We start from the raw sequence: 60,109 nt of genomic DNA, 5'->3' as shown, positions 1-60,109 counted from the left end.
CACGCAGAATATGCTAATGGTTCTGGGTTGACGAGGCGGGACGGACAGAAATTCGCTGCTTACTTCTTCGGGGCGTAGTTATCGGGTGTGAACACTATAGCACATGGGCTGAGGACAACGGATATGCACGGAAGGAGGCGCGGCTGCTAGAATTTTCATTTGCACAAATTTACGGTGCCAGCGCAGCACAGAAAGGCGCCATGGCTCATGAACTAAGGACGTGTAAGTGGAACAAGACGAGGGATGAAATTAGGCTGTGTTGCCTGCTAACGTGCCCCGACTCACTTTGTTTTAGAAGTTATCAATTCATGTTTCAAGTACATACAACGATAATATTCTTAATTTTCTAGGCCTGTGCGACAGGTGATATTCCACTGTCGCACGTAATTGCCAATATTCGATTGTTCTTAGGCATCAGACGTTCGCGAAAAACGGTATTCACCTGCATTTCAGGTTCCCACATCCTTGCGATAGAAGACATTCGCCTTTCCGTCTCATACACATTTTCATTAGCGAATCAGATAAATGATTCTTGGAATCGCTTACGCCATTTTTCACTGGAATAAAGGCTTATTCTCTCCCTTTCACACGGCTCTTCGTTCTTCTTCGACGCCATCTTGCTGCCACAAGTTGCGTCCGACAACACATTGCCAGGGAACGCAGCGTGTTGTGTGCACTGTCGCATATCTGGCTCAATCCGTATTGCGCACGCGCGCTGCCTCTTACAGCTGTGAGGCGCGCACTGTCACGAACCATTTAATTTGCAAGCTTGCACAAATGAGCCAAATAAACACGTAGGTTAATTTAAATGGCCTTTGGTTTCATGAAAGCCGGCGTCCCACTGCGGTATCGGATTAAGCGACCAATCATCATAGCATTGGCGCCACCTGAGGCCACAACAGCAAGAACTGCCGGACCATTCTTTTTAATTTCCTTCTTCTTGACTATATAACGTTTTAATTGGTCACTCTAAGAGGCATGTTGTGATTGCAACGTCACACGTCCAGTACTCAAAAGAAGGGCTTTTGTTAGCAACCCTGCGCCTCGTGCAAGTTTAGATAAATACATATGCTGCTGCAGACGAATTGCTGTTTAGTGTTACGGCATTAGGAAAGATGGAAACTATAGGTGGAGTTGTATTCACTGTGGCACTGCGACGCTAGAAAACTAGTCTGTAGCTAAATACAAAACGCATTCAGCACGTGCTATCAGCTTAACTTCAAACGCTAACAAGTTGAAAGCGAATAAGCGGCATTATCGGCGTTTCCAGCTGCCACTGCATTTGTAACATTGGATGAATTCAACCTTTAGAAAGCGTATGATGGGTGCACACCATGCTTAAGCACCAGCTATGAATAGAATATAGCTCTCAGCTTCGGTTACAAGAAATAGGTGTTCTGATTCGTTTTTTCAAGCGAAGCTTTCACTGGATACCCACCCAGGTTTTGGGTAGCTGCGGCTGGTTTGGTTTTTACCTCGGCGGATATCATTGGGAAACATATACATACACCTATGCAAACTTCGCTCTCGTGTTTGAGCGCGTTTACAGTTACAAGATGCAAGTAAAGCAACTATATATATATATATATATATATATATATATATATATATATATATATATATATATATATATATATATGTCAATTATCCCGAATTTGTCGTAAAATTTTCGACTTCGGTCTCATGAGGGTGCGGGGGCAAAGCTCAACACTTAAAGACGCCTAGCACGTCATTAGAGCGATGGGAGGTACAGCTGACCGGCCGATACCCTGGCGGGACAAGAAGCTCTCGTCCAGCAAGTACGTCGAGCCGCCATGGCCAGTGGAGCCCTGGAATGAGGACACCACCCACTCGACATACCAATAACATTGACATTCCTCACCAAATATTGGAAATAATTACGCAAGGTAAACGCAGCTAGTCTGTTTATACTCAATGCATACAGTTCCCCCCGTTCGCGAACGCACTGTTTTCAGCACCTACTAACAGAATTTGGTAGGTTTGGACGGGTTCGTGTGGTGGCCGTCGACTTTAATGCTCCGCATACTGCATGAGGTTACGTTAAATCGCAGGCTAAAGGGACCCGCTTATGGAATGCCATCTGTAACATGAGATACACACTGCTTACCGGCCCAGAGCACCCCACTCGGATGGGCAACAGCGTATCTCGTGACACCTGCCCTGACCTTACCTTCGTGCGCAATACTGGCCCAGTCGTTGCGCACGGGCCTTTAGAGGAGCACCTTGGTAGTGACCACTACATTGTGGCGACCACCTTGTCATTACGGGGTGCGCGCAGGCCCGAGCGAAATGTGCGTATAACGGATTGGGCGAAATTCAGGGAACGTCGCCAGGACCCACCTGAGCGCAAAGGGTACGAACGCTGGCTTGACTCTTTCGCACAAGATGTAGAGGCCACCACGAGCACAGTGCGTACCACAACCGAGACACCAGACATAGACCCGCATTACCTTCATATTTGGAACGCCCCCATAGGGTTGACACGACGATGGAAACGAAAACGCCTCAACCGCAAAATTAGGAAACGTATAGATCAAATTACACGGGAATCTCGGGATTATGCAGAGATCCTTACGAGGAATAACTGGCGAGGATTTTGGGATCGCCTCTCAGGCACATTGAGCACAGCAAAAATGTGGTCGATTCTTCGCTCACTCACAGATCCCACCACAACAAAGAGAAAAACATTTCGACAGCTGCACATCCTAACGCACGAGTACAGGGACGATGTCTCGACACTCCTCAGAGAGCTAGAGAAGCATTTCATACCCACAGGCCCGCCGCCGCAGTACCCTGACTATCCTTATGTAGGCGAGGCGAACGAATTGCTCGATGCAGACATCACATCTGACGAGGTGCGGTTGGTCCTACAAGACCTACGCCGCAACACGGCACCGGGAGCCGACCACATCCGTTTCGCCACCCTTCGTAACCTCAGTGACGCGGATATTAACCACCTCACCCATATCTTCAATGATTGCTGGCGCAAGGGCATGTTTCCCCAAGCATGGCGACACGCCGACGTCACACTGATCCCCAAACCGGGCAAGCCTGTTCAGGTTGAAAACTTACTACCCATATCGCTAACATCCTGCATTGGTAAGCTCATTGGGCATGTATTCTTGCGGCGTCTGCAGCCCTTCCTCGAAGAAAAATCATTCTTTTCTAACTCTCAATTCGGATATCAGGCTCATCTGTCTGCCAAAGATGTGCTTTTACAATTGCGGGAGGAAGCCATAGGACCTCCGTCGTCCGCCCAAACGAGAGCACTCATCGCCTTAGACCTAAAAGGGGCATTCGATAATGTTGAACAGGACCTCATCCTTCGCAATGTTGCACATGCACACTGTGGAATTCGTATGTACAACTATATCCGCGCATTTCTTCGAGATCGCACAGCCACCGTATGAATGGGACCGCATCGATCCGGTACGATTTGTCTTGTAGGGCGTGGGACACCCCAGGGCTCAGTTCTTTCCCCTACTCTATTCAGTATCGCGCTCGCAGGGCTCCCCTGGCTACTCCTCCAGATCCCTGATGTCGCCCACGCTATTTATTCGGACGACATTACTATCTGGTCGACACGAGGTTCCGACGGAGCCATCCAGGACCGCCTGCAGCAAGCAGTCGATACACTTTCCGAGTACGCGAGAAAATGCGGCTTAAGATGTGCTCCGGAAAAGTCGGAGCTCATAATAATTCGCCCCCGGAGCCGTTCCTCTACTCCCTCTATCACTGTGCGCGTGTATGGCACACCGATACGACAGGTTAATCGTGCTCGTATCCTCGGCCTACACGTCCAAGCGGATGGCAAATCAAACTACACTGTTTCCCTTCTATGCAGACAGATTGAGCAAATTCTGGCCATGATCCGGAGGGTCTCCAACAGGCGCTCGGGTCTTCGAGAAGAGGACCTGCTGCGCTTGGTGGAGGCATGCGTGATCAGCCGCCTTACATACCATCTCCCATTTCAGCGGTTGACCCAAGCGCAACAACTTCGCATAGACGCAATGATTCGCAACGCGACGAAGCTGGCCCATGGCCTCCCGAACTATACTTCCACACGCCGTCTCCTCAACCTTTGTTCACATAACACACTAGGTGAGCTGCTAGAGGCACATTGGGTCAGCCATCGCCAGCGCCTCCTACTCACTCCTACTGGCCGCCATCTTCTCACACGGCTAGAATACTCTGTCCCACCCCTTGAGTCTGAAACCCGTCCAACGACCTTGTCGTCAGCGATATGCCAAGCACTAAGTATTCATTCATTGCCACGTAATATGCACCCCGAGCATGACAAAGGGCGGTGCAAAGCCCGTGTACGATACATTGGCCGCACGCTTGCAAACATCCCGGATACACATACTTTATACACGGACAGATCACCCACTCAAGAGGGCTATACCTCGGTAGTTTTGGATGGTAACGAATCCCTGAGAGACTCTGCTGCAATGTGCGGAACAAGTGTCGCTGACGGAGAAATTCTCGGTGTTGCTCTTGCAATTAGATACGCCATCCGTGTTCCTGAGGAAGTGTATATATCCACGGACTCGCAAAAGGCATGCCGGGCGTTTCTATCAGGACATGGCATCCCGAGAGCGGCGCACCAAATTCTCAAACAGATCCCGCAAAATACAACAACCACACCTCCCCGCATCCACTTACTCTGGACCCCTGGTCATACCTCGCTGCCGGGTAACGAACGCGCACATGCGGTTGCCTGAGAAATTTCCCTCCGGGCGACTCGGCGTGGTGAGGCGACTAGTTATGAGTGGGGGGATCCCATGCTCCGTTACAAAGACATACTCCGTCATTATACACGCATTCGTCGCACCCACGCCGCGCCACCGCCGTCCTTCTCGCGGGAGGAAGCAGTGGCATTACGCCAGTTACAAACCGCAACTTTTCCAAATCTTGTCTCTCTCAATAAATTCTACCCACAGCGTTATGCAGATCGTTGCCCTGGCTGTGGCAGCTCGCCCACAATCTTCCACGTCACGATTGAGTGCACTGCAAACTTCTTTCCTCCCTTGCCAACTCTCCTTTACCCCCTGCGCAACAAAGAGCTGTGGGACAATGCCCTCCGCAACGGACCTCCCGAGGTCCTCCGAGCTGTGATACAACGGGCTCGAAACATCGCCGGAATCATCTTAGGGACCCTGGACTGAGGGTTCCTCCCAAACTGCTCTCGCCATTCAAATATTATTCATAAAAATGTTTTACTCTCGACCTCAAGAGCAACGACCTCGATGGTCCAAATAAATGTTTTCTCTCTCTTTTACTCTATAAGACGCTATAAGAATCATGGGGCTGCTAATTGAGGCTAAAGGCGGTAACACGCAAACTGTCATGACACTCACGTCTAAAACGGAGAACATGCTCCGGCTGATCCTCAGGGTGACGAACCGCAGGGGAGGGCTCAGCGAGAGCAATCTCATCAGACTTTACCACGCCTTCCTCATCAGTCACGTAAATTACGTAGCCTCGGCGCTAAAATGGACCAAGAGAGACGCGGCCAAGATAGAGACACTGATGCGCAAGAGCATCAAAAGGGTGCTAGGTCTTCCGATCACTACAAGCACGAAGCGACTCGATCGGTTAGGGGTCCACAATTCACTATCATAAATCATCGAAGCGCAGACCAAGGCACAGGTCGTGCGGCTGTCGACCACCAGGGCCGGCAGGCGCATCCTAGAAGAAGCAGCGATAAATGCCGAGGTAGAGTGCAACGCACGCAAGATTGCGCTCAGCGCGGCGGTCAGGGGCACTTTCAAGGTAGAACCGCTTCCGAGAAACGTCCACCCGCAATTCAACAAGGGGCGCCGAAAGGCGAGGGCCCGAGCACTGCTGAAATTGACTGCCAACTGCCCGGGACTGGCGGCATTTGTAGACGCGGCCCAGTACGGGCGCAGCGACCGGTACGCGGCCGTCTTGATATGCTGGGATGGTGCGATAATTAACGCAGCATCGGTCAAGGGGGTAACGTCCGAGGTGGCCGAACAGGTGGCAATAGCCATGGGAATGAGGGACCCCGAAGGTCCTTACGTCTACACAGATTCGCGATCGGCGGCAAGAGCATTCGCCTCGGGCTCGATATCCCGGGAAGCGGCGGCTGTCCTCGGCAGCGAGGGAGCCGCGGCTCATCACATCGTCAAATGGTTTCCAGCCCACATGGGGGCCGATGTGCACCCCGAATTTCCCAACGCCAACGAGCTGGCGCACGGACGCGCGCCAGGACTCTCTCTCTTACGAATTCGGGCTACGAATGTTGCGTGAACTTTTAGGAAAAAATATATCCTGCGGGTTAATATTTCTTAAACATGTTGAAAGATGAGGCGAACAATGTTGAGAAAAGGGATTGGGCAGAACTATCGAGGATAAATATTAATTTAGCCATCCAATCCATGGCTGCAGTCCCCCACTGTGGGTGTGTGCCACAACACCACTCGGGTCAACAACTGCAACGACGACTGTCCAAGCGAGCGAACAGTCTAAAGGCATCATGCGTGAGGCGCGTACTTCAGCCGGGTTCCTCTCTCTAGCTTCCCTCTGGACACGCTCTGTTTTCTGGCGGGGCCGTCGTGAAGTCCGCCCATAACAAGTGGCATACATACAGTGACCCAAGTGGCGCATTCCCAAGCAAACTGCCCAGATTGTTAGACTGTACAGCTTTAGGTATCGGCGCACGTTATTAGACTGAGCATACTCCGGGATCAGCCTGTATTTATGTCCACTGCAGGACGAAGGACGATTATCCCTGTCCGGCGCCAACCGATTCGAATTAGCGCCCGCGAATTTTCTAATTTCATTGCTCCATCTAGTCTTCTGCCGTCCTAGACTCAGTATTCCAAGAATTCTGTTCGAAATAAAAATCCGTATAAGAAATAAATTTCGATGCTACCTGCTCAAACTTTTTGTGGCAATGCAAACGCTAAAGAGATGGCTATTTCCTTCGGTCAAGTTGACCTGACGCGTGTTAAATCGGCAAAAGAAGAGTCCCTGAAAAAGTCACTATTATCAAAATGCATGCATCATATGCTTCTGCCTTTGCTGTGCCTACCTTGCTCCTCCTTATGTCTCCGTTTAAACGTAAATAATCGTTAATAAAGAGCGTACGGGCATCACACAAAAGGTGTGTGCTCATGGAAAACATAAACAAATCCGCCTGCTTCTTTTTCCCCTCCCCGCCCCCCGCCCTGCTCTCTATCCCTTTCTTTTGCCATGACGGTAAGTGCTTTTACAATTCTGATAGTTCACAAGTTGGCAGGTACACATGTGTACGAAGGTTACGTGTGCGCCCAATGCAAGTCGGCGAAAGGGCTTGTAGTGCGTCTGCATGCTGACCACCGAGTGCCTCTAAGCGCACCTCTCTTAAGCGTAATGAAAAATAAATTCCCACATTAAGCCTGGACGTATAATGTCGACTCGCAGATATCTCTGAAAGCGACTATTTGAAGGAATAAGAGATTATACTAAACGGTTTCTCTGATTGATTTATTTTGTGAGTGTCCATACAATCTTGGCCAATATCCTTCACAATGGGTAGGTGCCACTGTGACACAAGAGGTACAGAGTCCTTAAATGTTAGCGATATAAGTGTGGTACTCCTCAGTGCATACACCCGTCCTCGCCGTTATTTCCTCGAGAAGCATCGCGCATCGCCTTCGTCTTCGTGGCATTGTTGGGTAGACGTCTCGCACTGCGCAACCGCATGATTTGGTGCGTACGTTTCCGGATTGCTTGTGAGCTGTGTGGTGCGTAAAGATTGAAATTGCACGAGGCTAATGTTGGAACCGCTGTCTTGGGTGAATATAAACATTCACGAGATCACACGTTTACATAAATGTAAACGCAAATATACGAATCGCCATTAGTTCTGTAGCGTTTAATTCTTCGCCTCACTAAGGCTTCGCTTCACACAGATTGGAGCAATCTGCTTAGCCATTTATTCTGATCATACAGCTGACATGGAGATATGCCGTCTCCTTGAAAGGGTTAAATATATCGGAAGAATCTATGCCGTGTTTCAGAACTTTAAACAGCGGTCATCGCGCAGCCAGAAACTTACCAGCCGCAACGTGGAATACTGTGACGCGGACAAGCGTATATATACCCTATATATACACCGGGTTGCCGGTGTATATATAGGGTATATATATATATACCCTATATTCGTCCACAGTTTAAACGCATTTTGAAACAAATATCGCTACTGGTGAGAAACTGGTATTTCTCCCAGCGTGGCTGTGCCAAACGATATCTCTGGAAGATCAGCAGCACATATCGGTACACGTTCAGCGAGCGCTGGAGCTGTGCAGAAAGAAAGCGCACTGGGCTAAGGGCATGGTGTACCTGACGACTAATAAAGGTATCATCATCGTCGCCGGCTACTTCGCCACGCTGATCATAGAGCACTTCTTGCAGCCATTTGATATTCCTTCTGCGAATTCGAAGCCACATGTCGCAATGAAGCCGTACGCAATTCGTGTTTCTTGTAGAGCGAATCCTTCATGCATGCTACATTTGCTCAGGCAGAGAGAACTGATGCGCGACTGCGTAACGTTCGGAAAATGCACTCGTCTCCGGTAGAATGACGTGTGTAATAACGGTGAACATTATTATTGGTGGTGGTCAACCCATGCCACCCTGCGCTGCCTCATTTGTGGTATAACCTTAGGCTCCCAAAGCCAACTAGCCCACCGATCTGTGGTTAACTTCCGAGACTGAAAAGATATCTGATTTTAGTCACCCGAAGACATTTGCGAACGTTAGCGCTGTCACCATTACTCCTTTCCAGATTCCACGCACCACCTGATAAATATAGTGGCCCCAAAGTGCTCTATGTTTCATTATTGCTGCATTCCGCTACCCCTTGAATTTCAGATTATCTTGGTGTGTGCTTGAGTAAGTCTTTCCAACGTTTACGTATACGCCGAGGCATTTATGTTGCTTGACGATGGGTATGGTTTGTTATTGAATGGACACAGCGTAATTACTCGTCTCGATATTCAGTAAGGATCATAATTCCCAACGTGTCTGTGCTAAGCTTATGGCCTAGGTTTCTGGACTCGCTGCGCCATCTGCTGGCACTGCCGAGATGTCAGCACCTAGCCTCCGAGACGTGAGGCGTGGCACGCTGGTGCCGGCGAACTGTGAGAAGTGCTCCCTCACTTGCCGCACACACTGTGGCGCCTACTTAGAGACCCAAGTTGGCGAGAAGTTCATTGAAAAGTGCTACACGCCCAATGCAATCATGGTGCAGCTCGCTGTAGCAGTGGTGTGAAAGGCGTTCATTGAAAGCGGCGCATACCGGATGCATTTCTGGCGCAGACTGCTGATGCGTCGGGTTGCTGTCCTTGAGGAACCATTTTGTCGAGGAGTTGATTCCGCTCAGTATCGGATAAAGATAAGGGATCTTTTTCGTCATTGTAGAGAGGCACATTCCCAGTAGGGCAATTAGTGCGTCAAACGCACTAATTGAAGAGAGGCACGCACCTAATGAGATATGCAGAGAGACCCAAGTTGGCATCAAAGAAGACCAGCATTGACCGAGAGGCACATACCCATTGCCTCTACTCGGCGTGAAAGAGGTTCGTAGAAGAGCGGTACGTATCTACGGCACATTGCCATATACTCAGTGGCACAATATGGTCCGTTGGTTGGTATCGAACCCTGTTCCCTCGGAACAGCAACGTGATGCGCGACCCATCCAGGAGGCAAAAAGTGGCAAAAAGGATGCTTCGTGAGCCAGAAATGGCGCAAATATCTGACCTCAGTGGTGAAATATCTGAAAGACACAAATACCTAACCTAGGTATTCCAGCCCCAGTTTTTACTCTGTCATATATTCTTTCAGCATCTATATGAGACTAGTTAACTGCTAATCGATAAGGATTATGTTGTTTTGCAGAAGCACCAAAAACTTGAACCAGCAGGTTTTGAAATGTTTCGTTTAAGAATTGTCTACTGTAATGTCACACTGATATTCAGACGTTGGGCTTTGGGCGCAACATTTGAGAAGGGGAAGTTTGTCGTAATTTCTTCTCTGGTTATTAGCAGTTTTCTACCAAATAAATTGTTAATACAATCTTCAAAGAATGTATTACCAGTCTAAACTGATGTAGTCACAAACTTTATTGTCTCAATAAATCACTGAATGATCACTGGACTGCCAGGTGGTCCTTTTAAGCATGAAATGTAAGGCACACAGGTGAGGCACGATAAACCTTTGTATCGTCAGGCATTGTGCCGAAGGCGGTTGTCTTCGTGCCTTTGTGATCATTGTTGCACCTTAAAGAAAGTTTTAATACGACTTTGATATCTTTTTGACCAAAAAGTTTCAGTTTGCATTTACAAGTGTGCTTGTTTTTGTCGTGGTAAGTGCGGTAGTGTTGTGTATACGTTGAGCATTTCGTACAGTCTGTGTACAGTCGCCGACTAATAATTCACACCTTATAAAGCTCGCAAAACATTACGAACCATCGAATGTCTGAAAAAACAAATTCGGCAAGAAAACACTTATTTATTTACTTGTTAGAGCACTTGAGGCGAAAAAAGAACATGCATTGTTCGATGCATTGTTGAACGGTATTCTGCTTACGTAGAAACAAAATCGCTTGAATTTGGGCAAGCGCCATGTCCTCACTGAAGCACAACGAAAGCAGGTCCGTATTCGATGGCCCTGCAGCGCATGGTACGCTCTCCTCAGAGTCAGAGTGATCTCCCAAGGGCGCGAGTACTTGATTAACAATTACTACGTCAGTAAGTTTGGCACAGGATACTTTGGCATTGTCTACATCAGCAACGTTTCCGAAGTTCAATGTGGCGCGAATCGGCATACCGCTTCGCGGATCTTCAACCATCTCATCTCCGCTCACGTCTGGCATAGTTGCTAAGGCTCCTGCATGGCGGAAACAGCGGTGGATTGTGCCTGCCATCAGTTCCTTCCCGGTATCGACACGACAAATCCACACTGACTTTTGCCACTGTTGATGCACAGCACCATGTGACGTAGCAGGTGTGATCAGTAAAACACTTTCAGGTTCTTGATGATGTCCTGATCATAAGCTGGAGGATACTCATGGTGTTCGGTGGTGAAAATTTGATTTAAGTTGGCTTCAAGTTATTCATTTGGCCATGGGAACTGCAGTTGTCAACAAAAGCAGCACCTTGCACTTTTGTGCCTCAAACCTTATATCCAGCCTCCGCACGTAGCCTTCGAACAACTGTTGTGAAATCCAAGCATTAGTGCTTGCTTCATACGACACAGGCACACTTCTAATGCATTTCAAGCATCTTGTGTTTCTGGAATTTCCTATGACCAAAAGCTTTTCTGTTCCGGATATGCTCGCACCTAACAGAACGGTAACCCTTTCCTTGCTATTCTTCCCACCATGGGGAAGATCTCTGGAAACAGCAAGCGTCTTCTCTGGCAGACGCTTGTAAAACAGTCAGGTCTCACCACAGTAGAAGACATCATCCGGCGAGTAGCAGCCAAGCAAGGTCTGCAGTTGTCGGCGCAGTAATTCACGACCAATCATAGTTCAGAACCATCATAGTTCAGAACCATAAAATCTAGCGAGCTGCAGAATGGATTAGTAATTTTAAATTCTTCATTGACATTTGTCAGTTTACAGAATGTGGACCCCATGCGAGAAATCCCCATAGGAGTTTCAAATGTGTGAGCATGAATATTAAAATACCTGGAGAGCACCTGTTGATCGAGCAATTATAGAAAGATATGCCCGATGGAAAACCGTGTGAAAGCAATTAAAGAAGCTGTCCCTAAATGTATACCTACAGACACTGAGAGTGAACACCCAAGCCGGTCTAATTGATCTACCTTCCAATTAGTGCCTCGTTTTACTAAAACCAGAGTTATTTATTCAGGGACTTTGCTAAAATACTTTCAACAAAATATTTAACACTTGCAGCACCGATACAAACAGAAGTTTCAAGACGTCTACAACACGCTTTAATTATTGTTAGTTTTATATCCTTTGTCTTCTTTTGTTAGACGTCTAGATGTATAATCGCATAACAACTAGCTCTTAATTTAATTGCTTTTTTGACAGCAAAGTCACTGATGCGTAGTTGATTTTTTGTTGAAATCAAGAGTTCGATGAAAACTCGTCTGTTCAGGATTGCTCATAGTCAAGGTAAAACGGACGCCGGCCAAATACATTGAAGAAAAGAAACCAAGGCGTTTCGGCTCTCATACGGGGGCCTTGTTCAAAAATCATCTTGTGAATCTTGTGAACAAGGCCCCTGTATGGGAGCCGAAACGTCTTAGATTCTTTTATTTTCAGGCCGCCATTGGAATCTGAACCTTGAAACGTTTAACGTTAGAGCGTTATCTAGTGAGGCGAGTCTAGCAGTGCTATTAGTGGAATTAGAGGGCAGTAAATGGGATATAATAGGGCTCAGTGAAGTTAGGAGGTCAAAAGAAGCATATAAAGTGCGAAAAAGTAGGCACGTCTTGTGGTACCGGGGTTTAGCGGAGCGACGAGAAATAGGAGTCTGATTACTGATTAATAAGAATATAGCTGCTAACATACAGAAATTCTATAGTATTTACGAGAGGGTGGCAGGTCTTGTTGTGATACTTAATAAGATGTACAAATTGAAGGTACAACTCAGTAAGAGGACCTTAGTGTTGAAGAAATAAACGACGATATTATGGGCATCATTAAGGAGTGTGGAATAGAATTCGATGGTAACTCGGTTAGACAGGATACCAGTAAGCTATCGCAGGAGACGAAAGATCTGATCAAAAAACGCCAATGTATGAAAGCCTCTAACCCTACAGCTAGAAAAAAGTGGCAGAACTTTCCAAGTTAATACGAGCGTAAGACACAAACATAAGGAAGCATAATATGAATAGAACTGAACATACCCTCAGGAATGGAGGAAGCCTAAAAGCAGGGAAGAGGAAACTAGGAGTAGGCAAGAATCAGATGTATTCGTTATGAGACAAAGCCGGCAATATCACTACTAATATGGATGAGATAGTTAAAGTGGCTGAGGAGTTCTATAGAGATTTATACAGTACCAGTGGCACCCACGACAGTACTGGAAGAGAGAATAGTGTAGAGGAATTTGAAATCCCGCAAGTAACGCCGGAAGAAGTAAAGAAGGCCCTGGGAGCTATGCAAAGGGGGAAGACAGCTGCGGAGGATTAGGCAACAGCAGGTTTACTGAAGGATGGTGGGAAGATTGTTCTAGAAAAACTTGCCACCGTTTATACGCAATGCCTCGTGACTTTGAGCGTACCGGAATCTTGGAAGAACGCTCACATAATCCTAATCCATAAGAAAGAGGATGCCAAGGACTTGAAAAATTATAGACCGATCAGCTTACTGTCCATTGTCTACAATATATTTACTGATGTAATCGCAAATAGAATGAGGAACACCTTAGACTTCTGCCAAGCAAAGGACCAGGCAGGATTCCGTAAAGGCTACTCAGCAATAGACCATATTCGCACTATCAATCAGATGATAGACAAATGTGCGGAATATAACCAACCCTTATATATAGCTTTAATTGAATACGAGAAAGCGTTTGATTCTGTCAAAACCTCAGCGGTCATGGAGGCATCACGGAATCAGGGTGTAGACGAGCCGTATGTAAAAATACTGAAAGATATCTATAGCGGCCCCACAGCCACCGTAGTCCTCCATAAAGAAAGCAACAAAATCCCTATAAAGAAAGGCGTCAGGCAGGGAGATACGATCTCTCCAATGCTATTCACAGCGTGTTTACAGGAGGTATTCAGAGACCTGGATTGGGAAGAATTGGGGATAAGAGTTAATGGACAATACCATAGTAACTTGCGATTCGCTGATGATATTGCCTTGCTTAGTAACTCAGGGGACCAATTGCAATGCATGCTCACTGACCCGGAGAGGCAAAGTAGAAAAGTGGGACTCAAAATCAATCTGCAGAAAACTAAAGTAATATTTAGCAGTCTCGGAAGAGAACAACAGTTTACGATAGGTAGCGAGGGACTGGAAGTGGTAAGGGAATACATCTACTTAAGGCAGGAGGTAGTGACCGCGGGTCCGGATCATGAGATGCAAATAATCAGAAGAATGGTTCGGGTGCGTTTGGCAGGCATTCTCAGGTCATGAACAGCAGGTTGCCATTATCCCTGAAGAGAAAAGTGTATAACAGCTGGGTCTTACCGTGTGTCTTACTCACGTACGGGGTAGGAACCTGGAGGCTTACGAAAAGGGTTCCACTTAAGTTGAGGACGACGCAATGAGCTATGGAAAGAAAAATGATAGGTGTAACGTTAAGGGATAAGAAAAGAGCAGATTGTGTGAGGGAACAAACTCGAGTTAATGACTTCTTAGTTGGAATCTAGAAAAAGAAATGGGCATGGTCAGGATATGTAATAAGGAGGGAAGATAACCGGTGGTCATTAAAGGTTACGGACTGGATTCCAAGGGATGGGAACGTAGCAGGGTGCGGCAGAAGGTTAGGTGGGCGGATGAGATTAAGAAGTTTGCAGGGACGACATGGCCACAATTAGTTCATGACTGGGGTAGTTGGAGAAGTATGGGAGAGGCCTTTCCCTGCAGTGGGCATTACCAGGCTGATGATGATGATGATGATGATGATGATGATGGTGAATTAAGTACGAGCGGTGCCTTTAACTGCAGATGTATATGGCGGAAAGATACGGACATTATTGTGGCGTGTCTAGGGTTCCTCTTGCTCATGGAAATCTCTTAAACTATGCTGTCTCTTCAGCCGCCACAACAATGTATATGTGACATCTGCTTGCGTTGCTGCGCTCTGCTATAACTCGGAGAGCAGCATCGTAACTGCCGAAGTCGTGAGCCGTGTGGTGCGCAGGAAAGCTGAGGACTGACGAAATGTTTTATCAAGGCATCGGACATCGTTAATAGTGATCAGAAATCTTCAAGTCCCTTTCCTCTGCCTGTGCGAGAAACGCCTCTACCCAGGTAGCGCCTCAATCGTTATACAGTGGCTGACACCTTGTAATGGGTTTAAAATTGTAATGGAGGCTAGTTTGTTTACCGATTGAGTGACACGCCCCAATTTGAAGCAGCAAAAATAGTTAACTGAAGAAATAAAACAGACGGAAAACGCTGGATCCCATACGGCCTATGCGGTGAACAAAGCGAGTTGACTTTTCTAAGGGGATGGTAGTGACATATAAAAGGACAGGATTATTTGGCAACGGTGCCGCCATTGTCTGTTAATCGGGCTTCGCCTACAGCAATCGCACATTTGCTATATGCACTGGCATGCTGCACATCCCCTCGCGGCGCCCAATCGGGCTCAATCTCGAGTTTCGCACTTGAAGTTTCGGTGCATGGCGAGAGTGCCACGTGGGCCAAAGTTGTGAGCACTGCCTTTAAGCGCTGCCTGCTGCAGGTGCCGCACCGCGGAGTGAAGAACTCCATACATGCGTCACGCCAGGCACAAGCTGTGCTATACTCGCCAACAAGTTTTCTTGGCTATGAAGCGAAGGCTACGGAAACTAAGCGCGACTCTTTCACCCATGCTGGAAGGAGTCCCTCAGTTTTGTTTTCATTTTTTTACGTGGGAAATAGAAAACTATACTTTTTTCGTTTTTTACCGCACCTAATTTTAAACAATACGTAACATTCACCAGTCAGCTTTTGGAATTTATTGTATTTTTAGTTGGCTCTTTCAAGTTTTTGCACACCTGAGACCGTCTCACGTTTTGCACAATAATAAAATGCAAAATGATATTGTGTTTCCCGGTGAGTGTTCGTCGCTTAATTAAGCAACGAACACTCCCCTGACAGGCTATTGACCAACTTTAGCAATAAAAGAGTGCTGAGACACACAAAAAGTTTTTCCAGCGTCTGCGCTGTAAATCGCAGCCATCGGCATGTACAAATGAGTGAGCGAGCTGACTCTTCCGACGCCAGCATCGGTTGCACATTGAATTCCTAACCGACGCCATACAGCCCCTTCGGAGCTCCGACGCAGGCTGCAATGCTCGCTGTTCAGAACTTGGTACATATTAGATGTGAATAAACATTGATTCAATCCAATTTCATTGTATTTGCTTTCACTAAAGTGCTTGTGCAATGTTACCGAAGCCAGTGCCGAGCGTGCTCGTACTACATTGTGTGCGAATACAGCCATGTGCAGAAGCTCCGCCCCCGTAGCTTTCGCTTCATAGCCAAGAAAAGTTGTCCACGAGTATAGCACAACTGGATCACTGTTCAGCTTCTTTGTTATATACACCCCTTCCGTGGTTAAACAGAAGCCACTTGGATCACCTAAACCAAAGCTCTTTAGTGTAGCGTCAGCGACGCTGTGATGGTCATAATCTGAATTCTGCTTGGGTCAAGTAATTCTGAACTCTTTCTGTGTCTTTAGCCCACCCTGCCATTAACGTCGCCTAAGTTTGGGCAGCCTATTTTTTTTAAAGCTTGCTAAATGTAAACGTCCGGGTATAGGTTCAACTCTTTTTTTGCTCATGCGCCTTCAATTGGAAAATAACATTGGCTCACTGATGTAGTTAGGCCATAACTAGTTGTACTTGAAAAAGGGCGTACCAGCGAAACACAAAGGACGCGCACACGAGGAAAAGGCGTTAGACACGGACGGACGCTGAACTTTCAGCTGTACTTTATTTTTTTATTTAAACTAGTTGAAAAACTAGTACTCTTTCTGCCTAAGAATTCACTGATTCTAGTTCTTCACAGCGCACTACTGGTGTGATCTCATATTTTAGCTTTTCAAGGGATTGCACGGCACCATCTCTGTATCGCTCTGATTCTCCGAAGTCGATATGGTTATGCCAAGCGTGCACCCAATGAAGCTTGGTCTGAATTCTGCTTGGGTCAAGTAACTCTGCACTGTTTCTGCATCTTTAGCCCATCCTGCCAATAAGGTCGCCTAAGTTGACTGACTGAATAAACTTTATTGAAACCAGCAAGGGATGGTGGCTGGGCCTAGGCGTCCCATGTGGGGACGTCGAGGTGTTGCCTCTTCGCCGCCTCGCAGGCCTGCTGGATCGCCCAGAGTTGGTCGTCAAGGTTGGGGCTACGCAGGGCAGCGTGCCATCTCGACGAGAGGGTCGCGGGGTTAGTGTCGGGATATTGGTGTGTACAGTCCCAAAGCATGTGTGGAAGTGTGGCTGGCTGTGTCTTGCAGGTACGGCACGTGGGATTGGGGTAAATGTCGGGGTAGACCTTGTTATAAAGTTGTAACGAGGGGTAAGTATTGGTTTGTAGCAGGCGGAAAGTTGTAGCCTGCGCTCGGGATAGTTTGTTGTGTGGGCCGGGGAACGTTCTACGCTCTAAGTAGAAGGGCTTCACAAGATCATTGTAGCGTGTCAGGCGATCCCTACCGGTGGGGGCAGCCTCCCCTTCTCCCGCGCGGTTTACTAGGCCTCGGGCTAGGGAGTGGGTTACCTCGTTGAGGTTGGGGAGGTGCGGGTGGACGGTGCCTAAGTTTGGACAGCCTATTTTTTCAAGCTTCTTAATATAAACGTCCGGGTATAGGTGTACACCTAGCCTTATTCAATCAGCTCTTTCTTTCTCATGAGCATTCAAGTGGAAAATAACATTGGCTCACTGATGTAGTTAGGCTATAGTTGTACTTTTTTGCCTAAGAATTCACTGATGCTTGTTCTTCACAGCATACTGTGGTGTGATCTCATATTTTAGCTATTCAAGGGAATGCACTGCACCGTCTCTCTGTGTCGCTCTGATTCACCGAAGTCAATATGGTTATGCGAAGCGTGCAACCAATGGAGCATGGTCCAAGACATTGCTGGCACAGGCAGCTTTAGTGCACTCCGCCAAAGTGTGGATGATGGACCAGCTGTGTATGGCTTACACGTTGCTTATATGCTCGGGCGTGGATCAAGAAGGTTGAATAAGTCAGAGGTTCACAGTCCACTTCGAAAGATAAACTTATTTCTGTCTGGTGTTTCTTTTTCAGAGAACAAGAAGTTCGTTTGTCATGCCAAGGTCGTCATACTGTCGTCTTGCTGCGGTATTCACGCACATGCACATATTACTCGTCTTGTACGAACACGTTAGTCAACCTTGTAACGTTTTGCAGAACCTCAAACAATGCTACATAACAAGCTACCTGGAAAATGCTTTGCGTAACATCGATTTGCACAGTGCGTGGAGTCTGCGTAATTTTCACCTCAAACGTGTTTCACTTCGTTCAGCATATAGGGTGCAGCTTGTTTAATACTACATGTAATGAAAACATGTCATGATATCATCGCTTATCTATTTGCAACCGAACTACATGCGCGCCTTACCTTGGTATTTTGGGGTAGAGGAAAGAAGCCATTGGTCGATCATGCATGGGTCGCATGCACAGAAGGCACCGTTGTCATGCCACTCATGATGCAATCGGAGTTAAATTTACTTTCTCGCTCGGCATTCAGAGACACAAAGCCCAGCAGTAAATTTGTCGATCCTAGTGGGAGTGCTCGTGTTTAAGAGCTAGTGCTCGCTCAACCATAGTATAGCATATATATGTCGTCCATCAAACTCAAACCTGTTCTGATCAGGTATTATGAGGCTTACAATCGTGCAATTTTCTGCTGAAATGCGAATGTTTCTCGGATATGATGTCACCACATTCGACATGTAGGATCTAGAAATTACGTGATAAGACTGGGAACAGCAAGACGGATGGATGCCAGTTTGCTCCCACAACCTTTGACCATAGCGGGCCCGCTAAGCATAGGGAGTGAGCACGATTGCAAGATTAGACCATAGGACCCCAACTATCTGTATTGTAAGTTAAGCATGTAAGCTTTGTAATGCATGAATAAATAATACTTGCGCATTTGCTTACGTCATTGTTGTACCCTAGTGTCGATGCACCCAAAGCACCATGCACAAGATGCTTCACGTCGTACCCCATGCGACTGCGTCCCCTGTACAGCCTACAATTATCTGCGCGTGTGTGCGTCAAGCATTTGTGTGTGACGCAAGCTTGTGCATCACAACAGGAGCAAGAAGGCGGCAACGACATCATTATGTTGCAAATGACACGAGTAATCTTCCTTACTACGGCAAAGAAGCATTAGAACCTGTTTCATTACTAATAAGGCCTATCCCGAAAGCGATGCAGTGCAACAGGGTGTCTCAAAATGCTAAAGCAACCACGAGAGAAGAATGTGAGAAACTGGTGCTCGCTTTTATGGCACATGGCACAAGCATGGCACAAGTAGTGATATGCGTCACGGCAACGTTGATTGTCAGTTGAATGCTTTAGTGGAGTCACAAGAGTAACTGGCACATGGTCCGGGCTACCGCGCGGGCTACCTCCGGGCTTCCCGGGCTACCGCGCGCGCCCTCCCAGGGCGCTGTTTTTTTAAAGGCTTTCTAAAAAACCATCTGCGACGCGGTCAGAGTCCATGCTGCGCCGTGTTTTCGCGGCATTCTTCGCGTTGATACGGGCGACTGTACGAAGGTAAATTCGCTCGCGGCTGCTGCCGCGATTCCTCACTCCAGCGTTTTGACAGCGAGTTTCCGCTGTCATCGAATAAGACGTGTTCACGTTGGCTTATGCGCGCGTGACAACATGCTTGTTAATTTATCTAGTGCGCCTATATGTTTACATGTTTGTACGACCGATAAAACTACCATCCTTACTTCGTATAGCTGTGCACTAATTTGCTATTGCAATCGTTGCTTCGCCTTCCAGGCGAAACTGTGACTTCTTGCGTTGGCCGCACCGGCAGCGTATAGAAACCGAAACCACAAATTTAAATAGCCGTTTCGCTACATCCTTCTTTGCTAAACAGGTTGAAGTTCTGGGCTTTTCATACTAAGGGCTGAGAAGACCGAACACAGAGGTATTGAAAGTGAGAAAAGTACAAAACCTTTAGTAAATCTTTTGCTTTTCAGCCGACATATAAAAAAACATTGAGCACATATCTAAAGGCGTGCATGTTCAGGGTTTATGTTTCGTCCTCCACGATTATGCATGCAGAACCTTGCTGGTTTTTTCCTTCGTAGTGGCACTTGTTTTCTTTTTTGCTATGTTTCAGTTTTTATGCGATTGTTTTTTCCATTGAGCAAAGAGTCGGTGAATTTGGCTAGAATTGCTAAGCCAGCACCAATTAACGCACGTGGCTCTTTAGATATGTTAACCTTGCTTGCTGTTGCTCTGAATGAGATTGTATTCATATAATATGCCTTATTTAAAAAAAAAACAAGAAACAGACGTCTTTTATAACCAAATGCTGCTAGTTTCAGGCTTTAAGCTGTCAACCAATCAGCTTATGTTATAACGAGCATTCCCGACTGTACAATAAGTAAAATCACTTTTTCTGAATATTAATCACCCTTTTTTTGTAACTTTTCTTTTAAAGTTTCTTTTAACGTCCTTTCTTTCTGAAAAAATAACGGAAATAAGTTTTGTTTTGGCAGTGGTAGAAACATTTCTTTAGCTGAAATATATTATGACGCCACGTAGAAAACAAATTTGCTCAATTTGTGAACTCCTCATTACCAGGTTAAATGAACGAAGTGTGGATTAGTAGAAACGCAGGCACTGCTCGGTTGCCAAATATTTCCAGGGGAAAATAAATGCGTTCTTTTTTATACTACACGTCAAAACTGTTTTACAGTTCAGTGCAGCTGTCGATGTCAATTGCATTCGATTTCTCATAAATGTTGCAAAGGAACAGCATGATGCAGCAGACATGCAGAAATATTTTTTTACATGGAGGCATGTAGAAAAAACACCTTCGAATGCAACATGATGCAAAAACGTCCAACCTTAATCTTAAACACATCGCTGCCAGAAATGTCTATATCTCGCAACAGGTTGCATCTCTCGCGTTGATGCCGTTTTGAGAAACATCGCCGATTTTACCTGCAACCACAGTATTATACTCCCTAATGCCCTACCTAGGTTACACAACGAAAAAAAAACTATGAACCACCACGCCCAAATTTTCTGACCCCTATTGTGAACTGTGCTTTTGTACGTCTCCGTCTTTTGTCGTTTCCCCACTTCTGCCAATCCTCCAATCGCCTCTTTCTAATGCCCATTGCGGACATGTTGGCTTTAACACTGCTCCTGCTGAACCCAAGGGCTTCAAGGAGGCCAGTGGTGCCTAAACCGACCGCTGGGAAGACGTCTTCACATTCTAATAAAACATGCTCCGTCGTTTCCCTAGCTTTACTGCAGCAAGCACACGCTTCTTCTTCCTTCTTATATCTCCCTTTATAGGTGCGTGTTCTAAGGCATCCCGATCTCTCTTCAAAAATCAATGAGCTTCCCTTTGAGTTATCATAAATTGTTTCTTTCCTGATTTTGTTTTTTCCTCTTAAGTAGTTACTCATGGCAGGCGGGTTTCTTTTCCATTGCCGCCACCCACGAGATTATTTCGGCCTCTCTGACTTTCCGCTTGACGTTCTTTGTTGCTGTGTTGCCCACCCTACAGGCCGTATACTTGCTGGTAAGCTTTCTAGTTCTTTTCCTCCACTGTGAATCAATGTTTTTCCTGTACAGATACCTCAACACTCTCGGAACCCATTTAATGTCTTCCATATTCCTCCGTCGTTCTTCATACTCAATTTTACTGCGAGCTTCCCTCACTTCAAAAGTAGTCCAGGCCATATCACCCTGCACAACTTCATTTGTAGTCTTCGCGTGAGCGCCCAATGCGAGGCGACCCACTGACCTTTGGTTCACATGGAGTCCTGATTGTACCCCTGATTTCAAACACAACCGCATTTCCGCACTTCAACAACTGACAGCAGCGCCGTGCCGCGGCAGCACCGGCAGATAAGGCGTGCCTGGCCCAAGAAAGGTCCACCGCTGGGAATGGATATATGTTGACTTCGCATTTACAATCGTAATATGGCGAAAAAAATAAGGGCAAAAACTTGCAGTTTCGGCCTCGTATAATGCTTACACTCAGTATTGGGAGTGACGAAGAATCGAGCAGGCTTAGAAGTATAATTACTCATGTCTAAAAAGAAGAAACACTGATGGAAACCTTTCATAATATCAAAAGAAATAGGTACCGCAACGTAGCGTTTTAAGAATTTAGCGAGAAAATTATTTTTTGCTTTCCATGGCTCCTGGGAATGCGCTGCGCTTGAAACTGACTCAAGGACAAAGAGAACAAGGCGTCGCACGAGGCACGAGCTCTGCGCTAAAGCACGCTAGAGGACGAAGACGACGGCGAGGAGCAGAGCGCAGCGTCCGCCATAATTATTTTTGACCGTCGAGCTCGCAGGTCACGCACTCAGCCGCTCCTCTGCCGGCGCCCCTGCCTGTCCCCGAGAGACTGTCCGTCCCCGCGAAACCGAAGCGAGATGGCGATCAACATACCGGGCCTGGTGGCCATCGTATTCTTCTACCTCATCATCCTGGTGGTGGGCATCTGGGCCGGTCGCAAGAACGATGCACCGCGTCGAAGCAATTTATCAATGAGCATGGGCGAACAATCCAACATCATGCTCGCCGGCAGAAACATCGGTCTGTTCATCGGCGTCTTTACTATGACCGGTAAGCGCCGCTGAGATGGCAGTAAATTTTGATCGTGCGTCGATTTCAGTGTCTCCGTCTACTGGCGCCTGCGGTACACGCGCAGGAGCCCCAAGTCTATAATTACGATAATTGTTGGAGGTACGCGCCAAGTACTACTTTAAGGTGGTGCCAAGAAGTGTGTGTTTCTGAAAACACTTCGCAACAAAGTGCTTCTCTATAGCGAAACCGTGCTAGAACTTCGATGACGTGACCTGTGCGAGCGCTGAAATTCTGATTGGCTCGTATGCCACTCGTATGCGTCAGAAGGAGACAGGCACCCCCAGCCAATCAGCACTTCAGCAGCAAAAAAAAGGACGTGTCCACTAGGCAGAGACATACCCCAGGGGCGCAATCTTCTTACGGTTCGGAGAATGAACCGTTCGCTTGCCCTCGCTTGTCTGGTCAGCAAACGCCCCATTCTGACCAATCGCAGGACTAAAACGGCCCGCTTTCCGGACCATTATAATATTGCATCCCTAACGTTAAGAACGAAAGAGCAGATATGGCACACCTGGCGGCGGTGTTAAGAAATGAGTCCTGGCCTGGGCGCTCGGATTAGTGATGGTAGTTTTGCTCATACGCTTAGCTTTTCTTCCTCGCGTAAAAGGAACCATGTCGTCTATAGCAACATTGCGATTGTTTGATATGGTTGAAGAGACATACGATACCATAATGTTCCAAATCGAAATGAGACGGCTGCGAGGTCATTTCTTCACAGGGGCAATTTCAGAGCGCCCGGTACCATGAAATTAAACCTGATGACATTAAATATTGTGTCAAATCTACATTAGAAGTGACAGATGAACTCCCGTTAGAATTCCATGTATGCACTGAAGGGCAGAAGTGTGAGGAACAATTTACCTGCCACTCTGATTCCAGGGAGCATTAGTATAACTTCCACAGCTCTTGGCACTTCTGCAATTGCTTCGCAATTTTTTTAGAAATGCTTTACCTGACACAGCATATGCATAGTTAACTTAATTGCTAAGGCGCAGTGACTTTCCTTCTCTTGGCGCTTTGCTGGTAACCTTAATAGGTGCTCTCAGCTGGCGTGTGAGTTTTCAGAGCTGGCCACAAAATCCCATTAAAGTGTCTTCCGTTCTTCAACCACTCATATATACTATAAACAAGGACTGTCATTGGAATGTGGTGATAAGTATTGTACTGTGGCTGGCACTGCCGGATACGGCGGTGCTGCGAATGCTACTCGATGCAACGAGCCGATAAATTGTTACTGTGCTTAGACGTAGTGATCACTGTCTACTACCAGGATGCGTATTCACAAGGTAAATGGTTCTTATAGGCTAGTGCAATTTCTCAGAACAGGCGCTGGCCAATCTAGATGACCACAGCGGCCGCAAGTGCGACAGTCTAATTTGGTTGCACACAGTTCATATATGGGAAGCGAGAAGATTTGCTCATTTAGGCTCGCGTTCCGCGGGGCGCAACCTATATTCACCGCTGAAGTGGCTCACTGGCGATAGAAATGGACGCTCGAGGCGCATTCCTTCCGTCGCGCCACCACCTGCTGTCCCGCTATGGTCGGCTCATTCGAAGCTTGCGGGGAGAGGGTTAGAGGGGTTTCGAGAGCTGAGCATTGATGGTGCGTCAACTTTGTCATTTTTGCAGCGAAACGCACTCGAGTGCGTTTGGCTGCAAGAACGACAAAGTGGACGCACCATCAATGCTCTGTTCAAGCGGCTCAAGCGGTTCAAGCTGTTCAAGCCAGGGTAGATCGTTTTGCCTTCCACTGCCAGCATAAACGTTGTCTGCACGCGCAGCTATATAAGTGCACTACAGCATTCCTGCGGAGCATGCTGCTGTGTGCATGCACTGGTCCGAGCAGAACAGACAGTAAAAGTCAGGCTAACGTTAGGGTGGTGTTCCATTCTGCCCAGCAGTAGTTGTCGTGCGTGCTACGTCTTGCTAACACGTAGCACCCGCGTCACTTGGTGCGTAGTGTCCGAGCAGTTAAAGCACAACCCTTGGCATCGCTGTCAATGCATCGCCCTTCGGGTGGAACTGAAATTTCAATGGCGTGTTTCCGTATCGCGAGAAAGAGGTGCCGGGGTGATAAGCTTCTAAAGTGGTATGCGGTATAATGTGAGCCTACACCTGCAGTGTTGGCATACAATGGGTTATGACAGTTGAGCCTTTCTCGTCTCTTCAGCGACCTGGGTTGGAGGCGGTTATATCAATGGTACCGCCGAAGTGATCTACATCAGCGGGCTCGCCTGGTGCCAGGCTCCCTTCGGATACGCCCTCAGCCTGCTCATCGGTAAGTCATGCTGATCGGGTAGTTCGGTTTGCAGTAGGGCGCAATCGGGGACCTCATCGTCACGTCAGTTTGAAGCTTGACGAATGAATAGTGACACAAGTACGTTGTTCGCAAAATATCAAATGCAAAATGTGTTTTTGTTCACTACTGTAGGTATTCACATAAAATCACATGTGTACAAATGCAGACGCACACAATATAATCACGAGCGCATGTACACACATAAAGAAACACTTAACACGCACGCACACGATGTGACGTGCACTTGTCGCATATTTTAATAACAAAAAAATACTTTTCTATGCAACACTACCGACTTCAACAAGGAGACACAAAGAAGCAGGGAAAGACCTGTCACCGCGGCCCTGAACTTTTTGTGGTACTCGAACAAGAAGCTTGGCGGAGGTCACGTGGTGGCTCCCCACTTCCTTGCGTATTTACCGTGTCACAGTACATTGTAAATATGATTAAATGTATGGATTTTTATGCCTCAAAGATCAGTTACGGCGAAAGAAATCTAGAGCCTCGATTTGCTTACTGCGCACAATCGGTGCATATATTATAGGGTTCGAAATTCGAACACGACAGCTTTCCCGAGAAACACATATGCAAGAACAAGCACCAACATGGCGCTAGAAGCGCATTACGTTTCAGGTATTCCTTATGCTCTGCGCAGGCGGATACCTGTTCGCGGTCAAGATGAGGAAGGCCGGCTACAAGACAATGCTGGACCCTTTCCAGCAGCACTTCGGCGCCCGCATGGGCTGCTTGCTCTTCCTGCCGGCCCTTTGCGGCGAAGTGTTCTGGTCGGCCGCCATCCTTGCCGCCCTCGGTAAGATGGCGACGGTCGGTGATGTTACGGCGCTCTTTGTAGATGCTTGCGTAGACTAGTTACAACTTGCTCGGTTTGCCATCATTGTAAGGGAAATATATTTGGTACTGGCATGGGAAACTTAGGCTGTATTCCAATCACGACCTTCTGGAACTCGCGACCTGCCCAGATATCCGGTTTCTATGGGAGCAGCTTGCGCCCACTTTCGTCCAAACGACGGCCGTAGGTGGCGCTTTTATAACCTGTTCGTCTGCTACGCGGTGGGCGGCTGTGCGGCGTTGTAATTAGTTAGGCAGCTGTTGTGTTGTGACGAACTGCTTCTCTAGTTCATGATTTTTGCTAACACAGTGACAGTGATGTCACAAGGCTTTGATCGGGGTCTTGGCTCCAAAAGTTGAGTGCCCGAAACTAAAAAAATGTCGGAGCGTATAGTCCGCTGCTCTCTAAAATAGCGTTAAATAGCCGCTCTTAGTGCCTTTTTCAAGCAGAATATTATAAATCACATTGGTTGTAGATTTCGCCACGAACCCAATAGTTTCATTGTACACGTTGTAAAATTCGCTTCTGCGCTCTTTAGAAACTTGAAGCCACCGTAATGTTCAACGACAGAACGATTAGCACTCATTTTAACTCTTAAAAGTTGTCCGTGAATGCGTCACGAGTTCGAAAATTGAATTACGTACACAGCTTCACTGCGTACGTATCTTAAGCTGCCGCCATACCAGGCAGAAAAGCTAGCTTTACAGTTTGAAAAAAGTTCCGTGACACGATTTAATTCAGGCCTGCAGTGCAGCACGTTTTAAAGCACTGGGAGCGCTTAATTTTTTGCAAGCTTTCTACTGAGCTAGACATCCAACGATATTAGAAACAAGATATCCTCACCTTCCCTTGAAACAGAATCGATCAGCCTATTGCACATATCGGGCGGAGGACTTACTCCGTGAATACCTTTACTATACTTTTACCAGGCCATCTGCGTTTAACTACGGCACACAGCAGTAAATCCTAATGTCATTTACGACATTAGGCTGTCAGTAATCAACTAAGGAAAGCTAGATTATCCTATGAATCTTTTTAAACAATTTTTCCAGTCTCTTGAGGAGGCTAGGAAAGGGAAAATTATGCCGTCGATCTAGCATTGCAGCGGCCACCTATGCTCGTTGTTCACATTTCTTGCACCGCTCCTCCTCTTCTAGTTTCACTATACAAACGCAAAGCATTCGCAAATATGTATTCTTTTGTATATTTGAGAATTTATTCATTTACCGTCAATACAAGCGCTTTGTGCCTGCCGAAATGGCAAGTCAAGCGCTGAAAGATCGCAGAAGCAGGCGACAGCGAACAGATTATAACTAGCGCCACTTTGCTCGTACGTTCTTTCCCTAGCGGCAACAGGGGCGAACTAGACCAGGCGTGCTGGAGGAGGGAGATCTGTGCAGGTCTGGAGTTCAGTAGGTCGTGATTCCTAAAGCCCCTGCATCTACGCACCACCGCCGCTTTCCTAAGTAGCGACAAGCTTTGTTGTGCGACGCCTTGTCCCCTCACACCAAATCCGGTTCCGGTATTTCTGGTTTCAAAATTTCCGGTTCCGGCGTTTCCGCTTCCTGGAGTTGCGCTGCGGGAATTTCCGCTTTGACTGCTGTTAGCCTTGTGCACCGCGTTTTCCTCTCACACCAAATCCAGTTCCAGCATTGACGTTTTTAAAATTTCCGGTTCCGGCGTTTCCGCTTCCTTGAGTAGCGCTGCGGTAATTTTCCTTTTGACTGCTAGTTGACGATGGTGAGACGCCCGCGCGTGCTTAGCAGAGCTGTGGCAATCACCATAAGAAGAATGCAAAGGGGACAAGGTGTTGAATTCTGCTGAAGTAGTATTTCGCGGTCGCTGTTTTGCAAATGCACGAAAAACGGCAGTGGTCTCCAAGCGCCAAGGCACTACATTCCACTGTACGTTGTCGCTCGTACCACAACCCGTCGCAGGTTGACGCGAAGCAGCGAACACGAGCAGATCGCTGGTTACAGTAGGTGGTGGTTCTTGGATGGAATCGCATTCACAGTTTCAACCGCAGCTCGTGCAATTGAAGCCTCTCCAGCGGCGTGAAGGTAAACAACGCTAAAAAACAAAGTGTCACTTCCACTCGGAACAGGCAGCTGTAGCTACGTAAGTTCCGCTTGACGCCGGAAGCTAAGGGGTTGAGTGGGAGAGGAGCGTGAAGGAGGAGGGCAGGTTGGCGGTACTTAACCTGGTCGGCGGAAACGTGTATGGAGGGGCTTTAGTGATTCCAATACTCGCTGAAGACGGCTAAGTAGACGGCTAAGTGGACAGCGGCCATCTTAAGTCTCCTTCCACTTTTCGGAATAAAGCCCCCCATACACGTTTCCGCCGACCAGGTTAAGTACCGCCAACCTGCTGTCCTCCTCCACGCTCCACTCCTACTCACCCCCTTAGCTTCCGGCGTCAAGGGGAACTTACGTAGCTGCAGCTTCCTGTTCCGAGTGGAAGTGACGCTGTTTTTTAGCGTTGTTTACTTTCACGCCGCTGGAGAGGCTTCAATTGCACGAACTCCGGTTGAAACTGTGAATGCGATTCCATCCAAGAACCACCGCCTACTGTAACCAGCGATCTGCTCGTGTTCGCTGCTTCGCGTCAACCTGCGACGGGTTGTGGCACGAGCGACAACGTACAGTGGAATGTAGTGCCTGGGCGCTTGGAGTCCACTGCCGTTTTTCGTGCATTTGGAAAACAGCGACCGCGAACTACTACTTCAGCGAAATACAACAGCTTCTCCCCTTTGCATTCTTCTTATGGTGATTGCCACAGCTCTGCTAAGAACGCGCGGGCGTCTCACCATCGTCAACTAGCAGTCAAAGCGAAAATTCCCGCAGCGCAACTCAAGGAAGCGGAAACGCCGGAACCGGAAATTTTAAAAACGGGAATGCCGGAACTGGATTTGGTGTGAGAGGAAAACGCGGCGCAAAACGCTAACAGCAGTCAAAGCGGAAATTCCCGCAGCGCAACTCCAGGAAGCGGAAACGCTGGAACCGGAAATTTTGAAACCGGAAATACCGGAACCGGATTTGGTGTGAGGGGAGAAGGCGTCGCACAACAAAGGTTGTCGCTACTTTGGAAAGCGGCGGTGGTGCGTAGATGCAGGGGCTTTATTCGGGAACACGTCAAAGTAGACAGCTTCGCGAAAACAGTATCGAAGTCAAAAATGAGGCCGGCTACTTTCCTGTCGAAACAATATGGCGGCTGAGCAGGACGCTTGGAAAGCCGACAGGAAGGTTGTCCGTGCACAAGAAAACGTAGGCACGCTACATCCTACGCCCTTAAAGGGGCATTAAAAGTTAATGTTAAGTCAACGTGGACTGTTTAAATACCATCCCGGAAACCTTGAAACGCTTGTTTCATGCAAAGAAGAGACTTATTTGAAGTGAAAATGCGTTCTGAAGCGTCCGCGTACTTCTAGCGCAGTTCAAATCGCCCGCCCTCCGATCGAGGAGTGTGACGTCATGGTCTCATTGTGACGTAGCTCCGTCGGTGATAAACGGCGCCCGCAGACGGCGCTACGGCTTTTCTGCGCAAAACGCAAACGCACGGCCAGAAACAGAGCCAAGATGGAGCCCACGGCAGTGCGAAAACGGAACTAGGGTGGCTAGCGGACGGGAAAGCTCGCGACGAAAAGCTGGTTCTTTATTTTATGACGCCAACTTTGACGCTCGTTGCAATGGACGACCCTGACAACGACACATTGGCTCGGGATGCTGGGTTTGACTTCAGCGATTTAAGCAATGATGAACGTGACCTACTGCGGAGGGCTCGCGCTGCCGGCGTCGTTGCGTACTACTACGACGGCAACTGCATGTCATGGCTGTACATATTCGCACATGTGTAGCTTTTGCTTTGTGAAAACCAAATGCCGCCCTCACCGCCGCGTCTTCGACCTGCAGTTCTTGCGCTTCGGAGAATGCAGGCAAGACTGACGGAACAGCGCTGCGGGAAAGCATTGCTTTGAAAGGCACTCCACACGACTTCAGTAAGTCGGCGTTGAACTCGTAATCCCCTGGACAAAAGTGCAGCGAGCACACTTTGCGATTTTTCGGCTCTTTGCCAACGCTCTGTGGCAGAGGTACGGCACTTAACCACTTCGATCGGAGAGGTTCACTCGTTGGCACACAGTGATAAGCAACGTTGGATTCGCCGCTGCAACTGCCCTTGGCCAAGTTCCGCGGACCGTTCGCGCATCCCGCGACATCACATGGACGTGGCGTTCTCGCTTCTTGTTACAAATGCAAGTTTCGTGAGCCAGCAGAACCAGCGCGGCACGACGCGATAACGAAACAACTGAAACTCCAAAGCGCGCGCGGCGCAGAGTCGAGCGTGCAGAGTCGAGCGAAAACGAAACCTTTCGACCACCCATACTGCTGAAGGGTAACGTCAAAATGTTATTTTTTCTTGGAATTGAGCAGAAGTAGAGAAGTAGCATCTTTTCCCGACTTATAACCTAATGAAATGATCTTTTTAATACGAGTAGTTGAGTACTAGTGACATAAATTATGATGAGGAGCGCCTTCGTCATCGGGCTACTACCGAAATGTCGTTGGAAGGTCTCAAATCGTGTCGTGCATTTACCTCAACTTCTCGGTTACTAAAGCTCTGTTCGCGATTATATTGACGCCTTATACGTTCTACAGCATTGCTTTATCGCTTTAACTTGAGTTCATAGTAACCTTTAGTGTCCCTTTAATGTAAGCTACATCGCGTTTTTCGTTGGTTTGCAGGCGCAAATACTTAAGATACAGAAATAATGGGTGCTTTTCTCAACTCGTTCTTGTCGCCGCGAGGTGACGTCACGTTGCAGAAGCGTCTTCCGTGCGTCTTCCAGACGGCTAGAAACTCGTTCGATTTAATGGCCTCAAAGCTTTCTCGGCTGTCACCTTAGCTGCCTACGTAGACTGTCTCTGATGCTGGTCATAATTGGAACACACTATAAATCTCACTAAATATACTAACAACGAATGGACAAAACAAACGGAAGCTACATTCGAAGCACTTCAGATCGATCGAGGCAGACTCCGATGCCACTTGTTCAGATACATGTAAAATGTAGAAATGCTTTTATGAGACAACGCCCGGGCCAATCTGAATGAGATTTGTTCCACTTGATAGAAGAAAGGTAATTTCTAATGACTCTAGGAAGCAAAGTCTTGATTTAGGGCCTGGAATAAAGAAAAAAAGAGTCAATTTAGCATACGCTAAAGAGGATGAAGGCGAAAGCGAAGGTTGATTTTTTCTGTTAGCTTTCGTTTCTTTCTTTCTTTCTTACTTTCTCTTGTTTTTTCGCGGCGCTGCGCACTTCTGCTGACGGCGTTGCGCGTGAGCTGTTGTGATTGTCTCGTTTCGCGCAGCGCACGATTTTGCGCGCTGTGCACGAGGCCACATGACTAGCGGTATAATTCAGTGCTACACGAATAGTGAAGCAGAACAAGTGAATCGCACAGCTTGATCACGCGCTGGAACACGGTAGAAAATGGCATAGTTTCGTTGCCTGCACACGTGACTGCACGACCGTAGGAACAAGCAGACGAAGCGGAAGTAGTGCTTTGGTGCGAAGTAAAAAAAAAACAAAAATAAACAGGCAGACATCCCGTTAGCGTATTTTATTACTTCTCTAAACTTCAATTCGTCAATTCAAGCACCACATCACAGAAGTAACAGATGTTGCCTTGAATAATTCTCGAAGTCACGTGTCACCGCGAGCGACGTCACGTAGGCGCAGGGACACGAGTACGTCACCGTCCGGCTTGCAGCGCGGTCGCCGCGAGAGAAAAGGAAAGCGGCATTGGGATTGACCGATGGATAGTTGCCACATCCAACTTGCGCATCTTGAAGCGCTAGTAATAGTTCAATACGCAGTGAAGTCTGCAAAGGCGTCTAACCAGGCGCAGCAAGGAATGAGCGCGCACTGTCAAGCATGCTTCTGGTCTGACCTTAAGTTTCGCGTAGTTCGAGGCTAGATGGTTGTTCAAAAATAGTCAAAATTAGCGAGACCCGATGACTGCGACATCGATATAAGCAGGGTGGCCAAAGCTTTATTTCCTATGCGGGCGGCCACGGCCGATCGTGAGCAGACTGTAGTCGGCTTCTTCCGGAAGTACGTAATTATTATAGAAATTCGAAAGTAATAGATTTTCACTTACTTCAGCCTGTTTATTAAAGTGCGTCAATAAATATATACGATAACAGTATGAAGAAGTGCGTTGATCCAAATACTCTTCTTGATTGATGTCAGCCATAGAGTTTTTCACTATACTACCTATCGGAAAATCTGGCGCTGCTGCTCTGTGGTATGGATGGGAATGCCGGTATATTGTGACTTCGGCTTGGCATCGTCCTCAGAGAGCCAGGACACCTCGAAGACGCGCCTGGCAAGCACCGTTCCCTCTGTTACAATGATGCATTTTCTACTAAATCAGCAGGTAAAAAGCTGTTTTAGCCTTATTATTACACAAAAACATGTTTTGTTTAATTATGAGAACTTGTTATTGCATGTATAATTATATGAAACGTAAAAAGTATCCGCGAGCCGCTAAAGTTGGAGGACAGACGACAAGATTCGCGCTCGCTTTGGAACATTTTGTCGTCTGTTCTTGCTTTTCTTCGATTGGTTATACATTGTAGGTGAGTAAACTTCAGTGCAAGATGTAAAGGCCAGAATACATGGAGCGAATATGCGACGAATGGTCGGCGTTCGACGCACGGCGGCGTACGCGCGACGCGCGGCGCCGGAGAAAACTTCGTTCGCCGCCGATCCAGCTGGCGCAGAAAAGTTCGTCGGGTGGCGACGATACCGGAAGCGGCAAACGAGCGGCGCCCCAAAGCGAGCCAATCAGGTCTCACTATCCGCCCCGACTTCCGGCTAGGCTTCCCCGCCTGTCCGTGTATCCCGATCCCGCTCTATCGTTCACGCCGGTCTCCCGCTTTTCGTATTCATGGCATCCAAAGCGGCGCGGCTGGAATTTAACAAGTTAATAACAGCCATGGTTAGACAAGCTCACGTGCGCTACTTTCGGGTCTACTTGCTTCGGCCGCGCGCGCGTTGAACCACAGAACAGAGCCGCGGAGTTGGAGGAGCCGAAAGTTGTTTACCCGCCCAGTGTTGCCACAACGCATAGCATCGCCGCTTTCTTTAAACTACATCGGCACATGAATGTCTCAAACACATAAAAAAGACTAGAAATCATTTCTAAACAAAATTTTACGCGTTTTTAGAGTGTTCCGTAATTCAAAAGCGATTATAATTGTCGTTAAAGCTTTTTTTTTGTCAAGTGTTTCACGACAGCGCATTTGCCTCGTCTGGCCACACTGATAACAACGCAGCGACTCGCCGGCGGCGGCCGGCCTGTCTTCGCTCCATGTAGCGCAGCCCGGCGAACATACGGCGTCGCGCCGCGGCAGATTTTCTGCCGCCCGAACTTCGTCTTGAAAGTTCGCTCCATGTATTCTGGCCTTAATATGCGTGAATGGAAACATTTTATAAGGATCTTACTTTAAGAAAGCGCTATTTGTGTAGCCATATCTACATTTTAGACGAAGCCTCTTACAACACCAGCCAACACAAGCCTCGCAGACACATATACCATCATTCTCATGACGGCACAGCGCCCCTTAGGAACCTCCCGTAGACGGTAGCGCCTGATTTCCCTCTAGTGTTATAGCGAGAAACTCTATGATGTCAGCTATGGGCCAGTAGCAGTCGCATATGGGAGTGCGCTATATCACGAAAGAAAGCGTCCAGAAAAGAGCAGGCCTATGTTCATATGAGAACATTTGAGAGAAAGGTGACTTCGCGCTCCGTTTGCGAGCTCCATGCGCCGCGCACGACTGCAAAATTTGGCTGAGATGTTCGCACCAGCGTATGCTATCCACGCACTGTGTTTTCTCACCAAGGCCGAGGGTTGGTTCAGGATCCATTTGGAGGTGTGCTGGCTGAAAATGTTTTTCGAGCCTTTATTGCTCCTTTGGATAGCCGTCGATCCAGTGATGGCACTAGGAAACCTCAGTTCCCTGAGGGTGCGACAAATAATTTCTTTATCTGCGACGAGTTCAAAACGGACGCCAAAAGCAGCATGGCCTGGGACGGGTAAAGGTGACCTGTCACGTCACCGAAACTTGTCTCGTTGCACCACATATTACTGCCACTATGGCCAAGCTGCCAAAAGCTGAGTCGATTCAGCAATAGACGGGACAGGAGGGGAGATAGTGCCCCCCCCCCCACTTTTGTTTCCAAATTTTGCCGCTTTCGGCTAAGCGGTCATTGTACGGCCTTCAAGAACCTCACCCCGCCACTTCTGCTTTCGAAGCGATGATCACTTTCGGCGATAGTACCTCGTCGTCGACTGTGTCGCCGTCAGGCGGGAGCTGATTGGCTGGTTGAAGAAAATCTGGTGAGCTCCTTAGCTGGTTGTGCCCTACGTCACGCAAAGGCGATCGCCGCAGAGGAAATCCTCTGATGAGTCTCCTTTTTCACGTTCGCTCCTACGCTGCGCTTTAGGCGCGTTTGGAACGGATCGTGCAAAATGTGGTGTAATTTATCATTTGTGCTGCTGTCGAGAAATCGAGACTTAGTACCGCAGTTATGGAGTGAAACGATAATTAAAAAAAAGGAAAAAAAAAGCAGAATACAAAGCTTTTTGGGTCAGTACTCCCTTTATGGCCAATAGTAAATTTTGTTTCTACGCTGAAAATTGCTACGCTCCCTCTAACGAGCGTTCTACCGCAATATTTTTTTCAAATTAGTTCATTATTAGCAGCGATAGAAATATTTGAAGTGTCGCGAACCCATGATTTCAGGAGGCGAGCTTCACTGTCAAAATGGACGCTCTCTCCACTTGCCCCGTCTAGCCTCCGCAAGCAAAATTCCTTCCCCGCGTTCTCCCGTACCGGAGACGGAGGACCGCGTCACCTACGCGTCTCTGAGCCCCGCTTTCTTTTTGTTTCTCGTGTTTTTGCTGCGCGGAAGGCTTCCGGTTACAGTCCTTCGCCCGTGCCCACGAGCTGTTGCGTTTGCGCTTGTTTCGTTCCGCTCCGTGCAAGAGCTTCCAAGCTGTGCGCGATACACCTGCGTTGTTATCTGGCGGCTGCTGTGAACTGGATCCGTCAGTGGGTGCACATTTGGAGAGGCTGGCCCGGTTCACGGATGTTTGCGGCGAGACACCGCGTCATTGTACCGCTGGCACCTGACTGGCGGTATCATAAGTGAGTGCCACATAAACACTGAGGCAGACGCTCGCGGATCACAGAGCATGACCGTGCTCTGGCACATGTAGAAAACGGCATACTTTCGTTCCCTGTGCGTGCGACTGCACGACGTGGGAACAACAAGCAGACGAAACAGAAGTGCATCTCTTTTTCTAAGGTACGAAGTAAAACAAAAACAAGATAAACACGCAGACATTCGGTTCGTGTGTTTTATTATTTGCTTAAACTTTAATTCGTCTATTGAAGCAACATGACAAATAAATACTTGCTGTTGCATTTACTAATTTTCAAAGTCACGCGTCACTGTGAGTGACGTCACAGCAGTGCCAACTACGTAGGTTCACTTGTGCGAATGACGTCGACTGGGAGCGCGGCACCCGCGAGGAGAAGCGAGCACGACTTTTGGTTCGAAATTTCAGCCGTTTTCGTGAGGCGTAGCGGTGTAATACTTTGCAGGCACGATTGTAATCGCACATTGTATGCTCCGCTCGTGCCAGCTCATGATGGCCAGACCTGGTGAGAATTGGTCTGCAAAGGAACACTGAAGAGAAAAATGATTTCTTCTGTATTTCAGTAAATCACCCTTCTAAAATGCCAAAATCACCACTCGTACCACGATAAGACGCTTGGTGAGCCAGAAAAAGTGCAATAACAAAACACGGGTGCTGACGCCTCCTTGAAGTTCCCGCAACAGTTCACTGTGATGTCATGGATTTTGACACTGTCTTCTAGCTTGTCTAGGGCATAGTTAATTCTAAATTGTGTTCTCATGGAGCCAGAGATTGAAAATGGCGAGTTTCGGAAACCTCTGCTGAGCAAAAGTTGCCTGAATATGAAAAAAACACTTTCGTGTCGACACAGTGACGTACCGCCGTTCGGAATTCGGCCCGAAATTCAAAAACTTCGACCTTCATTATTTTCTTGTAATAATCAACCTATTATTTCGAAATTAACGGCAACAATGTCTTCAAAAACGTTCTTTCCGTCTAAACTGATTTATTGTTTTAATGTCCTTTGAGCTTTGTACAGCCCCTAGAATATTGCATTCAACACCGTAGCTTTTGCGTGAATCGCGTTTTTATGAGGGAAATGTCTACAATTTTGAAAGGTTTCCATGAACACCTGCCTGTTCGTCAAATATTGGAGTGGTTGCCGAGAAAACTGATTTCTCTTTTTCTGTGTATTTAAACAGAAGCCCCCGCTTCCTGTTAAAGCACAGTGCAATCCACTGCCCACATATTTGCAATACGCGGCACCTATATAAGGGTCTGGAAGTTCAGACCTTTCGTGGGCCACCAGAAGACTCGCACTTAAGTAATAATGTGTAATTAATTAATCGGAATCTGTTACATTTGTTGATAATATTGCAATTAAAGAATTGCATTTTTTACTTGGTAACGCTCACTGTAATTCAGTTAATATTTTCAATGACCAATTTACATGTAAATAGTTACTTTACTGACGAGATAAGCTGTAACACGTGACGCAGCTTTAGGAACCTGAATTTGGTGGCAACTGCAGCACACAACGCCCGAGATTGTGCCGCGCAGCAGCCTCGCGGTTGCGCATGCTAAGACGGGCAAGTCCGGGAGCTCAGCATCTTTCTCGTGTTAACGCTCAACCAGGCGTTGTCCGCCGAATCGAACCGGAGCTGGCATGTCTCGATAGCGACTACCACTTGGGACGTTAATGCCACGAAATCGCCCACGGACCATTTGTACAGCTTCTCATTGGTCCAACCGGGGGCGTCTCCTTGTAAGACCAGCAACTATGAAACCATGAAACGCCTACACTTCACAGAGGACCCAGCTGCTGAGTAATGACAGCCTTGCGCGCAAGATGTCCGCACGTTAGAGCACCGACCCAGCGTGCACATTTGATCGATTATTCATGATCACAGCTGATTCTGAACGAATAATAAGTTCAAACGGAAGTAACGTAAGAAAATTGATTTATTTTGATTATTTGCGTAATTATTTTCGTCGGACACTAATTGGTCACAGTAATCAATTAGATTTTTGAATGAAGCACTTGTGATCAGTTACCTTTTCTGTAACCTGTAAAAGTCTGCCCACACCAGCGTATGCTGTGCGAATTGCGCACAAACGTATACCGTATATATACATTGAGAGGACGACAAAACTCAAAAGACAGTGCTAGTCACAGGTATACCGGCAGGAACACAAGCACTGCGTTAATTTTTTAGCAGAATTGTGGCGTAGCGAAAACCAGGCATGACAGAAACAACATGAATCATGCGCACACTTTCAACTAATGTATTTCCAGGAGAAAACAGGCTATATAGAGCAGATGCGCATAAGCATAGCCAAAAGCGAAATCTGAAAAAAAAAATATTCGTTACTGCGGATCACAATAGAATGTTCACTTATGCATGTGCACCCCCCTCCCCCCTTTTTTTTGGATGAAATATGCCTCTGCCGACTCGCGTGTTATTGCGTCGCAACTTTGTTTTAGAGTTCGAGTCGCTGATAGCGCGGTTTCACAGCCTGCGCCCAAGGTAAACACATTGTTTATATTTTTTTTTCTTTCGGAAATAAATGTATTGCAAGTATATTGCGTCTGGCGCGTGTAAGTTCTGTCGTCCCTGGTCTGTTGTTGCGCCGCAATTCTGGTGTATATATATATATATATATATATATATATATATATATATATATATATATATATATATATATATATATATATATATATATATATATATATATATAAAATTTGTAAATGAGAATAAAGAAAGGAGGGTTAACCGAGGGGCCCGACTTTTATTAGTCATATCATCAGAAGCCAAGAAACACTGACACAGAGGAAAACATAGGGGAAATCTTTAAGCACAAGTAAGGTTGCCCTCGGTCTCAGTGTTTGTTGGCTTCTTATGATATGACTATATATATATATATATATATATATATATATATATATATATATATATATATATATATACACACACACAACTAGTCCAACAATGTGTTTGATTGAGCCCTCTTAAAGGCCTGACGGCTTAAGGTCGAGGCATCTGTTTCTATCGTTTCTCCTGGCGGTTGTCGTTACCGTCCACTTATGCCATTGGCACTTCTGCCTACTATTGCGACATGTTCCACACAAAGCAAAACAGATCATCGTTTATTCGGACACACTCGTTCATGATTTTGAAGACAGTGCCTTCCTTAGCGAGTCACCTCCACTTTTCTGTGTCTGGATTCTGGGTTTCTAGCATTTTTCGCTGACCGATCCCGAAGAAAGTGCAATCTGAAAACGCGGGCCAGTGCCGAAAGTAGTGTAGTCTAAATTGGGGCGTTTCCATGGGTATCTAGAATAAAACTAAGTACAGTAAAAAAAATTAGGCACTCCTACTCACTTCCTACTCTCCCAACTGAGCGCTGAAGCTGTAAGCGCCATGCGCAGTGACTGTGCCCATTGTTACCCCCAAAGTTGCTCAGGAAGACATTGTCTTTGATGGACTTCCAACTGGGTGGTTGAATCGCATTCCAACTATTCACTGCGTAGGCGCCACCGTAGAGGTCATCATGGACTTTGAGCGCACAGAGTCGGTGATCGCGTCGGCGTGCATTGCCCTTTTCTACACTTTCACGGGCGGCCTCTACTCGGTCGCCTACACGGACGTCATCCAGCTCCTTGCCATCTTCTTCGGCCTGGTATGTTGTCCTTTGGTTGTCTTTCCTGCTAAACATTCTCCATAAATGATACTGTGTGTGAGGACAGTAAGAGGCATCTGCATAATCTAGGACCTCGTAAGGTCCTAGATGAGGTCCGATATCATGCCTTGAGGCAGGGCGTTCTGGAATTGTTTTCTGACTAACGTGCCTTCAGAAGCCTAAATTTAAGGAGGGAGCTGGTTAACGTTTCGATAGGTGGACCTATACTAGTCGAAGGTGGCCTTGTCATGCTCGGAGGGCTGACAAGGCACCTTTGACAAAGATAAGTCCACTTACTGGAACATTGGCCAGGGTTCCCGAGGCGCTTTTTCCCTGTTTATGTAACTTCAGCACCACAGTCTTCAGTAGTGTAATTGTGCTTTTCTATATTGGTCACATGGCACATGGCTGATGGCGTGTCCTTGCCCTTCGTCGCTCAGTGGCTGTCGGTACCCTTCGCCATGTTCCACCAGGCAGTGGGCCCGATCTCGTACCCGAGGAACGACTTTGTGGGTAGCGTCGAGTGGCAGGACTTCGGCAACTACTGGGACTCCATGCTCCTCCTCATGATGGGCGGCGTGCCCTGGCAGGTTGGTGGACCATGTGTCCCGAACCGACTTATCACCGCTCGTGTAGCCACCTCCTTTACGCCGGTTCCAGGCTAGTGCACGTACTACTCTCCTGCCACAATAGGAACACAAATACCCTCTCGCATTCAGCGGAAAATAATGTTGCTGCGTGTACTATTCGCCGCACGTTTTCCAATGGTGCATGGACCTGCGAACCTGAGGCTAATGGCTTTTCTGTAGCGTTCGGGAAAGTCGCCTATCTTTGCAGTGCGTGCTCGAAAAATACTGCGGTAATAGAAGGGGACTCAGTGACACATAGAAGCTGTGCTAGAGACGTGGACAGGTACGAAAACCTGTTATATCTGGCAATGTCCTGCATGTCTAAGGAACGGTCGATTGAAGTCCTCGCCTGCTCTAGCGCTGCTTGTGCAACGTGACAATTCACCGACTAAACCAAGTTTCCCTGCTAAAAGCGGCCCGCCGCCTCTCTCCTTACTACCTGTCGCTCTGCAACAAGCTCAACAAGGTGCGCGCGCAGGTCTACTTCCAGCGGGTTCTCTCGAGCCGCACGGCCGAGGGCGCCGAGCTGCTGTCGTACATGGCGGCGTTCGGCTGCCTGTTCATGGCCATCCCACCCGTCGTCATCGGCGCCGTCGCCAAGGCAGCCAGTGAGTGCTGCAGTGCTACGCAGGGGAAAGCAGAGTGCGCGGCCAGTGCCAGCGACTTGTAATTGCCAGAATCACGGAGTAGAAAGAAAGGGCCCAAGTCCATTGCACTACAGAATTGGGTCTCATCAACCAGCCCGCCCGGTGCAGTGTCAAATACGCTTCAGCTGTCAAGGAAAGCTTGCATGGAGAGGGCATTCATAACCGATGGACATAGCCTGTAAGGATATGCCGCTCGGTGCCCGACGAGACAGGAAACTCGTGACGATCACAACGAACGGCACGTACCGCGCGTGGGAGAAATAGCAGGCCCCACTGTGCGGGGTTATCGCGGCGGCCATTTCAAGTTCGTCCTTTGAAGCTGAAGCTGCCATGCTCAGATAGAATTCGAGACGTTATGCATACGCCGCGGAGAGCGGTATTTTCCGTTCCTGATCGGTTCTTGCCCCATGCATGGCTCGCTTTCACCTACGCGTATTCGCACCGCCAACTCTTTCCTGTGCCCTTGCGTGCAGACTTTACGAAAGCGGGCTACACGAAGGCCGTTCCACTGACGGGCGAGGCGACGTCGCTGACGTTGCCGCTGGTCCTGCAGTACCTGACGCCCGGCTTCGTCTCCGCCATGGGGCTGGGCGCCGTCTCCGCGGCGGTGATGTCCTCTTCGGACTCGTCCATCCTCAGCGCGGCCTCCATGTTCGCCTGGAATATCTACAAACTCGGCATCAGGCAGAACGTGCGTGCTCCGCCCGGTCCCTTTGTTTGTTTGTTTTATTTTTCTTCTTGGCTAACAGGGGTGCGCTAGCGTGGAGCTTCGTTCTGTAGCCAGTAGTGCAGAACGTCACAGGGCACTGTGGATTTCCTGCGGTGGGTAATCATCACAGAAGGCACAGTGTGCACACACGGGCAGCTGCCACTACGGTTCGCTCAATCTGAAAAAGTTGGAGCAGAGAGCGTGCATTTCAGATGAATGGGCATTGGCACAATAATCACGTAATAATGACGCAGCGGATTATGATATGTAGAGGCGGTGACTATACTGACTTCTTACAGGAATCGGTACGTACCGTTTGAAATGAGAGAATTCTTTCCAAAGAAATTATCGCTCCTTATTATAAGATAAAGGATTGACCTTGGCCGATATTTCCGGATAAAGAAGCCATATCAGCGTGGAGACCGCGACGTCTGACGTGACGCAGCGACTCGGTCGCGCTGCCACCGTCTTTGCGTGATAACCGAGAATACGAGTATTGTTTTATTTATTATTTTCGTAAGTTCAAAATAGTCATTTCAAAGAAGACATAAATACAGAAAGAGGTCCCATAGTGAAAATATGTAATTTGCGAGACCCATTGGTAATGCTTACGTCAAAGAAAAACATTCATCCCTGCTTCACCTATAATCCTTAATGCGAAATACAAAAGCAGCTCTATATGCGTTTTCATTTTGCGATATATTGGCTGGCGCGGACAATCTGTCTCGTGCGGCACGTTGAAAAGGGAGTGAAGCGTCACGCGACTGCGTCGCTCGCCGGGTGATCACGACAAGCAGCGTGTGGGTGACGCGTGGGCGCAGTTCACAGCAGCCGTCGCAGACAGGCCTCCGCTCATGCAGCGCGTTGTTTCCATATATAGTATCGTGCGACGCGAACGCCGCATGTCATCGGTGAACAGATGAGGGCCCACTCCTCTGGCGCCATCGTGTAGTGGTCGTCGCAAGCCTTGCGCGGCACTACGCTTTGCTTCTCACGCTGCGCTCAGCGTTCGCTTTCATTTTTCTCTGTCCCTTTCACTCGGTTACGCCGAGGGACAACGCCGACGCTCGCCGCGTAAATGGGCGCCAAAGAGCTGCCCTCTAAAATAACTATACAATGAACAGCATCAGGCTATTCAGAACATGTAGAGCAGCTGTAACATCATTCACTGTAGACCGGCTTTCAGTATATACAACGTTGCGAACAATCCTATTTATGAAAAATACGATATTCATTCTACAAGTCTAAACATACAGAAGAACGTTGCAAATAAAAAGGATAATGAAAAGTTAACTGTATTTATTCCATGTTAACGCAAATTCCTTTCAAATGAATCAACAGAACCCTCTTTTATACCACCCGGCACTGAATTCCACATTGGAACGCGTTAAATATTCGCAGTGAGCTTGTCGTAATTAGTCGTGGGCGTAAGTTTTAAGTGGTTATTTTACGTAACAAGAAGCGTCGATGGAACATGACGAAATAACTAGGATGTAGCAAAGGAAATGGAAGCTTTCCGGAAACGTACTTAAACATGAAAATTCCACTATATTTTTCCAGATTCTGCATTGTTAAAATGTTATGCGTAAAATGTAACGAAGGAGTCTAAGACATAAAACCGCTAAAGATTATACGTATTGCTTGATTCTGAACGTGTTGAACTGGGGATAAGTGAGTAACTTACGTGTTGTCCCATGATGGGATGCAACAGGTTATATGATTGGGGGTGCGCTATGTTTTTGCTTCTTTTTCGATTTATTCTGCAGTATAAGTTTACGTGTTCTTTGGAATCGCAATATTCCCTTCCAGCGTGATGCTATTCTTGTCGTTACAGTGTCCGTTCAATTGGCATTCCGTGCTTCGCAGGCCACGGAGAAGGAGGTGATCGGCGTGATGCGCGTGTCCATTGTGCTGGTGGGCGCGCTGGCCACCTTCATGGCGCTCACGGCCGACTCCATCTACGGCCTGTGGTACCTCTCCTCGGACCTGGTCTACGTGATCCTCTTCCCGCAGCTCGTGTGCGTGGTCTACCTCAAGGAGCACGTCAACACGTACGGCTCCTTCGCCGCCTACGTGGTCGGCTGCTTCCTGCGCGCGGGCGGCGGCGAGTCCATTCTCAAGATACCACCCTTCATCAAGTACCCATTTTACGACTACGAGGAGGGCGTGCAGCGCTTCCCGTTCCGCACCTTCTCCATGGTCATCAGCTTCCTCACCCTGGTGGCGGTGTCCGGCATCACCTCGTGGCTCTTCGCCGGTGGACGCGCGCCCCTCGACTGGGACGTGTTCGGCTGCTTTCAGCCCGACGCCAAGGTGCTCGACAAGCCGCCCTTGGTTGAGGGCGCGGAATTGAAGGCGCCTTCCGCTGTCGGCCCACCGCCCGCTGCCCCCGAGCCTGCGCTCACGCCGATCACGGCGGAGACGTCTGCGATTCCGGGCGGTAGTGTGTCAGCGTCGACTACACCTCATGACGCCGCAGGGATCACGCCTCATAGCACCTCGGAATACAAGCTGTCACCTGTCGAGAAGATTCCCAGTCGCATATCGCAGCACTCGTAAGTGAACCGGCGAAGAGTCTTGTTTTTAACGCGATAGCGTTAAGGAGCTCGTGTCGCAGAAAAGCCGGTGTCGTCGGCGTCGGCGTCGGCGTCCGCGGCGTTGGCCGTGAGCGATAAATCACGGCAGGCACTTCATAAATAAAAAGCAACTTCCAAGATGGGCTGGGTAGGAATCGAACCAGGGTCTCCGGAGTGTGAGACGGAGACATTACCACTGAGCCACGAGTTCGATGCTTCAAAGCGGTACAAAAGCGCCTCTAGTGAACGCGGTGTTGCCTTAGAAACGAGCTGTTTCTACGGCTCAGGCGTGCGTCGCTTGCTCAGGCGCACATTTCGTTGTCGCGCCGAACGCTGCGTTGCTCGACGCTCACCGCGTCCGATGCGGGGCGCGTAGTCGCTGCGCCGTAGCCCATTGTCTTACACCCCTTGGCGGGTCGACGGGAACGCTGTCGCGTTCCACTCTTGAAGGCGAAGCTTAAGCGTCCTCCAATTTTTTTTCCTTTGTTTTAGAGCGGAGCTCTTAGACGCCTGTTCCTGCGGCGAGCGTCTTTGTGGCCGAGCGAACGAGCTCCGCGAATAATGAAAGCGAACGCGGACTGCAGTGGGAGATGCACGAAATGCGGTAGCGCAGGAGGAGTGTGCCGCGGAACCATGAGTGAGGCTGAAACCGGAGGAGGACCGGAGGGGTACGGCCTGCGCATGCGCTAAGTTGCCGATGGGCCAGGCAGCCTCAGCCTCGTGGGCAGCCTCATCTGCGCTTCGGAGGGGGGCAGGGTGTGGGGCGAGGAGGGCTACGCTCGTCCGCGGCGTCATATGCTGAGGTCAGTCCGCGGTATGTGGCATGAGGACCACTGCTCCTGCAAGGGACGATGCCGAGCGGCTGCGAGGGAGGCTTGGTGTCACGCTACCGTGGAAGTTGTCGCCGCTGACACTGAAGGCACGACTTCCCAGCGATGAAGAGCCACTGTTGTCCTTGGTGGAACGAAAGCGTGAGCATAAAAGCGTAGTGTCGCGCAAGACGGCCTGTGCGGCGACGATGGCTATGTGCGATATGGCGCCAGAGTAGCGCGCGCCGTCTGTATGGAAACCAAGCGCTGCATGAGCGAACGTCTGTCTGCGGCGGTTGCTGTGAATCCCACCCACGCGCTGGCACCACGAGCTGGCTCTCGCGATCTCCGGATTAGTGAGACAGTGGTGCCACACTTCGCTCCGTCTGAAACGTGCCACACGAGACTGATTGCCTGCGCCAGCCAATATATCGCAAAATGATGGGAGTATCGTAATGATCGATTTTTTTTTGCGCATACATGAACTATGAATGCTGAGTGCACTTAGTGGGTTCCGTGTATCAAGATCGAAGTGTGCGCTCACTGACGGGACGTATGGACACACAAACGATCGACTACGACCAACCTTGATGCCGGCGCAGATATCCGAACGATTCGAAAACATCTCGATCAGTCTAGGCGCCCCTCCGCAACCCAGCGCTCTGGAATAGTGGTCATATTGTTCTTGTATATGGCTCACGTATACAAGGACTCAATTCGCCTCGTTGCCTCTTTCGGCAGATATCTACAGGGACACCGTTGCAGCTGAATTCTCCACGTTGTTGAGGGCGTACATCGGTTTATCTTGGACATAATGTCCGAAATAAACCGCTGCTCATCAGAGCTGCGTCGGAAAGAGAGGCACAGCTGCACAGGGGCACTATTCGCAACAACTAAAGATAAAATCTCCCGATTTCAAAAGTATCCGAATTCGTACTAATGACATCAATCACATAATCAGCGATGTAGCAAAATTAATAAACAAGTACGTCAGGGTGGGTCTGGGGAACACCACTGCAGTCCAGTTCGTGATATTGCAAAGCTGAATCCGCAAGCTGAAAGCTGCTGTACCACTGAGTCGGTTTGCGTTTCTTGGCGAGGAAACGCTTGGGTGCCTACACACTTGCGCTTAACTGAGATTATACATAGAAACGCGCTACATTCCAGAAAAGTTCCCGTTCACCTTTCTTTTGTCCGAAGAAATTGAAATAAACACTGGTATTTTACACGCCAAAACCATGATTTGATTATGAGGCACGCCGTATTAAGAGACTCCAAATTGATTTTGACCCTCTGGGTTTCTTTAACGTGCGTCCAATGTACCGTATACTGGCTTTTGCATTTCACGCCCCATCGAAATGCGGCTGCCTCGGCCGGTATTCGTTCGCTCGCCCTCGGGCATAGTAATCCCACCGCAATAGCCACTGCGTAACAATGACGGGTAAAAAAAGAACCGAAATTCGAATCATTAGACTATGTATACAGCTACTTTGCGCCAGTCAGCGCGGAGGAGTTGCCCGTTTCCAAGTTTGGCGAATGACGTCGCATCGATACTTCGCGTGCGCTTGGCCAAAAAATTCGGCACTGAACGGCAGTGCCGTTGCATGCTTCACGTGCGGTCTGGGCGAGTAAAACAGGGCCCGTGTTCACAAAGACCTCTTCGGCTAGAATTGTTCCCAAGAAAAAAAAGTCGGCCAATCCTGATGCTGGACGTACCATTAGCGAAGGGCGCCAACCAAGGGCAGAGATCACTTAGAATATGAAAGGTTTGTGTGAATTCGGCCCCAGATTTTCTCGATTACATTCAAACTAGTCTCCTCGAAAAGACATTCGCAAAAGAAAAAAAAAAAGGCGGCATTGTAAATTTTTGTGCCGGCGCCAGTTGTTCGCTTACTCTTTTAGGGCCGCATCTGATTCCAGAACGGAGATGTGCGCTTTCGCAGAGAGAGAGAAACGCATTCCATTCGGCCGGTATGCTCCGACGCAATATTATGTAAACATGTGCTTCAAGCAAATCGTTAGAGGCGTCATAGTTACTCGGACGTTTCGAAGTAATTTCGACTGCGTCGGTTTGAACACACTTTTATGCTGTTTCGTCTACTTATTCTGCTCTATAGATGGGGTTCTGCGTAGTCGTGCAGAAGAATATAGATTCACTAGCTCGCTTCGATGGTACTCAGTGTAAACGTGGCTGAGGGTCGCTTTTATACCGAAACATGCAATGACTGTTTGTGTTCAATACGGTGTAACATAATTCGGTTTTAAACAAAATGGGCTCCAATTCATGTAGCGAAGGTGGTTGGCCAGCGAAGCTGTGTGGTGTCACTTGATCCTATAGACCAATTAGACGGAGCCTATTACTGGGTGCTGCCGAGCCTGAGCGCGAAGCCGTCGTGCACATTGACGTTGTTGTTCCTTTCGTCGTTCATCCTGTTCGCGCTGCTCTTCAGGAGTCCTAACTGTGCGTGGCTCGCTTTGGGCAGGAACCGCTGCGCCCTGCCTATGGCCTGAGCACGACGCCGTATAGTGTATACTGACGTCTGTTTCTGTCGCCGCTGCATAATGTCAAGTGGTGGTGACGTTGAAGAACACAGTAGCAACACAACACAGCAGTAGCATAACCTGAAGTGGCCGCGAAGCGGTAACTGCAGCTTATACGATGGCATTTCCACGAAAACGATATGCGCGAAGGTGAGTGGGGCGAGCTTTCTGGTTCTCTTTTTTTCCTCGCACGGCTGGCTGTTCTGTTATAGCGTTGCAGTAAACTGCGCTGGGTAGCTTGGTCGGATATCAATTCACAAATATTCTTTTTCTTCCGTTTCTTTTTACTCCAGTATAGCTTGACCTGGCGAAGGCCTTTCTCGCCACTTGCATCTTGCATGACAAGATGACAGGAAGCAATGCGTCCTCACCACTGCCGGACAGTCACACCCACCGTCAGGTCACGCGATTAAGTTACCTTATTGCGCCGTTATTACGTGCGCTACAGAGCACATTCAAAGAAATTGGAGTATGCTTAAGCTTCGCCTTCCCCGCAGGGGCGTATGCGTAAGCACGCATTTGGTGTGCCGCGACACCACGTACCCGAGCACACGAGGGTTGGACCCTCCCGCGTGTAGCCGTGCGCGGCTTAACCGTGTCTGGGGAAAGGGGGATCCTGGAGGTTGAGCCGATTCTGGGTGTCTGTACCTTTAAGGCCCCCCGGCGGAGGCAACACACCTCTTTGGCCTCTGCTTCACATAGACGGCACCTCCAGACTGACCCACCTGGAGGAAATCGCCAGTCGCCTTTTCGTGTCCTCTTCTCCAATCTTCTTCTTTCTCTCCCACTTTCCCATCTTTCCTGTCTTCTCTTCACTTCATATTACTTCCGTATTTCCTGGCGGCAAGGGCTAACCGTGTGTGATATATTCAACCTTGGGTATATACATTAGGTTATAGTGGCGCTGTATAGTTGGCGTCTGCAGGTTTCTTGGAATCTGTAGCGTCCCCTTGTTGGGCTCCGTGGTGGGTGGCTACCACCGCCGCCGAATTTTGAAACCATCCAATGGCAGAAGCGTTCCCGCGACTTTCAGATCGGCCTCTGAAAAGAGGTCGCACCGAAGCAACTTTCCAGTTCTTTTTAAAACCAAGCGAAAACACATTACCGAAATACCATGTTTTTCACAGTGAAGGCAACACCATCGTTAGAGAACTGTCGCCATTCACAGTATCGAAATGCCTAGCAAACACAATTGGATCGGGTTACAAGGCTTCAAGGATGGCTAGCGGAGACCTCCTCCTTGAACTGACCAAGAAAAGTCAACTAGAAAAGCTCGCCGAACTCACCAATATCGGTGACATCGAAGTAACAATCTCTCCACACCGCTCACTCAACACTAGAAGGGAAGTTATATCTGAAGAAGACTTCTTGAACCTCAGCGACGAAGAGCTACTCGAAGGATTTCAGGAGCAAAACGTAATTAATGTTCAGAGAATAACACTACCACGAAATGACCAACACATCCCGACTAAACATGTGATCTTGACATTTGGTAGTAGCACTGTCCCTAGTTCACTGGACGCAGGATATCTGAAAATCAACGTCAGACCGTACATACCCAACCCAAGGCGGTGTTTCAAGTGCCAGAGGTTCGGGCATGCATCTCAATCATGCAGAGGAAAGGAAACATGCGCGAATGGTAGTGCCAACGACCATCCATCTGACAACTGCATTGGTCCCGCACAATGTGTCAATTGCAAGGGCGATCATCCTGCTTACTCGAGGAGCTGCCCTTGCTGGAAAAGAGAAAAAGAAATAATTGCAATCACAGTAAAGGAAAAGATTTCATTCTACGAAGCGAGGAAAAGGCTAGGGCACTTACCTCAAAAAAGCTATGCCAGTGTGACGCGGCAGGGGGCAGCGTCACACCGGCCTCAGGAATCTACAGGGTCCACGTCCGGTACCCCTGTAGAAACCCCAACCGCCCCCTTGGTGGCTGCAGCCAGTGCTGCTCCATCAGCAACGAAGACGGCCCAGCAGACCACAATGCCGCAGGGCCCGAAGTTGAACCGCACTCCACGGCCCGAGACGCGGGTCTCAGCGCCTGGCTGTCGATTGTCCAGCGCCTCGGAAAAGGCGATGGAGGTCGATCCGAAAACCCCTGCATCATTGACGCCAAAAGACCCGCGTTCCTTGGAGCGCTTACAGAAGGATAAGCATATTATACCTTCGCTGAGGAAAGGAAAGGTAACCTGAACGGGGCGGTTACCGCCTTTCATAAGAGTAATCAGCTTTTAAATACATGTCACCTACAACTCGTAAGCTCACACACACAAGTAACTTTTTTTCCAATCTCAATAACATGGCTTTCATCATTCATTGGAATTGCAGAGGCCTAATTCACAATCTAGGTGACATCAAAGACATTATAAATAAGTTATCACCAGTGACATTCTGCCTTCAAGAAACGAACCTAGGACCAAAGCATACACATTTTCTTAAAGGCTTTACAATCATAAACGACCGCGAGCACTCCAGTCGTCTATCAGGAGGTGTCGCTATTGTCGTTCAAGGCGGCATCCCTACACGGAACGTTTCACTAAATACTGCGTTTGAGGCAGTAGCTGTCACCGTTTTAACTTTTAAGACTGTCACCATCTGCTCGTTATACATCCCTCCCCATACCCATTTCACAACTCGAGATTTGGAAGATTTAATTGTCCAGCTGCCGGAGCCTTTTGTTTTAGTTGGACATCTTAATGCTCACTGCACTCTTTGGGGTAGCGATAAGAATGACCAAGAGGACAAATTATCGAAGATTTTATTTTGAATAATATCTGTCTTTTAAATTCAGGTGAGCCAACTCATTTTTCACCGAGCTCACGTAATTTTAGCTGTATTGATTTAGCATTTTGCTCTCCAGATATCTTCAGCGATTTTAAATGGGACTTACTGGAGAATCCATATGGCAGTGATCATTTACCTACTTTAATCCACCTTACATCAACACTACCCATTATATCCCACAAACCACGCCACTGGAAGTTACAAATGGCCGTCTGGGCTGTTTTTACGGAAAGTGCCAGGGTGGAGGAACTTATTTTAACAGACCTAAGCATTGAGGAAATTAATGAAAAGTTTATCAATTGCATAATTTCTGCAGCTTAAGAGGCCATTCCGCAATCTTCTGGCGTGGTTCGGAAAAACCTGAATCCTTGGTGGACACGTGAATGCACCGTAGCAAAAAAGCAGCAGAACAAGGCCTGGGGAATTTTACGCAGATACCCAATTCAAAACATTTTTCGCAATTTCAAACAAGCCAAAGCGAAAGCCCGATTTATTTGGAGACAGGCGGAAAAATTGTCTTGGCAGAGATATGTATCTACAATTAATAGCACCGTCACATCCAAAAGGATGTGGGACCAGGTCAGAAGTTTAAGGGGGACTACTCACCGTACACGATACCCATACTCACACCTTCAGGCACTCGGACAACACTACAAGAACAAGCGAATATACTTGGGGAACATTTCTATAACGTCTCTAGCTCGGCTAAATATAGGAACATGTTCTTAAAATACAAACTGTCGGCTGAAAAAGAGAAACTACCAACCACTTGTGTGTCAAGGGACGAATAAAACGCTCCATTTACGTTACAAGAGCTTAACAGGGTTCTCTGTACTGGCAAGAAAACTGCAGTAGGTCCTGACCGGATCCATTATTCCATGCTTGCACACCTGTCCCCAGCATCCGTAGATGTTCTCCTTAAATTTTTTAACAACATATTTGAATCCGGAAGCACGCCAAAAAGTTAGAAAAACGCAATAGTTGTGCCTTTTCTAAAACCAGGTAAATCCCCCACATCCCCAAGCAGCTTTCGACCCATCGCGCTGACAAGTTGTTTGGCGAAAACATATGAAGGTATCGTAAATGCCAGATTAACTTTCACGCTTCATATACGGAACTCCATTGATTCTCTTCAGTGCGGCTATAAAAAAGGGTGTTCAACGACAGACCACCTCGTCCGACTTGAACACGAAATACGTGAGGCATGCGTACACAAACAGCACTACCTGGCAGTGTTCTTCAATTTAGAAAAAGCGTATGACAACACGTGGAGGTTTGGAATCTTACGTGACGTCGCCGCGTTAGGAATCCTTGGCAAAATGCTAAACTGTATCGCAGATTTTATGTCCAACAGAACATTCCAAATCCATTCAGGCACTGCGCTCTCGCGCACGTTTATCCAGGAAAACGGCGTGCCACAGGGTTGCGTACTTAGCACAACACTCTTTATTGTAAAATTGAACTCTATCAACAAAGTCATTCCCACCTCTGTTATGCACTCCATATACGTCGATGACCTGCAAATAGCGTGCCGCGCCTCCAACTTACCAACATGTGAAAGGCAGCTCCAGATAACAATAAATAAACTAATGGAGTGGGCTGAGAAAAATGTCTTCCGCTTCTCTACTCAGGAAACTGCTACAGTGCTATTTTCGCAAAAACGAGGGTTGTACTTAGACCCGGATTTAAAATTGAATGATGTTGCGCTGCAGGTAAAACAAGAATATAAATTTTTGGGAGTAATCTTTGACAAAAAACTGAACTTCCTTGCCCACATTAAAGCACTAAAGATTAAGGCAAATAAAGCGTTGAATATCCTCAAAGTGTTATCTCACAAGCACTGGGGTTCCGACCGAACGTTTCTTTTACGTATTTACCGGTCTCCTGTTCGTAGCCTTTTAGACTACGGCGCCATTGTTTACGGCTCAGCCAGACAGTCCTACATCCAACGACTTGATCCAGTACATAACCTTGGACTGCGTCTGGCCAGTGGTGCCTTCAGAACGTCACCTATTCAAAGTTTATACGTTGAGTGAAATGGACCCTCATTACAGCAGCGCAGAGCATTACTCACAGTCTCTTACATACTCAGGATTCAGTCATCACCGCAACACATAGCTACAACATCCTCACACAATGCAACTCACGCCTACACTATACAAATAAACCGAACATGATTAAGTCGCTTGTCCTGCGATATGAGGAGTATGTCCGGGATTACGACATTCCTCGCGAAGTGCTCCGGGTTGCCAGAAAGCCAAAGCGTTTGCCCCCGTGGCACGACTTTGAACCGTTGTGTGACTGGACATCAATGCCCAAACAATGAGACGTTCCTTTCCTTCGAGCGCTTCCTAACCTTACGTGCGGCCACCTTAGCGCGAAGGACCGATGGAGGAAGCAAGCGTACTCTGAAAGCTCCCTTCACTTGTCCTCAAGTAAGGAGCGGTTGCCGCATGCCTGGGTTCGAGATTATCTCTTAAGAGCTTTACGCGAACACCATTATTCAATAAAAAATGTTGTATCGTCGCAAAATCTTTAAATTGAAGAGCTAATATAGAGAAGCGTGGACGCTTTCTTCTAGTTTTGTTTACTAAACTTCTTTAAAAAGTAGCGCATTACAGTGCAAAACCTGATGTGCTCCAGCAACGCTGGCACGCCGGCGTCGCGCAACGCCTAGCAACGCCTAGCAACGCTTCCATGCCGCACGCGTGACTGAAACGAATATGCCTGGTAAGACGTACTGTGCTCGCGCTTCTCCGCAGGTGGGCGACAGCGCGCATGCGCAAGCAAACGTCACGTGGTTAAAGGGACACTAAAGTGAAAAATGATTTCTTCTGCATCAGTAAATTACCGTTCTACAACGCCAAAAACACCACTCTTACAACGATAAGACGTTTGGTAAGCCAGAGAAAGCGCAAGAACGAAATACGGGTGGCGACGCCTACTTAAGTTCCCGCAACTGGGGGTTGTGACGTCTTGGATTTTGATGGCATCTTCTAGGGCCTACAAACTATATAGGGGTACAGATTGGCTTCATTGTGTTCTAAAGGAACTAAATATAAAACATGGCAAGTTTCGGGAACCTTTATTGAGCCAACGCGGCCCAAATGCGACAACATACTTTGGAATCCCTGACGTCACGTTGACGTACCGGCGCTGGCGTTTCGGCGCGAAATTCAAATACTGATACTTGGACCTTCATTTTCTCATCTAATAATCAAACTATTGTTTGGAAATGACTGCCTGCAGTGTTCTCAAACAACGCTTCATTAGTCTAAACTGATTTGTTGTTTCGCTTTAGTGTCCCTTTAAGCAGTGAGGTGAAGCGCTCGTTCAGGGCAAAAAGCGGCGTAAGGACGCATGAAGGTAGCTTTGGAGCTACCTTATGCTGAGGAAGCACCAAGGAAGCCTTCACCGAGGGTCCCTCAGTAAGGAAACTTTCAGAGTGACATAAGGTAGCCTCACCTCAATGAAGGCTCAGTAAGGAAGATTTCATTGTTTGGCCCTAACACATTTAAAGAAGAAAGACACCCCACGCGAACACATTATACAAGAATTCCGTGCCCTTCAGTACAAATATCAAAATAACAGGCAATATTACACTGATGGCTCTAAAACGAAAGAACTCGTGGGTGTGGGGGTCGTAACGGAAAATTGGGAAGAAAAGTATTCGATTGCTACAACATGCCTCTGTTTTCACGGCCGAAGTTATCGCTGTATGGGTTGTTGTTAAAAAGATTATCGCTGATAAACACAAAATTGCAATCATATACACAGATTCTTTAAGCACACTGAAGGCTATACATCTGAAATCTGAGTGTGAATCCCTGATTGGAGACATTTTAAGCATGGTGGCTTTTAACGAATACGGGAGGTTAATTCGTTTCTGCTGGGTCCCAAGCCATGTTGGCATACCGGGTAACGAAGCAGCTGATAGATATGCATTGATGGCAGCGCACAAATAAATTACAAACACAACACTCCCATATAATGATAGCATCCGCGCAATTAGAAAAGCCTTCACGGTAAAATGGCAGCGCGAATGGGACCGTTGTGCCGACAACAAGCTACATCTCACAAAACCCATAGTTGGCGAGTGGAAGTCATGCTATCATCAGGAGCGGTTCATCGAAGTAGTTTTATGCCGACTGCGCATTGGGCACACACATCTCACACGCAATTACTTACTTACGAAAGAAGACACACCAACATGCGAGAAATGTCAACAGCCACTAACAGTTATGCACATATTACTCATATGTACGCAGACTGAAACACACAGACGAACACTTTTGCACAAATTATATCAACTACACATACCTCTACACCCTGCTTTAATTTTAGGTGATGATCCGCTAGTCCCATTATGTGACGTCCATAAATTTCTAGACGACACTGGATTTTTACATAAAATATAGATTACTAACACAACTTTTTACTTTATAAACTGGATTTTAAAACACCTCGTGTTTGGCCTAGCATAGCCTTAGCTGCTTTTGCGCCATTAAACCCCATTTAACTAACCAACTAACTAGCTTCGCCTTCAAGAGTGGAACGCGATAGCGTTATCGCACTCCGTTTGCACCGCCTACTCAAACGATATATGCGAGCCAAACGTCGCGATCGGCTCGGAGAGCCGGGCCGCTACGCGTCATAAAGGCGCACGCGATCATGGGGCGAGTGGCGCGCCACGCGTCGGGGCAGCGCCGTACGATGCGAGGAGGGGGTCTTCTGTGTTTACCGCAACATGGCCCTGCGTGTGCGCAGAGCGCAGAAGAAATGTAGCGGACACGTACTTCGCTACTCGTGAAACTGCGACGTCTGTAATTTACATGGTCGTAATTACCGATATACATAACAGTATAACTTTCTGCGGCACGTTTCTAAGGCAACACCGCATTCACTAGAGGCGATTTTGTACCGCTTTCAACGACCGATCTCGTGGCTGAGTGGTAGCGTGTCCGTCTAACACTCCGGACACCTTGGTTCGATTCCCACCAGCCCATCTTGCAAGTTGTTTTTTTTTTATTTATGAAGTGCCTTCCGGCATTTATCGCTCACGGCAAACGCTGCTGACGCCGACGACACCGGCTTTTCTTCGACACGACCTCCTTCACGCTGTCGCGTTAGAACACCAGCATAACGTAGTGCAGAAACGGAGCAGTAAACGCACTAATACGCGTGACCAGGCGGTGCAATAGTTAGGCTTACGAGCGGCAGTGAGGACGCGCTGATCGCTGTCATTTGCAAATAAGAGATCTAAGTGGCAAAAAGACTTTCGCCATGCTAGAGAAACTGCGCAAAATAGGGGACCTTTATTTAATATTCACGAAACAACAAAGTAGGCGCCACAGGGACTCGAACCCCGGTTCACAACATGGGAGCCAGCGACGCTACCGCTGCAACTTGCCGAACCGTTTTTAGAATTGTGTTGCCATAGCAAAAATAAGGACGCTCAAGGCAAATTTCCGTCGATGGCCTCGGCGTCACCGTAATCCGTATAAATTCCAACTTCGGGTAGATTGCGGCGACACGCTTTGCTGTAGATGCGAGAGAAAGCTCGAGAAGGTGAGCCGCGAAGGCTAATGGCTCGATGCGGCGGCGGCTGCTCGCGCGCGCTATAGGGAAGAAGCAGGGAGGGTTCGCCCCGTCTTCTCATGAGTGCAAGGAGGGGGTAGGAGCTGGGAGATGTGCGCGTGCTAGAAAGGGGGGGGGGCGGTGTGGCTGGGCGTGATCGCCCGCGCCCTACCTTAGAGTTAGTCTGTGGTGAGTTCGAAGACTAGGCGATCCGAGATAGGCGATGGATTTGTGTACACTGTGTTCTCGCGTGTTTAGTTCACAGTGAAGAGAGATGAAGTACGAAGGTGAATTCGCTCGCCGCTGCTGCCGCGCTATTCGTCACGCCAGCATTCGGACAGCGAGTGTCCGTGGTCATCGAGAGAGATATGTTCGTTTTTGCCTATGCACGCGTCACAATGTGCACAATTAGTAAGCGAATGTTTACATCAATTTATGCAGCTTATAAAACTACCAACCTTACTTTGCATAGCTGTCCAATTTGCTGTCGCAATCAGTGCTTCGGCTTTCGGACGAAACTGCGAGTTTTGTTTATTAGCCACAGACTCAATATTGGTTGGGCCTTTGCCGCAATACTGTTGGTAATTTTGCGTTTTGAGAGACCGGTTATTGTGCAGTTTACGTGCATTGCTCTAGCGTTTTATGCTTTACCATATTTAACACCTAGAGCCACTTCTTTATGACTTTTTCTCGTTTTAACCTTGCACCGCACTATAGTACTGATTGCTGTCGAAAGGTGCAAGGACACGTAGATTTTCGCGCTTGCGTGCGCAGGATTTCACATAGCATATTTTATGACGGGAAAGTCAGCCTGTGTGAGAAGGAGTTTGCATGTTTTCTAACGACTGTAATGGGAAGGTAGCGCGAAGGTCCGACGTAGTCTTAGACACTTCGTAACCGAAAGGTTACTCTAACCTCACCACGAATAAAGGATCAGTAAGCCGAAAAAAGCGCGAGGATGAAAGGCTGGTGGCGACGCCGCCTTGAAGTTTCCGCACAAGCTCGCGCCGTGACTTCACAGGTGGGCGGTTCCTTCTCGGGCTTAATTTGTTATCGGCAAAAGTGGAGTTCATTGTATTATAAATGAGGCAAAAACTACAATTAGCAAGTTTTGGGAGCCTTTACTGAGCCATGACGGCCAGATATAAAAAATAAACTTTAATATCTGTGACGTCACACTGACACATCGGCGCTGGGTTATCGACACGAAAAAAAATAATGGAGCGGTACTTCAACCTTAACTTTCTCTCCGAATGATCAACATATTTCCGCGAAATAACGAAAATATAGTTTTGAAATAGCTTATCGGGACTAAACTTGATTTAGTGTTTCCCTTCAAGTGTCACTTTAAGCGCGGTGATTGCACCAAGTAAGCGGTCCCTTCTTTTGTAGGCGACGTAATGGACTGTAGTTTGCTGCGATCGCGGACGCGACAGTTGCCGCAGACAACCTGCTTACCTTGCAGGTTTTGTATTGCCCTTCATTGTGAGCTTTCTGCCCACACACAGTTTGTTCGCTCGATAAGCGGACACGGCTCGACCTTAGAACAGTGGAACTTCGGGGAAGCGAGGACCTGTATCTGTGGCATTTGAAACCCTGATCACGAGCACCTCACCTATGGGGTAGTAGTACGTCAAAGTATGGAAAGAAAAGCTTGCGGTGACTGAGGAGTTGCACCGGATTTGAGAAGCGGTTGAAAAAGTATGAGCCCGTTCTCATTTCTTTTGATTTCCGCCAATATCTCGTATGGTTCTTTTGCACAACTTTCCTTTGCGCCTCACTTGAGTATAGCTTGGTTGTCTTTGACGTACGACTTGCTTCAGTGTGCCTTAGAAGTACTGAATGCTGGACGTGTTGGTATTCCATAATCAAGAAAGAATGGCGCGACCACACGTTGACGAGAAAGAAAAAAAAAATGAGCGGCGCTCGTTCGTGTTTTTCTTTCTCATCCCTGTGTGTTTGCGCCATCATTTCATGAGTATTCAGTTTGTGTGCACCTGAGCTTTCGTGTTTCTCTTGTAATCGATAACTATTCTTGTGGAGTTATTCATGCTCTTGCATACAGTCTCCACTTTCTCCTAGGAGCCAACGTGCGTTGCTTGTGGATCGAAGAAACTATGGAACACTTGTTGTGCCCTTACTCTCAGGACGACATTTTTAATGAGGCCTCTTTCTGGTGACAACTTAAACTAGCTAAACTCCGTAGAATCTTGGTTTCAGCTAGTCGCTGCAGGTGTCATATTTCCGACAATGAAAGGCGCCAAAATAGACGCGAACAAAGATGTCCAGTGGTATGTCTCTTTCTCCGCGTCTATCTTGCGCCTTCGATTTGCTGAAACATGACTCCGTATCATTTCCTGATACCAAAATGTACACGCGTCGATGGCGTGAAATATTCGTACAAATGTGCAGATCAAGTGCAACTGCCTGAGTGATCGGCTAAGTAGTCCTCGTGTGCCTATTCCGCTGTGCGCGCTCGTCATTGTCGACCTCCCTGCCTCGACTCGCCTTGCTTTTTGTCTCCCCTCGTTGCCAATTGAGCGTCTCCGCAATGGGTGTGTCTTGCAGAGCTGAAATTACGTCCAAAAGTCACCGGTCACCAGCGAAGGGTGACGTCAGCAAGGACGCGAGCGATACGTCCACCAGCAAGCGCAAGCGCAAGAAGCACCGCCGCTCCAGCCAGGAGTCAAGCAAGTCGGCGCAAAGCGTCACCCCGCAGCCGGCGCAACCGTCGGCCGCGCACGAGCCCACAACCGAGGCGGGGCGCCACTGAGGTGCCCTGGTGCCGCCGCATTCGCAGCGAATGCCACGTTGGTCGTGGTGGCAATGATAAAGAGAAAATGCGCTCGTCTCTTGGGAACCAGTTCGACTTGGGTATTTATGCACGCAGCCGATCCTCTCTAACTCTTAACCACGCATTCTAGTACGCTTCCAGCGCTGTAGAGGTAAAGGTCCAAGAGGATGCACGCAAGTAGCTGCAAGATATGCGCAGCCGTAACAGGTTCCATAGAGGTGCCCGAAGGTAACCGATGCGTACACGAGACGGGCCATGGTTAGGCCGCATGTCCACAAAGTTAGTTTGTGCGGGGTAATGAGGCGCTGTCGCTGCTGGCCGGTAGTGTTCCTGTTTGCAAGCGTCAGTGATGCTTCTTTGTCTGGACACGCAGAATATGCTAATGGTTCTGGGTTGACGAGGCGGGACGGATAGAAATTCGCTGCTTACTTTTTCGGGCCGTAGTTATCGGGTGTGAACACTATAGCACATGGCCTGAGAACGACGGATATGCACGGAAGGAGGCGCGGCTGCTAGAATTTTCATTTGCACAAATTTACGGTGCCAGCGCAGCACAGAAAGGCGCCATGGCTCATGAACTAAGGACGTGTAAGTGGAACAAGACGAGTGATGAAATTAGGCTGTGTTGCCTGCTAACGTGCCCCGACTCACTTTGTTTTAGAAGTTATCAATTCATGTTTCAATTACATACAACGATAATATTCTTAATTTTCTAGGCCTGTGCGACAGGTGATATTCCACTGTCGCACATAATTGCCAATATTCGATTGTACTTAGGCTTCAGACGTTCGCGAAAAATGGCATTCACCTGCATTTCAGGTTCCCACATCCTTGCGATAGAAGACATTCGCCTTTCCGTCTCATACACATTTTCATTAGCGAATCAGAGAAATGATTCTTTTATTATCATAAATCATCGAAGCGCAGACCAAGGCACAGGTCGTGCGGCTGTCGACCACCAGGGCCGGCAGGCGCATCCTAGAAGAAGCAGCGATAAATGCCGAGGCAGAGTGCAACGCACGCAAGATTGCGCTCAGCGCGGCGGTCAGGGCCACTTTCAAGGTAGAACCGCTTCCGAGAAACGTCCACCCGCAATTCAACGAGGGGCGCTGAAAGGCGAGGGCCCGAGCACTGCTGAAATTGACTGCCAACTGCCCGGGACTGGCGGCATTTGTAGACGCGGCCCAGTACGGGCGCAGCGACCGGTACGCGGCCGTCTCGATATGCTGGGATGGTACGATAATTAACGCAGCATCGGTCAAGGGGGTAACGTCCGAAGTGGCCGAACAGGTGGCAATAGCCATGGGAATGAGGGACCCCGAACGTCCTTACGTCTACACAGATTCGCGATCGACGGCAAGAGCATTCGCCTCGGGCTCGATATCCCGGGAAGCGGCGGCTGTCCTCGGCAGCGAGGGAGCCGCGGGTCATCACATCGTCAAATGGTTTCCAGCCCACATGGGGGCCGATGTGCACCCCGAATTTCCCAACGCCAACGAGCTGGCGCACGGACGCGCGCCAGGACTCTCTCTTTTACGAATTCCGGCTACGAATGTTGCGTGAACTTTTAGGAAAAAATATATCCTGCGGGCTAATATTTCTTAAACATATTTAAAGATGAGGCGAACAAGGTTGAGAAAAGGGATTGGGCAGAACTATCGACGATGAATATTAATTTAGCCATCCAATCCATGGCTGCAGTCCCCCACTGTGGGTGTGTGCCACAACACCACTCGGGTCAACAACTGCTACGACGACTGTCCAAGCGTGCGAACAGTCTAAAGGCATCATGCATGAGGCGCGTACTTCAGCCGGGTTCCTCTCTCTAGCTTCCCTCTGGACACGCTCTGTTTTCTGGCGGGGCCGTCGTGAAGTCCGCGCATAACAAGTGGCATACACACAGTGACCCAAGTGGCGCATTCCCAAGCAAACTGCCCAGATTGTTAGACTGTACAGCTTTAGGTATCGGCGCACGTTATTAGACTCAGCATACTCCGGGATCAGCCTGTATTTATGTCCACTCCAGGACGAAGGACGATTATCCCTGTCCGGCGCCAACCGATTCGAATTAGCGCCCGCGAATTTTCTAATTTCATCGCTCCATCTAGTCTTCTGCCGTCCTAGACTCAGTATTACAAGAATTCTGTTCGAAATAAAAATGCGTATAAGAAATAAATTTCGATGCTACCTGCTCAAACTTTTTGTGGCAATGCAAACGCTAAAGAGATGGCTATTTCCTTCGGTCAAGTTGACCTGACGCGTGTTAAATCGGCAAAAGAAGAGTCCCTGAAAAAGTCACTATTATCTAAATGCATGCATCTTATGCTTCTGCCTTTGCTGTGCCTACCTTGCTCCTCCTTATGTCTCCGTTTAAACGTAAATAATCGTTAATAAAGAGCGTACAGGCATAACACAAAAGGTGTTTGTTCATGGAAAACATAA

At 48.0% G+C, this 60,109-nt stretch overlaps 1 protein-coding gene across 1 annotated transcript; it reads left to right on the top strand.

Annotated features, from left to right (window-relative positions):
• The first annotated feature begins 22,012 nt into the window (after positions 1-22,012).
• On the top strand, positions 22,013-58,363 carry LOC142579937 (high-affinity choline transporter 1-like). Its single transcript, XM_075690616.1, has 9 exons — positions 22,013-22,538; positions 24,730-24,837; positions 25,514-25,669; positions 38,450-38,598; positions 39,039-39,188; positions 39,706-39,835; positions 40,348-40,565; positions 42,450-43,138; positions 57,442-58,363. Exons 1-9 carry the CDS (start codon positions 22,346-22,348, stop codon positions 57,644-57,646), a joined length of 1,998 nt encoding a protein of 665 aa, XP_075546731.1. The 5' UTR covers positions 22,013-22,345; the 3' UTR covers positions 57,647-58,363.
• The last annotated feature ends 1,746 nt before the right edge of the window (positions 58,364-60,109 follow it).

This window comes from Dermacentor variabilis, chromosome 4 (assembly GCF_050947875.1).
Source record: "Dermacentor variabilis isolate Ectoservices chromosome 4, ASM5094787v1, whole genome shotgun sequence".
Taxonomy (NCBI): Eukaryota; Metazoa; Arthropoda; class Arachnida; order Ixodida; family Ixodidae; genus Dermacentor; species Dermacentor variabilis.
The sequence above is the reverse complement of the archived record's forward strand: the minus strand, read 5'-3'. Positions and strand labels throughout refer to the sequence as shown.

What these genes read in the sequence shown, in the direction of transcription:
- LOC142579937 (XM_075690616.1), top strand. Translation starts at nt 22,346, where the DNA reads ATGGCGATCAACATACCGGGCCTGGTGGCCATCGTATTCTTCTACCTC. An exon ending in CGCCCTCAGCCTGCTCATCG is followed by an intron (nt 24,838 to 25,513) that starts GTAAGTCATGCT and finishes TGCTCTGCGCAG; the next exon opens with GCGGATACCTGTTCGCGGTC. An exon ending in CGCCATCCTTGCCGCCCTCG is followed by an intron (nt 25,670 to 38,449) that starts GTAAGATGGCGA and finishes TTCACTGCGTAG; the next exon opens with GCGCCACCGTAGAGGTCATC.